Source organism: Capra hircus, chromosome 23, assembly GCF_001704415.2.
Source record: "Capra hircus breed San Clemente chromosome 23, ASM170441v1, whole genome shotgun sequence".
Taxonomy (NCBI): Eukaryota; Metazoa; Chordata; class Mammalia; order Artiodactyla; family Bovidae; genus Capra; species Capra hircus.
In genome coordinates this window covers 40,731,714-40,800,797 of record NC_030830.1, presented here as the reverse complement: position 1 = coordinate 40,800,797, position 69,084 = coordinate 40,731,714, and the positions used below count along the sequence as shown (strand labels likewise).

The 69,084-nt window shown below is 55.4% G+C and overlaps 2 protein-coding genes and 1 long non-coding RNA gene across 4 annotated transcripts in view; 1 reads left to right on the top strand and 2 right to left on the bottom strand.

Annotated features, from left to right (window-relative positions):
* On the bottom strand, positions 10,230-26,595 carry LEMD2 (LEM domain containing 2). The gene is made up of 9 exons (XM_018039066.1): positions 25,851-26,595; positions 24,166-24,206; positions 20,933-21,008; positions 17,900-17,976; positions 16,953-17,032; positions 15,154-15,299; positions 14,069-14,170; positions 13,889-13,991; positions 10,230-11,563 (listed from the first exon to the last, which is right to left on the bottom strand). The coding sequence occupies exons 1-9, from the start codon at positions 26,560-26,562 to the stop codon at positions 11,413-11,415; spliced, it is 1,488 nt and encodes a 495-aa protein (XP_017894555.1). The 5' UTR covers positions 26,563-26,595; the 3' UTR covers positions 10,230-11,412.
* On the bottom strand, positions 33,825-39,634 carry MLN (motilin). Its single transcript, XM_005696459.2, has 4 exons — positions 39,518-39,634; positions 37,234-37,347; positions 35,830-35,938; positions 33,825-34,087 (listed from the first exon to the last, which is right to left on the bottom strand). Exons 1-4 carry the CDS (start codon positions 39,632-39,634, stop codon positions 33,825-33,827), a joined length of 603 nt encoding a protein of 200 aa, XP_005696516.1.
* The window catches only part of LOC106503485, a 4,394-nt gene continuing 1,672 nt past the window's right edge, over positions 66,363-69,084 (top strand). Inside the window, exons 1-3 of one of the 2 annotated variants that reach the window (XR_001297184.2) lie at positions 66,363-66,468; positions 67,929-68,019; positions 68,452-68,571. This is a non-coding gene — a long non-coding RNA (uncharacterized LOC106503485). Of the gene's footprint in view, positions 66,469-67,670; positions 68,020-68,451; positions 68,572-69,084 lie in introns of those variants that run through there. The other variant, XR_001917140.1, reaches the window with a different exon arrangement.

Sequence of the window (69,084 nt, the reverse complement as noted above, 5' to 3'; positions counted from 1 at the left end):
ATGGAGCCCGGGAAGGAAATCCCGGGAAACCGGCTCCTGCTGGGCTCTCTGCCTCGGTCCCCTCACGTGTTTCTTCTCCAGGACTCCAAGCGTTCTCTCTCTCTTCCTTCCTTGGACACATCTACTCGGAGGTGAGGCTCTGATGGGCTTTTATGTTTAAAAAGGACAAAGTGTTAAGCTAAAGGAATGAATTTTTAATGGTGGGATTTCAGGCCTTTTTCTCTCAGGAGAGGTTCTGTTTGTTTTGGCTTCGGTTTGGTTTTGTCAGAGAAGTTTCCCCACGTCCCTGGAGCCACTCTGAAGCCCCAGGCTCCCTCCTGGATGCTGTCGGCCAGGGCCCTCTCCCAACTGGTGCCAGAGTGCTCCCTGGGGTGGACATGTGGGGGGTCATCAGCTTCCTCTGGCTCCAGAATGGGCCCCAGGCAGGGAGGGTTAGGGTTAGGGTGGGTGCACGGACCCTCTGCTCTGCCTTCAGCGCGCCCAGCCCTGGCGCACCCTCCCCAGAGGGAGGCGGGGGGCATCTCGGGGGGCCAGGAGTGACCTGCACCCCCTCCCAAGCAGCGGAGGCCAGGCAGAGGGCAGCATGACCACCCTGAGTCTGGACAACAACGGTGACATCCAGGCCGGATCCCCTTGCTCCGTTGCGGGTGGCAAGCGCCCTCTCTGCAGGGGAGGCCTCAGAGGGGGCCAGGGGAGGGATGGGCCCTTCTCCCACCCTCAGCCCCCAGGGGCACGCCCAGGGGCTCTGTGTGCTTGCCCAGGCTGCAGGGGCTGTATCGGGCCCCCACCCCGTACTGACTGTCAGCGCAGCACAACCGCCTGCCCCCTCGTCAGTCCTGGAGGACAGGAAGGGGGAAGGACCACCTCTGGGGACACAGCTGAGTCCCTGCCCCTCCATGGACCTGCTCTCCTCCTCCTCAGGCTCCTGGCCCCGGGAGGCCCCCAGCGGAGCTGGAGGAGGGCCCAGCACCAGGGGTGGGTGGGATGCCAGCCCCCCCTTGGAGATCAGAACTGCTGGTCGGGCCAGCTGACCCCCTCTCTGGCCACCTGAGTGACCCTCCTGGGGGACTGGACCTGGAGCTGGGGCTCCTGGGGTGCCAGCGTCACTGCTCTGGACTCCCCAGTCTGCCCAGAGCCCCCTAAAGCCCACTGTGTGCTCAGCCACGGGACTCCTCATCCGAAGCCTCCGAGCCCTCCTTTTCCCATCCCCCCACCACCCGGCCCGCTGGTACCAGAACTGCCCTGCAGGACAAGCCTCAGCCTGGGCCAGAGGCAAGGCCGCCTGACTCAGCGGTCCCTGCTGTCCCCACAGCCGGCGGGGAGGTTGCCGGTGCCTCCCCTTCCTCCTGCTGTGCTGCTGACCCCTACTGGCCATACTCACATGCCCCTGAAGGCCTCCCCTCCCTGCCCAGCCATCAGGTCACAGGGCTTGAATACTTCCCAGGACAGGGAGCTCATCACCCCAGGCAGCAGCCTGCTCCAGGCAGAAACACTTTGGCTTGAGACAAGTCCTTTGTGATGAGCTGACATCTGAACACCGGTTAATTCCATCTGTTTACACATTTTCATCATCCTCATCATTATTAATACTGTCTACGTCCCAGTACATTGCAGTATGTCAGCGAATCTTTCATCACTTGTGGAGCTGGTGCCTGTGCCGTCTCCATTATATACTGATAGATGGGAAACCTGAGGTCCAGAGGAAGTGTGTCACATGGCCAGGAAGTCACAGAACCTGGGCTCAGATCCAGAGCCCAGGCCCCTGCCAGCTAGGGGGTGTGTCCATCCCAGCTCCACCGTCTGCTTAGCTCCCTTCTCCAGTGTGTTCTTACTTCTCTGCCAGGGGCCACTACCCCACAAAGCTCACACCTTCTCCCCCAGACCCTGCAGATGAATCAACTCCTCCTCCAGGAAGTCCTCCTGAGACAGCCGAGGGGTATGGAAGGAACTCTCTTCCCCAGGTATCTTCTAATAGCGGAAGGGAGGGGTTAAGGGGTGGGAGACAGGTGCCTTATTCAGGGTTCTAATGGGTCAAAAATCTTGGTTAAGCTTTAACCAAGAGCTTGCCTAAAACAAACAAACAAAACATGAAAAAAAAAAAAAAAAAGCTCGCCCAGTGTCATCCCATCTCGGTAACGGGCAAGACCTTCAAACTCATCTAGTTCCATCCATCTCTTCCATGCTAGCATATCTGCCCATGTAGCCTCTGCTTCACCCCACTCCAGTACTCTTGCCTGGAAAATCCCATGGATGGAGGAGCCTGGTAGGCTGCAGTCCGTGGGGTCGCTGAGAGTTGGACACGACTCAGTGACTTCACTTTCACTTTTCACTTTCATGCATTGGAGAAGGAAATGGCAACCCACTCCAGTGTTCTTGCCTGGAGAATCCCAGGGACGGAGGAGCCTGGTGAGCTGCCGTCTATGGGATCGCACAGAGTCGGACACGACTGAAGTAACTTAGCAGCAGAAGCCTCTGCTTACATACCTCCAGTGATGGGGGGCTCATTATCTACCAAGGCAGTTCAAGGCTCAAAATATCTTCTCCTACAGAGCCAAGGTTTGTCTCCTTGAGGTTTCTGTTCATAGGCCCAGCCCTGCCCTTCATGGATCATCAGAACTAGCCTAACCCTTCCCTTATGACGTTTGGAGCAAGGGACCATATTCCTGCTGAAACTTCTCAGTGGAACCCAAGAGAGGGGGCCAGGAAGAGATCCCTCAGAGAAAATGAGAGGTGCCCCCTAGATGGGAGTACAACATCCCACTCCCAGTCCTCAGCTGAGCTGCCAGAACTCTGAGCCAGACTGTGTTAGCTTTGGGGTGGAGGGTGGAAAGAGTTCTTGGAGTAATCCTCCCACGTCCACACCCCGCCCCCCACCACTCTGGGAAGTCCCAACCTGACTCTTGCTGGGATGTGTTTAAAGGGAGAGGGTGCCTGGGGGGTGCCCTGGCCCCAGGAAAGGAGAGATGGGCAGGGGGACCTGATTACCAGGGGGACAGAGAAGAGGGCAATCAGGCTTGAGCTGCCTAAAAGGTACCTGCCCGACAGGACGGCCTGACCAAACCAGGCTTCAGACTCACGTACTCTGACCCCCAGTCCCGCTAACCTCAAACCTGGGTGGTATACCTTTACTGATGCAGCCACGATCGACTTCTCCATTGCTTCCCATAGACCTGGCCATCAGCCCGTGGTCCCAAAGCCCTGCTGGAACTTAGCTCCGGCACCCTCTGCGTCCCCAGTTCTGTGCAGTCAGGCCTGTGGCCCTGAGTGCTGACATCTCATTGCCTTCCTCCTGTGAGTTGCTATTCCTCGCCCATTCCTCCGCACATGAAGGCAGGGCACAAATAAATCAATAAAACAGAAATAGACACGTCTGTCCCTGTTAAGTTTCATCTTGTTAGATCCACCCCATCGCTCTGGCCTGTCAACTTTCCTTTAGATGCCAGCTTTGTCATCTGGCATATTTGCCATCGTCCCCCCAACAGTGTGGCATCTGCAAATTTGATTAAGTACATAGAGCGTGTGTGTCTCAGACGAAACTCCCTCCCCCTACTGGGTGGGTGGAGCACAGTCGTGCATAAGCGCGTGTCCATACATATATGTGCACACACACACTCTTCTCTCTGTCTGGGCCCCATCAGCCACCTTCAAGATCCTGTGGGGAGGGGAACCCCGGGCACCTGTGCCCCTACAGAGGACCTGGCACTCGGCAGACGTTGCTGTGCATGTCGGGGGCGGGGGTTGGGACACTCTGGGGACCTCTGCACCTTCTCACCTCCCCTGGCCATTGTTCTGTCAACCTCTGACCTGCCTGCACCCCGCCAGCCTCTTCCACCGAGGTCCTGGGTCTCCTGGACAGCCATGCGGCCCTCCCTGCCTCTCCTGCTAAACATGAAGTGCCCCCGCCACCAAGGTTGTGATGGTGGCTGCCAGTGTGGAGCCAGCCCAACTGCCTGGGGTGAGGATTCCTTCTCCCCTACACCTGCTGGGCACCAGCCCTCTGATCCTTCTCTTCAGGGGACCCCCCATTTCGTCTTTGCAGTAATTGCATATCAGGGGTAGCCAACTCAGAAAGATCCAGATCCTCACTGCAGAGGCCTGACAGGCACTGCTTTGGCAGAATGAAAAAAAAACCCCAAGGCCTAGACTGATCTTCCAGAATCTTCTAGTCCATTCCCAGCCTCCAGGCACTGGATGTTGGATTGGCGGGGTAGAGGGATCAGGCAGTTTCCTCCTCCTCCCCTCCTGTGACACCAGCTTCTTGTTCTTCCCTCCAGAAAGGCGGCAAAAGTTAGTCACGTGTATTCTTCAGCTGATGCTAGTAACAAACACCGCCCGATTCCTGGTGGCTGATGCCAACACAGTGATTTCATACGCTATCGCACTGTGGGGCTGCCCGAGATCCAGCCTAAGCTGTTGTTTCTCCAGGACTCAGGGTTCGGCAGCAGCGTTGAACCACAGCCGCGGAAGTACGGCAGACCCGCTCCAGCTCTCGGAGCCTCTGCCTCCCAGCGCCACCATCACTGGCTAATGCAAGTTACGTGAAAGTGACAGTCGCGCAGTCGTGTCCAACTCTTTGTGACCCCATGGACTATACAGTCCCTGGGATTCTCCAGGCCAGAATACTGGAGTGGGTATCCGTTCCCTTCTCCAGGGGCTCTTCCCAACCCAGGGATTGAACCCAGGTCTCCTGCGCTGCAGGTGGATTCTTTACCAGCTGAGCCACAAGGGAAGCCCATGGTCAGGCCCAATTTTCAAAGAGAGTAGGGAAGTGTGATCTTTTCTTGTGGCAGGAATTTTGGCAAATGGCCTCGGTGATTCTTCTGCCCGCTAGCCGATCCTGTCCCTCAGAGGGGCCCGAGTTCCCACCATCCACTTGGACGCTGGCGCTCTGAGTCCAGCGTGGGCTGTTCTTACCCTTTCCTCCCTACCGTGTGTGTGCCCAGGGTGTGGCCCTCATCTCTCGCATTTCAGCTCCATGGTGCACGTCTTGTCTTTTCTCTTCCCCTTCCTCTGAGAGGCCCTCCTCCCACTTCCTGCTTGGAGAATCCCGAGGACAGAGGAGCCTGGCAGGCTACAGTTCACAGGGTCGCAGAGTCGGACAGGACTGAGCGAGTGAGCACACGCCTCCAGCCTCCTGTCTCCAGCGCTGCGCGTGGGAGGCCCGGGGCTCCATCCCCAGTGGCTGGCCAGGAGGTGGGCCCCACTCACGTCCATCTGAGCCCTTCCCATCTCTTCCTCCCTCCAATGTCCCAGAGCAGCAGAAGCCAGGTGGGGGAGCCCCTCTGAGAACATGTGGCCGCAGCCAGGCCCTGGTGCACCTCCAAGCCTGGATGGAGCTCAGAGGCCCCCTCACCCTTGCCTCTCCAGGGACTGGCTTCTGTGAGCGCGTGCGCACACCTGGTGCCCAGATTTGTCTGAGCTTGTTTTTGTCACTTCCAGCTATAACACACACTCCTGGGGACCTTGTCCATACCTGCATCTGTTCTATCACAAGCAACAGACCACCCAAAATGTAGTGGTTTTGTGTGATAACATTTCATAGAAACACACACACAGCATGTCAGAGCGGTTAGACCTAAATAAGGTCTGTGCCTGGGTGAATAGTTACTCTCTCAAGGTCAGTTTCCTAGTCTGGACAGGGCACACGATTCTGCGGGGTCGCTGGAGGAGCTGGGTTGAAGGGTACAGGAGAAATTGCAGGACTGGTTTTGTATCTCTTTGTGAGTCAAACGATTTCAAATGAAAAAGTTATAACAACACAAGGACTTTCCTGGCGGTCCAGGGGTTGAGACGCCACCCTTCCGCTGTAAGCGGTGCAGATTTGATCTTTGGTTGGGAAATAAGCTCCCCGTTATGCTGCATGCCTCAGCCAAAAAATTCAAAAAGTGGAAAGAACAGACTTGGTAGCTGAAAACAACACCAGCCATTTACTCCTGATCCTGCGATTTGGGCACCGCTGGAGGGGGACGGCTGATCTCTGCTCACCTGGGACTGAGGCCCCAGCTGGGATGCTGCACCAGCTGGGGCTGGCAGGCATGTCTCCCCACAAGGTCTCTCCAGCAAGGCAGCTGCGCCTCGTTATGTGGTGGCTCCAGGCCCAAGAGGGTGAAAGCAGAACGACAGGCTCCCAACGCCTCCGGCCAAAATTAGCCAGTGTCCCTCTGGCCACATTCCATCGGTCAAAGCTGACCCAGGACCAACCCAGATTCAAGGAAGAAGAAATACTACTTCGATGCATGTTTTCTGGGCCCAGCGTGGAATGTTCTTCCACGAGATGGAGGAAGTGGCAGAGAACCTGCGGCATCTTTAACTCACGGCCATCACTGATGTGTCAGAAGCTTCTGAATTTGCCCCTGGGGGTCTGGTCCAGCCTCCTCGCTGGGGATGTGGGGATGGATGCTGGAGAGCAGAGGGGGGTCAGCCACGCAGAGGAGCGTGGGTTTAGGAGCAGAGCTGGACTGCTGACCCAGGGCTCAGCCCACATCACCCCAGGGACGCCCCAGTTCCACACAGTGCAGCTTCACCAGCCTGGCATCACTGCTTGGGATTCTGTTTTGCACGTGCTGGTGTTTGCAATCAAAAAGTTCAGCGGCCCTTCCAGTGTGCTTAAATTAGTCCCCACGAAAACCAAATCATTTCATTTGCAGAGAAGGGCTTAATTGCAAGGGGAACGAGGCAAAGGGAATTCTGTTGCCTGTTTTCATTGAAGAAAATTACTGTACTTTCCCCTGTCTTCCTTACTAAACAAGCAGCTTAGAAATTGGGCTGTAATCACCAGTGATACCTCTCCTACCCTTTCTTCTCAGAGCCTGCTCAGCAGTTCCCAGCTCTTGAGACCCTGCTCCGGGCTGTTCTTGCCCGCCCACCTGCCAGGGCAGCCTGATCCCAAGTCCTGGCGCTGGGCAACATCTCCCTGGTTTGGCTGGAGTCTCACCTCACCCCTGCGATGCTGAGAGGATTGCCTGCGATATTACTGGGGCCTCAGCCAGGGACTGGCCCACGCTCTTGGCAGGAAGAAACACCTCATCCCTTTCTTCAGAAAATACATGAAGTGGACTTCTCTGGTGGTCCAGTGGTTAAGATTCCATGTTTCCAATGCAGGGGGTGTGAGTTCAATCCCTGGTTGTGGAATTAAGATCCCATATGCCAGAGAGTGGGGGAAAAGAAAAAAAAGAAAACACATGAAATCTGCTCCAAGCCCCTACTCACCAGGGCTGCAGAGAAATTCCATTTTGAATGCAAAGCATCTCCATTAGCATCTTATGCAAATCCTAGGGCTGGACATGTATGGATGTGAGTCGGACTATAAAGAAAGCTGAGCACCGAAGAATGAATGCTTTTGAACTGTGGTGTTGGAGAAGACTCTTGAGAGTCCACTGGACTGCAAGGACATCCAACCAGTCCATCCTAAAGAAAATCAGTCCTGACTATTCATTGGAAGTACTGATGCTAAAGCTGAAACTCCAATACTTTGGCCACCTGATGCGAAGAGTTGACTCATTTGAAAAGACCCTGATGCTGGGAAAAGATTGAAGGCAGGAAGAGAAGGGGACGACAGAGGATGAGATGGATGGATGGCATCACCAACTCAATGGACATGAGTCTGAGTAAGCTCGGGGAGTTGGTGATGGACAGGGAGGCCTGGCGTGCTGCGGTCCATGGGGTCGCAAAGAGTCAGACACGACTGAGCAACTGAACTGAACTGAGAGCTGGTGTGCTTAGTGCCCGGCAGAAGGTAGGGAGCCTGGGCCGAAAGCACCTTCTGTCCTTTGATGCTGTGGGCTGGCTAGTCCTTGGGGCCCGGTCCCACAGGAAGAAATCCAGCAAACAGACACCCTCCTGCCTGGGGAAGCTGGTTCCCTCTCTGCTTCTCGCCCGAGAGCCCCACCCTGGCTCTGAGACTCCAGCCCGATTCCCTCCGAGGCCAGTGTTTCCCTGGGGAGGCGTTATGGGCCCTTTAGGGAGCCAGGGAACAGGCTGGTAACTTGCAGCAGGGTGGTGCCTGAGGAAGTGAAATGTGTAGCATGTCCGGTGTTGAGAGATGAAGGAGGGCTGGGCCTAGAGAGTGTGCAGGGTGGGGTGCAGCCAGCTCCCCATGGGGATGGCGGTCTGGAGATCAGGGCTGGGAGAGGCAAGCACAGAGGCTCAGAGGCAGCAGTGGGCCTGGGGAGGGCTGCAAGGTGTGTGGCCCGAGTGGAAGGAGGAGCAGGGGGTGGGGAGCGTCTAGGGTCTCTGTGAGGTCCTGGTTGTTTGTCTGGAACGAGGTGGTTCCATTCAAAACCTCAGCAACTCAACAGATTCCCCTTCTTTGGAGAGGAAGAGAGGCAGGCTGTCTAGGGTCACACCCTGGCTCCTTTACCTTCCTGACCTCTCTGAGCCTCAGTGCCCCCCAGAAGGGGGTAACAACAGCACCCGCCACCTGGGGGCGTCACGAGCGCATTGCGAAGCTATCATATGTTGACTAATTTTATCATGTCTTTTAAAGGAACTTCCTCTGCTACAAGGATATGCTGATTAGCCTGAGTTGGTCCTGAGAAGGCTGGGTCCCCACCTCCACTCCCTGGAAACACAGCACCCGGTGGCATGCTGCCCCTCACTCACCACCTGCCCCCGCTTCCCGGGGACCCTCTGCCCAGATCCTTTTCTCTCAAGCTTGCTCTGGGATGGGTGTGCAGAGCTGACCCAGCTGCCCAAGAGGTGCTGCTTCCTGAATAACTGCTCCCCTGATCCCCGCCTTTGGGGGAGGCCGACAGGATAATGGATTTGAGTCCACACACCTGTCTCAACAAAAGGGTTTTTTTTTTGAGGCTCAAAGTCAATGGTGTATTAATTAAGGGGGAACAGCTGCTAACTACCGCAGTTCTTATAAGTCAGTGACAAATGGCTGTGTTTAGCTTTTTCCCAAGCAGAGACTCTGAAAGGTGGCCTGGAGCTCCTGGAGCTCTCGTCCACGGGTGAGATTTGTGGGGTGGACCTCTCCCTCCCTCAGCCATCAAGCTTCTTTCTTTACTGGTGCCCCCCAAGCCCGAGAGGGCCGTTCGTCACCAAGGAGGACAGGGCTGTGGCCTGGGGAGCCAGGGAAGGGACCAGTGGAAACTTCTCAACAGTGGGCCCCCCCCGAGATGCCCTCAGACCCCTTCTTGAGGCAAATCCCACCGCCTCGTGCGGTTCCTAGGGAAATGAGAGCTGCTAAAAGGGGTAGCTTGGCCCTTCAAAGCTGAGGAAGGCTGCAGAGCTGAGTGGAGCTGCCTGCAGGACTGAGGATGTTGTCCGCCCGCCTGGGGCCTTTGTGCCAGGCGCTCTCCACCATAAAGGAAGGGGCCGGGCAGCGGGGGCCTTTTGTTATTTCCTTTATTTTGATCTTGCTCCTGCTCTCCAAACAGCTTCACAGAAATAGAACCTCACGTTAGCTCCCTTCTCAACTTAAGACAAAACACGGCAGCGGGGAAAATCTTGCACTGAAAACCAGAAAAGGGAAGATGGGTTTTTTCCTGGGTTGTATTTCTGGGTCCTTGACTATCAATTTACCCACCAAGTTTCCAGCTGATGGGAGGATGGCAGGATGGTGCTAACCTGCCAATCGCACCCATGTGGCCGGGCAGTGGAGCAGCCTTCATCCCAGGCTGACTCAGGAAGGCCCACCGCACGTGGTGCTGACCCCCACTGCTAGCAGCTCACCCGCTGTGCCCCCAGGGTACAGGCAATGCTGGTAGAGTCGCAGGACCCCCAAAGCCCTCTCGGCAACCCTCTGACTCCACTGGGGGGACTGCCATACATCCCCTGGGCTGTGTTCTCCCCAGTGGCCACCCCTAAAGAGACAAGTTTGCATCAACGTCCACTTCCTGCTTCCCTGGGAGTCACCATCAGTGGCCGGGACACCCTGTCCAAACTCACCCGGCTTTTTCGCCCGTTCTTACGGCAGGTGCTCAGCACCTCTGGGAGCCTCTGTGGCCTCGAGGGAGGCAGAAATGGGGCGGGAGAAAGTGGCCCCCGCTTCTTACTACCCAGAGTCCAGGCATATATCTCTCGAGTTCAGCCTGCAGGGCAGTGTCATCACACCACGTTATAAAGTGGAAACTGAGGGTCCAAGGTATGTGGTTTGCCTGAGGCCGCTCCCGCCTTCTCTTGCAGAACACGTCTCTCTGGCCAGCGCTTAATAACTGCACGTTGCCTCTCCTTACACATTGCTTTGAGGGGAGAGGGAAAGAACCACGGACGAGAATCACATCCATTTTTAATAAGTATTTATTTATCCAAGTTTCAGCCCTGATAGTGAAGCCTGTTGCAGTTTCTTCTGGCTGGAGCCTGCTTATGAGACCTGCTTTGCCACGGGGCAGGCGCTGGGATTCCAGGCCCGCCCATCACCCCAAACATCAAGAGGAAATGAGAGAGTATTGCTCAAATGAGGGAGACTGGCGCTTTATTAAGGAAACAAAAAATACCAGTAAGACCAGAGAGGTGCTTAATGCCTTTTGGAGGCAGCTGTTCCGTCTCCTCGGCTCGTCCCCTCCCCCGCCCGCCGCGGACCAGAGCCCGCGTGGATGCGGCTCAGCCGGAGGGGCCCCAGCCCTGAGCTCTTCAGGCCCCCGCGAGGGTTTGGGGGCGCTCCGCGGCGGGGAGGGTGGGGCGCGGAGGGCTAGAGCCCGGGGGCGGCAGGGGGCGCCCTCACCCTCGCCCAGCAGCCGAGGTTCCGGCAAATCGCCCCGGGGCGTGGAGGCGGGGTGGTCACCGTCAACACAGGATCCTCACCCACAGGGAGTTCCAGGCTCCGCGGGTCCGCCCAGCTGGCGGCAGCCCGACTCGCCTCTCCGCGGGGTTCCTTCCGGGAGGTCACCCCAGCTGCTCAGGCCCCGCAGCCAGAGCCCGCGCGCGCCCAGGCCGTGTCTAAACAGTTCTCCTAGGGTACTTAGTTCTAACTTCCAGCCCTTTCCCCTCGGGATCACAGGCCCCACCCAGCTCGAGGCGGCTTTCTCCCTCACTCCTGGGCTCCCCAGGAACACCCCACGAAGGCACATGACCAAGCTGCTCCCCACGCCCTGCCGCCCCAGCCCGCCACCCCAAACCACCTCCCGCGGGCGCGGTGGGCCCACCGGGCGCACACTTGCTTTGCAAGGGCTCATGGCCCCTGCGCTTTTATTTCTTCGTGAAAAACCAACCCCTCTCCTCTTTCTGCCAGCAACACTGGGTAGAGAGGATGGCCAGATGCAGAGGCAGCTGCCCCCTGGCTCCTCTCCTTGCCCTCTGAGGACGCTCACGTTTTCCCACGGAGCCGTCTCACACCTTTTGAACCAAGGTCAGGAGGCGGGTGAGTCAAGGCAAGTGTGAATTCAGCACCGGCAGGGCGTGGCCCTCTCGCGTCCCGGAGGGGACTGGCCTGGGACAGGCTAATTAGGTACCGCCCCCGCCCAGGGTTTATCGCTCTGAGTCAGAGAAGGAAGAGGGCTTAGTCCATCTCCACACCAACATATCTTCCCCGGCCACGCGGTGGGACTCCGTCTGGATCCGGGATTCGTTGGAGGCCAAGAACTCCACCGCCCGGTCCCACACCCGCTTCATGCGCCTCCTGCAGAGAGGGGGAGGGGAAGCTCAGGAGGCCAGTCCGCCCAGGGCTGGCAAGGGAGGTGGGCTGTGGATGCCCTCTGTACCAACGTGGGGAAAGCACCCAGAATTTATCTATCTGCGGGCAGAGTGGTCAGGTGCTAACAGGACTCTTGCAGAGAAGCGAAATTTCGTGAGCCCAGAGAAATACTTCCTCAACCTTCTCTGCTCCAAAAGCTTTCAATTAAAGAGAGCTGAAAGGCGCTGCAGCCCCACCCCACCCCAGGTGTCCAAGCGGGAAGACTCTTGCTAGGACTTGATACTGCAGCAGGCCCGCTGCCCTCCTCCAGTGCAGGCTGCATTTTAATGTCTCGTGTGGGCCAATTAGACAGTGACCACTGGGCTGTTGAGTCCAGACTCCACAGCACTTCAGGGGATGGGGCTGAACTAAGCCTCCAGCGGGGGAGGCCTGGACGCTGGAGCTGCCTGTGGAAACAGAGCCACCAGGTCGGGCCGTCTTTGCAGTGACCAGAGTCCCTGCTCTTTGGGGTCCCCGGGGCCCTGCACCCCCTCAGACAGCCTCCTGTTTTCTCTTTGCTCCTCTAGACCAGACAGGAAGATCCCAGGGCGGTGGGGGAGGGCTGCTCTGACGTCTACCCTTTGGTGAGACCCATGAGGCCATGTCTGACTGCAGACCACTCCCCAGCACCCTAAGCATGCAGTGAATGTGGGAGTGCAGATGGAGGGAAGCTCTGGAGGTGGCCCCTGACTCAGGAGGCAGAGTGGGGTCTTGGGGCTTTCTTCCCGGGGGGGTCAGGACCAAACCCCAGGACTGTTCAGCAGTCCTCACTTGGCTGGTCTGGGCCTAGCCCCACAGCCCTGGGGACCGAGACCTTCACGGCGGCTCCTGAGCAGGGAGGGACAGCGGCCTCACTTGGTCCCTTCCCGGGCAGCCCATTACCAGGTGATGAACAAGCTGGCCTCGCGTGCCTCCCCAAACCAGCTCTTCAGAGCTACCTCACCGCCCACAAGCAGGCCCTCCCCGCAGGGCAGCGTGCCCAAGCAGGGCTGACTGGCCGCCTGTGTCCCCATGAGCCAAGGTCTCGGCTGCCCTGGCCAAGTGGCCACCAGCGGCCTCCCCGAGAGCTGGAGGGCTGCGGGGGCCTTGTGTGGGGGCCCAATAGCTAGGATAACTGGTCATTCTAAGCCCTGTCTGCTTCAAGTTCCCTGCCTGTCGCCATCCTGGGCCTCGGGTGGACGTGAGTGCGCCTCAGCCTCTCCACAGCTTCCAGCTCCCCCTGGGCTGACAGCCACAGAGACCGGCACTGGGAACACAGAAGGCGCACCAGCCCATGGTCTCTGAGCAGGTTCCTTACCGTCTTTGTGCCTCAGTGTCCTCATCTGTCAAGTGGGGTCCTCGCTGTTCCCCCCACCCCCCAGGACCATGCTGAAGGCGGAGCGAGAGAGCACGGCATCTGGCCGGAGAACTCGACAAGAGTCTGAGCCCACACTGCGGTGGGCCCTCCCTGCTGGCCGCCTCCTGGGACTCTGGCCCCCGATTCTACCCCACCCCTGGTTTTGTCAGGGATCCATCCAGCATCTGCAGCCCACAGGGACAGAGGTTCCGGAGTCGTGCATGACAATGCTGGCCAACTCCTCCCACGAGCTGTAAGCCCATTCACTGCTGTGAAACGCTGTTTCCAAGTACAGGAGTGTGCATTCGTGTATGGGAACTAGACTGTGTTATCTTAGGTAAGACGTGTTTCTGACTGTGCATCATGGCTAATGACATGTGAAAAACAACCACCTCTTCCTCGCCAGTGATTGATTCAAGGAAGAGATGAGTCACTGGCCAGTGGAACCTCAGAGGTGTGTTGCCAGAGGCTTCTGGGGATGCTTTCCCCTGCTCAGGAGAGCAGCAGGGGGCCCACCTCCCCTCCACCGGCTACACGGCTGGTGCTGCTCTGCCTGTCGGCCACCACTCTGTGCCCACAGAGACTGCCCACCAGCTGACAGCATCCAGAGGGCAGGAGCAGGAGAGCCCCAGAGCGGTGGGGCCAGAGACCTAACCGTGCTGTCCCTGACCTCCATTCGTGGAGCCCGTCAGGCCCTTCCCTGCAGAGCCACTCAGGGAGGAGAGGAGACCAAGGACTCACTGTCCAGAGCACCCATCAGTATCAGCACTAACAGCGCTGGCGTCTCCAGAGCAGTGGGACCACGCCTCTGCCCTAAGCAGTGACGGCAGGGGGGCAGAGGCGGGGATGGAGCCTCACGCTGGGACCTGGGTTGAACTGCCCCATCCTACACCACTGGCCCGGGGGCCCTCAGCGAGGTCCCAGTGGGGACTCACCGGCTCTGCGGCGGGATCAGGGTGTCACGCACGTGCAGGATGCCCACGTACGGGTAGCGCTCCATGTCCTGCTCCCAGTCCACGTAGTGGTCCTGGACCACGTCTGTGGGACACAGGGTGCTGTTCAGGCTGAGGCCCCGCAGTGGGGGGCCAGCAGCCCTCTCCCTGGGGGCCACGCACCTATGATCTTCTTCACCATCTCATACATGGCCTGCTCCTCCTCTTCCAACTTCCGCCACCGGTACTTCAGGAGGATCAGGAGCCCCCACAGGAAGGCCAAGCCTGGGAGGGGACAAAGCACGGTTAATCGTGGCCGCCACTTTCCCTGGCCAGGAGCCCACTGGCTCTCATGGGGCAGGTGGCTGTGCTGGAGGCTGAGGCGGTGGAGTCCCTACTGTGTGAGACCCGGGCTAGCAAGCAGGAGACGGAGGATGGGACATGTGGGGTGGGGGGCAGACAAGCGATCAGGCGGTCATCTTCCTCCCACTGGCTGTCACCAGAGCGGTGTCCCTAGTCCTCCTCCCAGCCTCATTCCCGGGCTTTCATCTTCTCCCTTGTGAACCAAAACTTGTGATTCATACATATATACATGCCAGGCCCTTTGTATTCAAGATGCTGCTGCTAATGATGTCTGTGCCTGCCTGCGTTGGGAAGGGAGCTGTGTGCACGCCCAGATGGCCTGTGATTTGTAAGCCGGCTCTCTCTGCAGAGTCAGGCAGCTTCTGTGACGTGGCCTTTCGCTTTCAGAGACACCCCAAGGTCCCGCTCAAAGGCAGCCCCTGATGTCGGGAGACTCCCCTTTGCTGCTCAGCGCCCTGGGCCTGGCTCGCTTTCATCAGGCCTCTGCAGCTCCCCAGCAGGTGCTTACATTGTTCAGGGAGTAAAATCAGGCCAAGCTCCGGCTGCGTCTTCCCTGCCGTGTGGCCTGCACTCTGGAGCCCGGGGGAGGACGGTGCCCAACTGTAGCCCAGGCCGGGTGCCTCTTCGGGATGCTGATGGGCCCCACCCCAAACCAAGATTTTCTTTTCTTTTTTTTTTTTTTTATAAGAATTTCTAGTTAATCTTTGTGCGCCAGCTGCCGGGCCTCCAGAGGAAAGCTGACCAGGGCAGTGGTGGACTGGTCATCTCCATTTCACTAGACAGACCTCAGGCTCACTGGGCAGAAACGAACTCCGCGGGCCTGGGTTTCCAGACCTTGTCTCCCGTGCTCGGAAGTCTTGCTGAGCTGGGCCGCCGGGGCAGGGGGACAGGGCAGCCGGACTTACACCAGAAGAAGATGAGCACGTTGGTGACAGCTGTGAGCAGCGCGCGGCTCAGGCGGCAGCCGACACCCATGCGGGGCCGCGAGGACTCCAGGCAGACCACCTTGTCCACCGTGGTCACCAGCTCAGACGGGTCCTCCCCTTTCAACCTGAGACAGGACACAGGGCTGTTAACAGGTTCAAAAGCCCTGAGGAGCCGCTGTAGAAGCCTCACTTTCAGCAGAAAGAGGAGGAAGGAGGGGCTGGGAAGCCTCCACTTGCTGATAAAATAGACTTGGTACCCTGGCTGCACTCTTTCCAGAAATTTCCCACGTTGGCTACTTAGAAAGAATAAAGCTTTAAAGATGGCAGCAAGCTTGAACCCCTGCCGCTAAAGTGATGTCCCCCTCTGTTGGGTCGTTGACAACCCTTCTCAGCGTGTGGAAGATTAAACTGTAAATTGCATTCCCACCTCCCAGCACAGAGAAATGGAGATGTTTACGGAATCGCTGGCTTTGCGACGCATGGCGAGGGACTGAAACAGTCTGGGAGGGGGTGCTTCTCCTTGGCGACGAGGAGGCACGTTGGCTGTTTAAATGCAGAGGCCACGGGGCGCCACCGGGCCCCGCAGCACGAACAGCCCCAGCTCCCAGAGGCCAGACCCCAGCCCCAGCGAGGGGGTTATCGGGATGCTGGGAGACGCTGCCGACCCCCGTCCTTCTAGGAGGCGACAGGTCCCTGCTCTGGACTGCAGTGAATGGCTGGTGCTTGAACTGTTGGGATTTCTCATGACCGACTTCTTTAAAAAAAATTTTTTTTCACATTGAAGTATAGTTGATTTACAATGTCGCGTCAATTATTACTGTACAGCAAAGTCCTGCGACTTACTTCTAAATGCTGGTCGTGAGGGCTGGGCTCAAGCCAGGCTGCCCCCTCCAACAGGAAAAGGCGGTGTCATCATTCCTGCGTTGGCAGCTTCGGTGTGTGCTGCCGAGGATAAAAATCTGTGTTCTCTGCCTTTTCTAACACCCGGGAAAATCGCTCAGCCACTCAGGGAAACTTTATTATTATTTTTTTAAAGCCAACGAATTCTAATCGTGCCATGCATCCCGTTATTCAGCTTCAGGCTCAGCTGCCCGAGGGGCTTCTGCTGGCTGCACTGCTGATGGAATTAGTAATTTGAGTGGATTAGAGAGGAAGAGAACAAACCCCCAGAGTGTGCTTTAATATCAGCAGCTGTGCCCTGAACAGAGACCTGACAAACCCTGAGGGGCGGGGATGGGAGGTGGGGGGTGGTGGTGACGAGGCCGGGTCTCCCCAGCAGGGGACGCCCCCACTGCTGGGCTGAGGAGCCAGTTGGGGGCTTTTCAGGAGGGTGAGTGTGCTGCTTCTGTGAACCATGCTCACCAGGGACAGGAACAGGCCAAACCGCTCAGCTGGAATAAAACCCGGTCTCTCCATTTACAGTTTCCATACTGAGTGAAACCAACATACAGAATCGCCTCATCTACAAATGAAATGAAAACTAGCACCAAGGACAGGCAAAGCAGAAAAGTGCCTTCTCCAGCAAACCGTGGGGGCAGTGACGGGAAGGGGCACAGCCTGGGTTACTTGAAACAGGTGTAGCTGGACTGCCAGGCAATCACCTTGACACCTGGATTTTCGCATCTCATCCTAAACTGCTCCTCTCCTGGCATTGCTGACCCTACTCCCTCCACTGCCCAGCTGCAGGCCCGGCCCTTGACAACTCAGCTGGGAGACCCGGCCTCCACCTCCGGGCCCCAGACATCAGAGCCGCTGGGCGAGGACAGGGCCTCACTCACCAGATGCCCACGTCCTTGTTACTGCTCAGTATCCAGGTCAGCGCGGCTTCAAACTTGGTGGAGGAGCTGCTGGTCACGTTCTGTGGGAGGGGGCGGGGGAGATTAGTGCTCCATCTGGGCGGAGCAGCGGGGTCGTGGAAGCCCCCTTTTTCTGCGTGCCCTCAAGCCCAGCTCCACTAAACGCTTAGCAAACTGGAGGGATGGTGATCTGGCGCAGATGATCCCAGAGAAGAGGCTGTAACTTGAGGAGGTGATGCGGCAGCGCGTGGGAAAACAGGGCAGGTCTGCGGTGCCAGGCCAGAGAGCTGGCGGCTCATCTGGATGAACGGAAAAGACGACGTGGGGGGGGCCCTCACTGCGGCCAGAGCCGGCCGTGTGGCCTTGGGCAAAGGCCCTCCCCTCTCCGGGCCCAGGTGCCTCATCGGTGAAACGGAAACTGGATGAGGTGACCCCTTGGGTTTCTGCTGGCTCCAAAACTTATAATTCTGTCATCCTGAGGCTACATTGAAAATCAAAAGGACCCAGAGCAACCCGGATGGTAATCCTGAGGGGGAAGTGAAATGGCAGGTGAAATGTCTTAAATAAGCTGCTGAGAAGGGGAAAATGAGCCAGAAGAGGAGCAAGTCACAGGGCCGCTCCGGGAAGGGGCAGGGCAGCGGCCCGGTCAGCTGGCTGGGGGGCAGCGGGTCAGGAGCGAGCTGCCTACAGGCCCGGCCCCTGGCTCTCAGCTCACCCTGAGCCCAGTCACCCCACTGCTGCCTTAACTTCAGGGAGCTGAGCACTCAACTGTGTTAAAAAAACAAAAAAGATCTTTTTTTTTTTTAAGGGAAAGCAAACACGCCCAAAAGTAAATACAAAACGAGCAACAAAACAAAACGCGGGGCTTGAAAGACCAATACAGAACACCAGGACCTTCGGGGAATGGACACACACGGCAGCCTACTCACTGCTATATACTCCTGGGCTTCCGTGACAGGAATGCATTTGCTCTTTAGCTTCTCTGGATTTCCGCATTCAAAATTACCTAGGAGGGGAAAAAACACACATTCAAACACAAAGAAGAGGTGAAAAAAATTTACCTGGCAACCGACTGAACACAGCAGCAAGAATCAAGCCATCAGCTCTGACGGGGAGCGCATGGCCGGCCGCCCTGACAGCTGTGGGGCATCTTCACTGTGCAGCAAGATCAAAAGCCACTTAGCTTGGATCGAGGCCAGATCATTAAAACCTGACCTGCAAAGCAGGGCAGCGATTTGCATTAAATGACTAAAAAGCTGCCCAATACCAAGGTCTGTTTGCAATTGATCCCTAAAAGGATCAGACAGACAGTTCTGGAAGGTACTGGGATGGGACTATAAATAAACGCAGTCTGGGAAAAAGAAAGGCAGGGAGGCCACTGCACTGCAGGGTTTCTGACTGGTCACAGGCTGGTGACCTAGAATGCCAGGTTTTGAGGGGCCCTGGGGAGTGATGGCCAAGCAAGGGGTACCTGTGTGCTGGGACCCCGGCATGGTGCTCCAAAGCCCTCTGCTGAGCACCCTGTGCAGCCAGCTCCCATTTAGGGTGGAGCTGGGAGCCTCGCCCTTCGTCCGGCCCAGGCTTCCAGGCCTGGCCCATGGACCAGCCTCTCTGAAAAGGCCCCAGCCATGGGGGCCTCGTTTAGCCAGATCGGCTGGCCTTGGGGCCCCGCCACAGCCCTTAGCTCCCAATTGCCCACTGTGGCTCACCCGCCAGCAGCTGCTTTACCACGAGACCCCGTGGGAGCAGGGATTGTGCGAGGCTAGGCCTTAACCCCTCACCGGCCTAACTGCCCTCAGCCTGGCACAGCCTGGGCTCTGGATGGCCAGTCTGTATGTGTCTGTGTGCTGGGGAGGGAGTGGCTGAAGATAATATCACAAAAATCCTGAGAATGAACTGAAGCCTGCTCCTCGCTCCCCAGCAGCCAGATCTTCCTACTTCAAAGCTGGCTTGTCCGAGACTCAGGTGCCTTCGCCCATGCTCCTGCCCGACCCCAGACTGCCCTGCCCTGCTCAGGCCTCTGGGACTACTGCCTCGGTCTCTTGGTTTCCTCTGCTCCCCTTTCTCATCCATGTTTGGTCAACAAAGCTTTAAAATGATCCTGCTTAGACGACACTATTCGCTCAGAGTGCTGCCGTCCTGCGCCTGGCGCTCTGTCCGTCACTCCCCCGCTCCAAGCCTCCCTGCCTGCAGGATGGAGCCGCCATGGCCTGGCAACCACGGCTGACCGGGTGAGACTCATGCTCCCTGTTTCTCCTTCCTCATGCAGCTGCTTCCAGCCCCGACTCTGTAATTTCCTGCCTCTTTGGCCCTGCCTTTCCCCAGCAAATACGTATCTACTCCCACCTGGGCTTGAAGGCCTCGCACAGAGACCCCTTCCCCTGTGACACTTTCCTGATGGCTCCAGCTAAAAGGCACTGCCTCCCAGAACTTCTAGCCTCTTGGTTCCCATCTATCAGCCTTTTATATCACCCTGTGGTCGGGGGGTGGGTGGCCTGTCTCTTCTACTGAACCACAGGCAGTCTGTGGACAGGATCCTTGAGTCACCTTGTATCCTGCAAAGGCCAGCTCAGTGCCCTGTCCATAGCTGACCTCCAACAGGAGGAAGGGGACGGAGCATGGCCAGAGAGCCTGCACTCCTCTGCAGCCTGTCTCAGTGAGAGGCAAACCCTCAGAAGACAGTGGGTACCAGGCCCCCTGATGACAAGAGCCAGGACCGCATATGGAGGATGGGAGGGGAACAACTGCCTACTAGGATCCGTAGTTTAAGGGTGGAGCTCCTCAACGTTACCTCCTGGGGGCCTCAGTAAACCTCAGACTTTGATGCAATAGGTTTGAGATGAGCCCGAGATGCTGCATTTCCAATAAGCTCCTGGGTGACACTGATGCTGCTGTGCTTGGACCACGACCGAGTCACAAAGGTTTCAAATATGCCCTCCGGCCGGAATTTATATGCCAAACACCTGGGCCATAACTGACTGTGATGCTGTGAGCCCCGACCCTGCCTCTCCTCCAGGGAGCTGACAGAGGCCCCCATGGCCAGCCTGGTCCCCTCGCAGTCAGGAGAGAGGAGGTGCAGAGCTGAGGCTCACAGGCTTGGCCCTGAGGGCTGAGGGCCGAGTCCAAGTCCACTCAACCTTGACCTCCCGTGACAACCTTAGACAAGGGCTGGCCCTGCAGGTGAGCGGCGCCCCTTGAACCTCCTGCAGACTGACGTCTGGTTTTTGTGATGAAGATCCTTAACACAGGCACAAGCCCTGAGCGGTCACCACGTCATCAGTGGTTCTGAGAGCCTCCTGGATACCAGGAGAGGACAGAGTATGTTGGTGCCACCTCGGGCCTCAAGGAACACATTCACAATGCAAACAGTGGCAGAGACTCCGCACAGAGGCGTTTCCAGGCGGCGTCTTGGGAGGGGTTTGAGAAGGCCCTCTTCCAGAGAACGGCACTTGGCTTTCATTTAGTTAAGAAAAGACAGACCTAAGATCACTCGGTGAAATGGGGAGACTGAGGCCCTGAGATGTCAGGGACTGGTCCAGCATCCCATAGCCAGTGGGGGACTCTGGGATCCGTGACACCAGGACCCTGGAGGGCGGGACAGGCCTGAAGGTGCTTGGTCCACCACCCAGACCACTTGCTGCCTGCAGAAGCCTCTGCACCTGACCGGGCCGACCTGGTACAGGGAGGCCCTCCAGGCTGGGAGTCCTAGACTCTGAGACGGCCTGAGGCCTGGTCCTTTCCAACACCACACGGACACCCAGAACATTAGGTGGAGGGCGCCCCAGAGAACGGGGTGCACCTGCTGAAAGGGAATCTATGTTTTGCTCAAATGCAAGGCTTACACGGGATGTGCCTGTGGGGGACGTGGGGAAGGTGAGGCGTGGCTTCTGGGAGACAACCACGGCACCTCGGCCTCGGCCTCGGCCCACTGAGGAGGCTCGGGCCTTGGGAAGCCTACTCACCCGCCTGGATGGCCAGGAAGTTGTACAGCTCGTGCAGCAGCTCCAGCAAGGCCGCCTTCTGCTTGGCCTGACAGAACTGGAAGGGCACAGGACAAGCGGTCAGCAAGGCGGCATGGGTGAGGGGCCTGGCCGCCTGCTCTCATCTCAGCCACACTGTCAAGAGCTAGGCCGCAAGGACAGCCTCACACCTTAAAACAGCGACGACAGCAAATTCCGCCACGACGTGGGCCCAGGGGTAGGGTCGGTAAACACCAGGCCGACACACGTAAAAACAACACCGTGACAGCAGAGGTGGACTGACAGCAGACTCGGCGACAACCAGGGGCCGGCATTCGAGAGGCTCCCAGGCCCCGGCCCCCGCGCCCCCGCGGGGTAAAGGCCACCAGCCGTGGAGTGTGGGCGCAACCGTGGGCAGCGCGGCACCCGGGCTCCTCGGAGGGCAAAGCCAACGCCGCACGACGCGGTCTGGTCTCCCCCGGGCCACTCCCGTCCAGTTTCCGGAGAGTCAAGCATCCACAGCCTGCCTGTGGACTGTCTACTTTGCGCATTATCTGCTGCAGATGTTTAACCTTATATTCTTCTAGAAATGGAAAATGTAGAGGAATCTGAACTGTCGGGAGGAAAACGTCACCTGTGTGAGAGAGGCACGCCTGCATGCCCACTCCTGCAGCGCCCGTGACAGCAGGGGCACCGTTCAGCTGGACTCGCCGCGTTCGGAACATTCCAAACAGGCTGCTTTTCTTTGAGGCTGGGTGGGAGGTTGGGTGCTGTGCTGAGTGGTCGTATGTGAACCCTGACTCCTTACCACATTCCTCACTGCACCCCAATTTCTCAGGTGAGTGGCCCAAGGTTTAGAGACCAGAGGTGGCCACTAAGATCCCACAGCTCGTAGGTGGTGGAGCCGCGTGGGAGTGTGGCCAGTGGACTCTAAGCGCACTCCCCCGCTCCAGACCGCTTCCAGGTTGTCACCGGGCACAGCCCTGGACCGGAAGTCGGAGGTCTGGGTTCTACATCTGAATCTGTAGCTGGAGAAGAAACCAAGATCGTTTTCCTTCTCGGGGTTCACGTGCTGCCCTGATCTAATTTGGTCCTGAATACTCTCTGTGGCCGAGCTTTGTCCCCTCATGTGGCCTAAAGGCCCTGATCCCTTAACGAGGTACCAAATGATGTACCCAAGACTTATGCACAAGACTGTAAATGTCCAAAACAAGTCACATGCCTACGAGCAGAGTCAGAAACCCCAACTACTTTTTAAAGACGATTTAACGATATCAGCAAAGCTGATAATTGTAAAATATAACTAAATATACAGAGATCCCAATTCTATAAACACATACATACACAGAGTGAAGGAAAGAGAAGCTCCCCAAACATTAATGGTGATTATCTCTGGGTGGCAGAACCAAGGGTGATTATTGTCCCATTTTTCAAACTTGCTAAACATCTATCATTGTCACAATCAGGAAAAAAAAAGCAGGAGCAATTAATACTGTTCCGAACTCACAGACATTTAGGCAAAGCGAGGCTGAAAGGACAGAAGGTACCAGGCAACGCGACAGCCCGATTAAGATCACACACCCACTGCCAGCCCACCCCCAGGGTTTCCGCAGGACAGAAGCAGAAAGAATGACAAGACTTGTAGAGAGCTGAGATGGGGGGGAAACACCTGTCTCTCAAACCCAAATGCCCCTCTGGGTTTTGGGTGAGCTTGAGCCACAGAAAGTGTGAGGCTTTCAACAAGAAATTCACTCAAGCTGAGAAGCACCCCCCGAGCTGCCTGCCCCTGTGCGCATCCTCCCCAAAGGCCGAGCGTGCCCCACGGAAGGTCAGTGCAGCAGAACCCAGCACCGAGCCTGCAGGGAGCCTGAGAGGTCTGGTCTGGGACCCGCCTGGCCAGGCTGGGCACGTCTTTAGCGAGCAGCTGGATGGTGCTTGACGGCTCACGCAGCAGGGATGAGCACATCCCCCACTGAGGACGACCCCAAAGGGAATCTGCCCTCTGTCGTGGGTCTGACATACTCACAGGTGTGCAGGACCAAGAGACAGAAACCACGGGGCCCGTTTCTAAATAGAAGACAAATGACTAGTATCGCCAGAGAAGTCTCACAGAAACGGAACTTTTGCTCCCGTTTCTGTTTTCTGTCTTCAAAAGGCTAGCTTCCCCTTCTGGCCACGTTTCTGGGCCACTTCCTTTAATCATCAACTGCAGTTTTTACGATAGAAGGCAGATTATACTTATTATGAGTCTGTCTTTGTAAAACAGTAGGGAAGCAAAGATATCTGGTGGATGAAAGCAATAAATCCATGTAATAAAAACACCCCCAAATATGACACAGCAGAAGCCGAAGAGAAATAAAACCGCTTGTCTGCATCAGGATGCCAGTTCATTAATGTGGGCAACGTGGGCCTGGGGATGAGTGTGTGTGGTTTCTTTCCCAGCCGCCTCCCCCTGCCCCCAATTGCCAGAGATGTGCCCTGAGGGCTGGGGCAGGCCTGGAGTTGGACACTTAATAATTAGACTACTAAGTCATGCCCTCTGACAGCACAAGGCTCTGCCTGGCAGGATTTATGACCTGAAAATTTACAGCCGCTATCTTCCCGAGACTACTACCTGTACTGGTGGCATCCCAGCTCCTTGCTAATGCCATTTTCATGACTCGTAAATGGACAGGGCGGCTCACCTTCCCCAAGTGTTATTTGTAGGGAACATTAAAGTGTCACAAAACCAATCTATAGACTAAGAGAACTAACTGCACTTCAGATGTGTTTAAAACAACCCCTTGATGACATTTCAAATCAGAACAGCATTTTCAGAGCCAGAGGGGAACGACCCGAGAATGTGGAATTGAGAACCTGGCCTCCTGGCGCTTAAAAAGCAGCCCACCCTTCCCCCTGAAGCCAGGGAGCTTGAGAGGTCCCTCAACCACCACCCACTGCACCCCCCCACAGATAGACTCTGGCAGAAGATCAAAGCCCTCCATGCTGCGATTGATGGGAGAGCTCCTATAAAGTCAGGGGTTGGATCTTGGGAGCTCAAATTCTGTTTCAAGTACTCCTTCACAGCCACAATTGAGTCTGACATGTACATCACAGAACACGATATGATTCTGGTATGTTACAGGAAGCACTCCTGAAAATGATCCTTTTATGATCTTTTTCTGGGCAAGTTTACCTCCCGATGGAGGCTAACATCCTTGAGACGAATAGCGAAAGCTAGAAAAACTCAAACTCACCTCATCTGTTTTTGTCTCACAGTCCACTGGCAGTAATTTCACTGAGACCAAGAAAAGAAACAGAGGAAATTAAAAGTGTGGGTTTTGGAAAAGGGTACAAAAAGGGATCATTCCCAAAATTCAGAGGAAGTAAAACATTACCAACAAAAAGGTGGGGATTAGAAAGATGTCACCTAAATGAGGCATTTGTAAAACGTAGGCGGTAAAATGCAAAGGGGTTCTCAGTCCTGGGTTAAGAATCAGGACACCTATTTTCTAATCTCAGGGAAAAATGATTAGCCACAGGATATTGGGGAACCACTCACTTAACCTCTCTGAACCTCTGGTTTCTTCATCATAACATGGGATCACTAAAGCCTTCCTAGCTTAATTTAGACTCATTGTCAAAGAAGACAACATATAATGGTGGTTCTCTAAACAATGTTATGTTAAACATGATTAATACCATCATGGGAGGGGAATTGCAGGTAAATTCCCACTATTCATCCAAGAGCTGTTGTCTTAAAGCATCTCAGCAACGAGTATGACAGGATACTGCTTTTGGACATCACCAGTGTAGTCACAGTTAGAACCCGCACAACTATGTCACTCCTGGGTCGATCTAATTTCTCTAGCAAGTGGATAACCTGCTCTCATAGTCAAGAAATTATCTGAGTGTGTGCATAAGTCTGGGATCCCTGCACCCACAGACTTTCTCATACACCCAAATATCCATCTGCTGCAACAGCTAGGACATAATTTAGCTTTCCCCTGCATTCTGGCGGTCCGTGCTAGGCATGGAAAAATGTGGCTGGGAATAGTATTAATCACACTTGGTTTTTGTAAAGAATTTTAAAAGCTGGTGAACTAAAGGGTCACTTTATACTTAAATGTATAAAGAAATGGTCACTCTGCTGCTTCCTATTAGCCTAGAGAATTCTGGAAGAAGTAAATTTCCCTTTTAGAAAACACAGATCATTAACTATTCGTTAATATACTGTATCTGGCAGATGTCATTCGGCCACGTCTCATCACAGAACTGTGGACAGAGGCATGGCCGGGAATATCCTTGAGTCACAGGACCCTCTCTTAACACATCCCATGAAGGGGCTGGAAACAGTGGCAAATGCCACCATTCACATCAGTTTAAACTCTTTAAAGGCTCTTGCACGCCTGTCTTGAGGCAGGACTAGTATAATCCCCTCTTGACATACAGTGGGTCCCCCGGGCCAAAGAAGAGGAGGACGTGGCCTTTTTGGTGCTGCAAAGCTGGGACCCCAATCAGAACCTATCTCTGAGTGGGTGACCTGGGGCACATAGCATATGAATGAGCAAGAAATCAAAAGGGAGGGCAGAACTTAAAAGGAGTGGGGGTGGGCCTTTAGAGGGTTGTGTTAGAGGGCTTTCTCTAGAGAGGAAAAAGTAAAAGTGACTACGGAAAGACAGCTTCCAGCACGCGCTGGAAAGGGAGGTTAAGTAGGGAGGGCTAGGGCCGAAAATAAGAATAGGAGGGAGTGAAGACAGAAACGACTGCAGACGCAGGAATCCCACAGCTGGAGGAAGCAAAGTCTTCAGTCTGGGGGGAAGAAGGTGGCCTGAGGTATCTAACAGGCCCGGGACGTGCGGCCTGGCGCTGAGAGGCCCGGGGGTCGTTTCGGGGACACCCGCGCGCCCAGCGCCCTCCCCTGCGCCGGCCCGGGACGTACTGTTGTCCTCCGCCTCCTGCGGCGCCGAGGGCTTGCCCATCTTCACCCAGAGGATGCCCAGGAAGACGAGCAGCAGCCCCAGGCTGGCCCAGAGCAGGAGCCGGGACAGGCAGCGCTCCAGCCGCCGCCCCGCCTCGGGCCGGGCGCGCGCCGAGGCCGCCGGGCCGGCTCTCGTCGCCCGTAGGCCCGGGCGCGGGTCGGGGCCGAGGAGGGCGGAGGGCGGCCGCGCCGAGGCCGGAGACGCGGCCCACCAGCGCCGGAGCCCGGGGCTGGCGCCCGGCGCGGTCCTGCCGAACGGCCGGCCGTCCTCGTCCTCCTCGGAGCTGCCCCGGGCCGAGGCGCGGCGTCTGAGCGGCGCGGGGCGGGCGAGGCCGCGGCTCCCAGACCAGGAGGCCGCGGGGGCTCCGAAGTCGCCGTAGGCCCCGGGCGTCGCATAGGCCGGGCCCGAGGCCGCCGGGGAGAGCCAGGGCTCCGCCCGCGGGGAGGCCGCGGCGGGCCGGGCGCGCAGCGGCGCCTCCTCGCGCAGCCGGGCCTCCTCGCCCCGGGCCCGGGCCGCCTCCCGCGGCCGCTCCTCGCCGCGCAGCCGGGCCTCGCCGCGCAGGCGGCGCAGCTTGTTGCGGTAGACGTCCCGGGTGGTGTCGGTGATGGGGCCCGGCTGGAAGCCCAGGGCCTGCAGCTCCCGCCGCAGCTCCAAGTCCGACAGGCCAGCCATGGCCAGGACACCGCCCCCGGCGCGCGCCGCACCCGGAACTGCTCCCGCCCGCGGCCGCGGCGGAGCGGGCGGGGCTCCGCGCCATGACAGGAAGGTCAGTGGTGGCCGCCATATTGGGAGGTCTGTGACGATCGTCGTGTGGCCATGATGGTGAGGTCAGACTCGGCCTCCCAGGGCCACCATGTTGGGGAGGTCTGAGGGCGTTTTTGAAGGGTTTTATTTTTGGTTTCCTTTTCTCTTTCCCGTCTTGCTCACTCCTTCTGTGAGAGCAACAAACTCCATGACAGGCCCTCAGTTCAGTTCAGTTCAGTTCAGTCGCTCAGTCGTGTCCAACTCTGCGACCCCATGAATCGCAGCACGCCAGGCCTCCCTGTTCATCACCATCTCCCGGAGTTCACTCAGACTCACGTCCATCGAGTCCGTGATGCCATCCAGCCATCGCATCCTCGGTCGTCCCCTTCTCCTCCTGCCCCCAATCCCTCCCAGCATCAGAGTGTTTTCCAATGAGTCTACTGTTCGCATGAGGTGGCCAAAATACTGGAGTTTCAGCTTTAGCATCATTCCTTCCAAAGGAATCCCAGGGCTGATCTCCTTCAGAATGGACTGGTTGGATCTCCTTGCAGTCCAAGGGACCCTCAAGAGTCTTCTCCAACACCACAGTTCAAAAACATCAATTCTTCCGCGCTCAGCCTTCTTCACAGTCCAACTCTCACATCCATACACTACCACAGGAAAAACCGTAGCCTTGACTAGATGGACCTTAGTCGGCAAAGTAATGTCTCTGCTTTTGAAATATGCTATCTAGGTTGGTCATAACTTTTTTTCCAAGGAGTAAGCGTCTTTTAATTTCATGGCTGCAGTCACCATCTGCAGTGATTCTGGAGCCCCCCAAAATAAAGTCTGACACTGTTTCCACTGTTTCCCCATCTATTTCCCATGAAGTGATGGGACCGGATGCCATGATCTTCGTTTTCTGAATGTTGAGCTTTAAGCCAACTTTTTCCCTCTCCTCTTTCACTTTCATAAAGAGGCTTTTTAGCTACAGGACTAAAAAGGCCGCAGTTCCAATTTCCTCAAAAAGATAAGTTTCAGTTACCCCGAAATTACCTCAGCACACAAGAGCCAATCAACTGCCAGCCCAGGAAAATCAAATCAAGCCCGGGAAATGAAAGCCAATCAAACCCGTGGCAAGCCTGGGAAAAGAGAACCAATCAGGACCCGTGGCCAGCCCCCGGGAAATGAGAGCCAATCAGAACTCAACACCTAACCCCTCACTAGATAAAACCTCAATAAAACCCTTCACCTCATCAGACCCGGAGACTCCCGTTTTTCGAATTTTGCACGCGATAATACTCTTGATAAGCAATGTAACCCAGAGTTCAGGGCTCCTTCCTAGGGCCGCTGCGTCGGTGTCGGTGGGAGCCCCAGCTCGAGCTTGGTAATAAACCTCTCTTGCTTTTGCATCAGATACCGGCTCCCTGGTGGTCATTGGGAGATTTCCGACTTGGGCATAACACTTCTCCCTGTAAGACCAAGTGTTCTTTCTCTCTGAATCCTCCACCCTTTGGTTGGGTGGAGGCATGGTGGTGGTAGTTTAGTAGCTAAGTCGTGTCCAACTCTTGCAACCCCATGGACTGTAGCTTCCCAGCTAAGTCGCTTCAGTTGTGTCCGACTCTGTGCGACCCCATAGACGGCAGCCCACCAGGCTCCCCCGTCCCTGGGATTCTCCAGGCAAGAACACTGGAGTGGGTTGCCGTGTCCTTCTCCAATGCATGAAAGTGAAAAGTGAAAGTAAAGTTGCTCAGTCGTGTCCGACTCTTAGCGACCCCATGGACTGCAGCCCACCAGGCTCCTCCATCCATGGGATTTTCCAGGCAAGAGTACTGGAGTGGGGTGCCATTGGATTCTCCAGGCCAAAATACTGAAGTGGATTGCCATTTGCTTCTCCAGGGGATCTTACTGACCCGGGAATCGAACCCACGCCTCCTGCATTGCAGGCCGATTCTTTACCGACTGAACTAAGAGGGAAGCCCTAGGAGGGAGGCATGGTAGGCACTCAGTAAAGTCATACTGAATTGCCCAATGGTGACAAAACGTTACCTGCCATATCAGTAAATGAAGGATCTAGCCACCACATTACAGCCTCCCCTGTTGGTGATCCCTGAGGGAACGCAGGGTGGAAACAAGGAACGCCCACCAGCTAGCAGTCATCAAACTGCAGCCACCCTCAAGGTGCAGCTTGAGGAAACTTTGGATGAGAAAACACAGGATACTAGCTCCAGATAACTGAGGTGCATATCAAAGGAATAATTTCAGTAAACTTAGTTTCTTGTATCTTCCCAAACATAGGAAAGTGCTAAGTCTCTTAATTTGAGATATCTGGTTCTCTTTTATTGACAGTAATCTTTTGTCATGCCTACCTGGTATTGTTGTTGCAAAAACTCATATCATGGCTTCCCCCTCTTCCTCTTCTGAACAGTTTTCTCAGGGTTATCTGAGAGGCTGTCTCCTGGGCTTACAGTCCTAAGAACATCCACCAAATAAAACATAATTTTCAACTTTTACTGGTGAAAGAGGAGCCCTGCCAAGAGTGGGCAGACAGAATCCTCTGCCTCTCTCCGTGCTTGGGGAGGGCTTTGTTTGGGTCGTGGATTAGACCCCAGGCAGGCTCTGAGACCCAGTACAATCTAAGGACATGGTTGGCTGGCTTCTGTATTTTTCTGACTTTTCACTCACTGATATTGAGCCCCAAGGGGGTGCAGGCCCTGCTCTTGGCCAGATGTTAGCTCAAAAGAAGCTCCTTCCATCCCATCATGCCACCGCATCCCATCATGAGGGCAGAAGAGGCACATGCCCCTGGGCTCTGAGGGGCAGTTCAGGCCAGCGGGAGGAGGCTGTGTGGTCAGATGGTGGGAATTTTATAAGGAGTGATGGGGAGGGGAAGGGGCTTCCCTGGTGATTCTGATGGTAGAGAATCTGCCTGCAATGCAGGAGACCTGGGTTCAATCCCTGGGTCAGGAAGATCCCCTGGAGAAGGGAATGGCTACCCACTCCAGTGTTCTTGCCTGGAGAATTCCATGGAGACAGTCCATGGGGTCCCAAAGAGTTGGGCATGACTGAGTGACTAATACTGTAACTTGGGTAGGGGAAGGCTCCAGAGATGTAGTCTTGTGCCGCCTGTGGATTTGGTAGGGGGTTCTCAAGTCCCAACTCCATCACTAGACGTGTGATCGTATCCAATTGACATTTCTAGCCTGTTGTAAACTTTATAGGGTTGCTATGGGGACTGTGTGCGTGCTACGTCACTGTGAGGATTAGAAGAGGCAATCTGTGTAAGGTGCTCAGGACACTGGGCTTCCCAGGTGGCTCTAGTGGTAAAACACTAGGCTGCCAATGCAGGAGGCCTGAGAGACAAGGGTTCCATGCCGAGGCTGGGAAGATCCCCTGGAGGAGGGCATGACAGCCCACCCCAGTATTCTTGCCTAGAGAATCTCATGGACAGAGGAGCCTGGCGGGCTCAGTCCATGGGGTCACAAAGAGTCGGACACGACTGAAGCGACTTAGCATGCACACTCAGGCACGTGCGTCATAGTGTTTGTACATAACCCATGTGTCTGCAGCTTCAGTGCTGTGTGGAAACTCCCACCTGGCAAGCTGACTATACGAAGCTCTTAGCAGAGAAACCCGAAGAGAAGCGTGGGGAGTGGCGACAGATGGAAGTGACACTGTGCTGCGTGGTCTTCCTTGAGCCTCCCTCTCCCTCTCTGTCTTCCTTCCACATGGACCATCGGCCACCTTTTCCTAACGCTGATTGCCAGCCTCATAAGTTCCATTCCCTTTCTATGCTCCAGTTCCCTTTTCCCCTTCCGCCGTCTCCCCTCCTCCTCTACAGTCCCATTGCCCACCCCCACCTTGGCCCCACCCGGGGCCCCAGTGTTTGCATTCCCACCACTTGCTCTCTCATGGGGCATTTATCACTGGTCACACTGCGGGGGGAATGACAGCCTCCACTTGGTCAGGCTGCTGAGTTAGCCTCACCATCTCCCCGGCTTAGCTGCTCCCATGTGGTGTGATTTCTCTCACCAAGTGTTGTTTTCCTTTCCTCTGCCTGTGTTTGCACGGAATGCCATGAATTTGATATAGTGATTGCCTAACACACATACCACATAATAGTATTTTCTTTCTTTCTGAAGCACTGTTTGCATGACAAATGAGTTGGTAACATTTGCGCCTCTCCTTGCAGCTGTGCAGTTCAATATATAAAGAATGAGCCTTTCAGCATCAATACTGGCCCTGTGTATTCTAAGAGGGCTTGAAACTGATGCTTAAACAAACTTAATGTTACAGCGTTTTGCAGAGTTACGGTCTATTTCCACACAGTGGATCTTGGGGAGATTTAAAAAGCTACTGAAATGGAGCTATCCCCAGGGGTGGTCCCCATTGTGGGCTCTGTCCTCCTTCCTTGTGTGTGGGGTCCTGGCTGCTGCTACATACACCCAGGGCCAAGTGGCCCACAGCCCTCCTCCAGCCCTGCCCCAGCGCTGTCTTCCCTCCAGCCTAGAACCCAGCATGTTTGCAGCAGTTCCCCCGCTCCCACCCCACACTGGGCTGCCTCTGCCCTGCTGGGTCTAGCAGGGCTTTGGGGTCATGTGCTATACTTACAGCATGTTTGCTGATCATGTTTCCCTCCCTCCCACCCCCAAGAAGAAGCTTTTCATTCAGAAGATTTTTCATTCAGAATCTGAATGAAAAATTCAATCAGGAAAAAAAAACCTCGTGAAAAGAGAAGAAAAGAACCTTAAGAGTCAATGTTCCTCCAGGTCTTGGGCCTCTGCGTTCTCCTCCTGAACACCCCACTCCTGTCCACCGCCTCCCTCGACTGATAACCCTTCAGGGCCCTCCGTCAACACTCCCCACCCTCCACGCGCTGCACCGGCTCCAGTGAAGTCCGTTTGGCCTGCTTTCCTCCCAGCGGCCATCCCCCTGCTTCTGTCCCTTGGTCTCAGTGCTCCTTTGGCACCGCTGCCCCGGTTGTGTCTCGAGCCACCCTTGAGGCCCCTCCAGGCCCTCTCGGATCCGCCTCTCTGGGTCTCTTCCGGTTCTGCAGCTGGGCCTGTATGGGAACACACATTTCCAAGATCAGGGCAATACTGCAAAGTCAACGGCTGTCCTGCGTGCCCTCCTTTCCCATCACTTTGTTGTGGGTTTTTAAAAATAAGGCGAGCAGTTCGAGCAGCTCAGGCTGTGGTCCGTCTTCCTGATTTATTAAAGGCAAAAGTGGGAAAACAAGCTCCAATGTCTAAATCTACTTTGTAACCACATCCACACATTTAGTGGAGATGAGGGGCCGCTCTGAGGATGCTCTGAATTCCCGGGGGGCTGCCACACTGCTTGCCGTTCTGCTGACCTCTCTCTACATTGGCAGAGCCTTGTAATAATAACAGCCATGAATCTTTTAGTGGATTCCTTTCTCCTTCTCCTCCTGCAAAAAGCCCTACACACATTTATCAGGTCCTTAAAGATGCGCTGGGACCACGGACTTGCCCTTGACCCACCTTGTCCCCAGCCCCAGGATCCCTCTTGGCTATTCTGGGCTTCCTCGGGACCACAGCATGGGTGGCATCATACTGGGGTGGGGCTCCTGGGAGAGTACGGCTGGAAACAGAGGATGTGGGTGTGATTTTGGCTCAGATTTGGACTGGGATGGCCCCTGCTCCGTCCAACATCTTGCTGCCTTATCTCACTCTCTAGGTCAATGAAGGGGCAAATAGAGTCACAGAGACGTGTCAGAAAGGGGTTAGTGAGCAACTACGTCAACTGCTTTTCAACATCGGCTGAAAATTAAACAAAACTCTCACTCTTCTGACCACTTTTACACTTCGATGTCTGTGAGTAAGAGTTCCTTTAGCAGCACGAAACACATTCTCCGATGTCAATAATGAATTGCGTATGAAGAAAAATGTAATGCTTTCAGAACATTTTCTTTTGGGCTTTGTCCATGATTAGATTATACTAAATTATAGAGTACAGATATCAAGCAATTACTCTTTGCTTTTAACTATTCAATTTCATGGCAGATCCATGTAGTGCAGTAATTATAAAATCATACCGATGCGGCTACTGAGAAAATGCCTCATCCTGTCTGTGAATCTAGGATCAGGTCGCCCTATGAATTACCCATGGTCCTAAGTATAAAAGTACATTTCAGATGAAAACGGGTAATCTGTAACTCTCTGTAATTGCCAGGTAACTGGAGAGATTCTTGAAGGTTTTGCTGGATAAGCCTCACCAGGATGTGGGGAGAAGGGGCATCGTTGCCCTCCTGGTTTCTCTGGGCACGTCCCCTGTCTGATGCTGCTAGGTCCTGCTCTAGGCATCCTCTAGCTTTAGTCAGGAGTGTGTCTCTCTTTACTTCTGTTTTGTGAAAACATGATCCTTTTGTCCTTGGCTCAGCTCAGAACCTCCCGAAACTCTCTCTCTATCCTCCAGTTTTAATTCCTTCCAAGACTGTGTCTGTCCTGTAAGCAATTGAGTCTGATCTCCTGGAAATGGAGGCGCTTATTTAAAAAATAAAAGAATTATTTGAGCCGATGGTGAGAAATCGAACACTGGCAGGAGGAGGAAAACCGAAGAAGAGAGGCGCCGACACATCTAAAGAGGCGGCCAGGGCGCCGTGCATACAGAAGCAGGTGTTGGCTGAGTCCCGGTTCTGGCTCATTACCGGGAAGCACAGCAAAGGCCGCTGGGTGAGGCTGGGGGACAAGCCGGCTGCGGCGCGGAGCTTCCAGCGGGGCTGTCCAGCGGAACGGACAGCACCCTTGCGCTTCCCAGGTGCTGTGCTTGCTGAAGCAATTCCCACTGAAAAAGATGCCGACCAGGACTTCCCTGGCCTTCGCAGGGTGGGGGGTTAAGACTTCACGCCCCCAATGCAGGGGCGCGGGCTCCAGCCCTGGCGGTGAAATTAAATCCCGCATGCCCCGCTGCAAAAAAAAAAAAGGATGCAGACCATCTGGGGTGAACTCTCCCAAGGAGTCTCATTTCCCTCCATGGCATACGTTTCAATACTGCTGTGCAACCCTCAGGAGCTTCGAGAAAATCCCCCAGAGGGTGTGGGGACCCTGGCCCCAGAAATGGGCGCCCCCTGCTGGTGACGGGGCAAGATGGGCTCACTGTCGGGGCGGACCCCAGCAGAGGGCGAGGGGAAGGCACGAAACAGGGACGACGAGAAAGGGAGCCTTTTCTTTTCCTCTTCTCTGAGTGCGTTACTGACGAGCGGAGGAATTTAAGGAAGCTGGGAAGGGCGAGGAGGGGTCCTGGATCCGGTCCCTGCAGTCCCGCGCTTTAGAGCGAGATTCCTGTGTCTTTTCCTCCGCACCCTCCGACGTGCCTTGCTGCAGCCCTCTCTCCCCATTTTTTAGCGGCTGTCTTGGCAGTGCTTCCCGGGATCTCGCAGCTGTGCTTGGGTTGATCAGTACGTGCGTCGTCGGAAACTGTGGGAGCGTGCACAGTGCAGGCTCCGGGTCCTCTGTAAGGTTGAGGGGAGAGCGTGCAGAGCACCCCAAACGAGGGTCCTTTTTAGGGCTGGAGTCGTGTCTTCTTTCGACTACTAATCCAGGGCTAAGCCCTTAAAGCGGCGGGAGCGGGTGGAAATTCGGTGTGGGCACTGTTTAATTGCTGGTAACCTATGGATGGAAGGAGCTGTGCTTCCTATATGGCCCCAGTTTATAAATAAATGAACATCCATTAACGTAAAATTAAATTACAGTGAAATTTCCCATACGGTTTTGTTTAGAAGGCAGAAATAAGTGGGTTGGCTGTGTAATTCTGCCGCAGATGCTGGAGCGTGTAGTCACATGGTGATAATAATAATTTGCTTTTTGCTGGTGTCCCATCCCCCAGATCTCAAGGCAGATATTACCACCTTGCTTTCCAAAAAGGCTCACTGAGGTTAAAGGGCTGGCTAGAAGTTACCCAGCAAGGGGTTGAGTGCAGAGGCCTTAAAACGCTTTGGTCCATTAGACCTCAAGTCAGTAAACAGAAAATGGACCAGTATGCAGGAGACCTGAGTTCCAGTGCTTGTTCTGCCACTGGCTCAGCATGTGGGCAAAAAATGCTATTTCTCTGGCCTCACTTTCCTCAGGTAGAACAGAAGAGCCCGTGCAAATCTTATTCCATGGGTCTCATACTTGATCATAGGCGCACCATTTATGGCCAAACCCTCTCTGAGCTTTATTTCCCCCTTTATGGCACGACCAGAATCTGACCTTTGTAAATTAAAATAGTAAATAAAAGAGTCATTTCTGTATATTTCATGATTTATTTGCTGGCGGGGGATTTGTTTGGGAGAAGATGTTTTCCTTCCAAATCCAGTGGATGAGCTGTGCACATTTCTGGGTCCTCTCTGGGTTGGGGGGATCCAAGTTCTGTCCACCTTCTCCTCTGAGTGGCCTGTCACTGGGCTGCTGGAGAAAAGCAAAGGAGGTTTGCAGCTCAGAAGGGTCAGCAGATCCGTTTATGAAACCACCTTGTGAATCTGTCCGCAGGTCTGAGGAAGGAGGGGAGGTCTGGCCAGGTCTGCCTCCAGCTTTCTGTGTTGCCTGGGGCTAGGAATTTAACCTCCCTGCTCCCAAACAACACTTCCTCCCCCCTCTCCTCTCCTCCTGGGGACTAGGAGAAGAAATTAGTAGCTGGTTGTCAGATAAGACCTAGCTTTGCACCAGTGACTCAGGCTGACCTTGACTCAGGCAATGCCAAATGGGGCTGAGGACTTTGGTTGGCAGAATGAATGGGGTGGGGTGGAAATTGCAGGCTTTTGTGGCTACTCTGCCCCAGGGTTTCCTTCAGAGTCACCATCCAGCCTGGGGAGGGAAGGAATGGCTCTCTGCAGAAGGAGGCTTGCGGTCTTTGTCACTTGTAATCCCCTGCCAGGCAGAAGCTAGGGGAAGGGGTCTGGGGCCTGGAGATGCCCCTGGCTGGGGAATGAGGCTCCCCACCTGCGACGGCCGTCTGAGCCCCACCTCCACGTACACCACCGCCCCTTTCCCCTGCCGCCCCTCTCCCCGACTGCCCTCCCCCCCACCCCCACCCCCACCCCCACCCCCCGTGATTAGACTCCCCTCGGTGATGGGGTGGGGGAGCTTGCAGGAGAAGACAGCTTCTGGTTCTCAAGGGCAAAGCAGAAAAACAAATGACAGCCCCCCGAAATCCTACTGGGCTGTGCTGCAGGAGGTGAACCCGGAGGTGTCTGCCCACCCCGTACCCCCATACCGTTCTGGGAGGATGGCAGCACCTTGCGCAGCAGCCCTTCCAGGGTGGCCTGGTACTTTTCCAGCTGCCTGGAGTTCATCCTCATTCCAATTTCCACAGGAGCAGTCAGCTGTGAAATAAGGCAGAGTTAACAAGAAGGCAGTGCGAGCCGTTAATCCCTGGGTGCCTACAGGTGGCGGGCTGGACTGCAAGGACCACCGCCCCCCATTCCTCCCCATTCTGGTGGGGGGATGGAAGGGGTCTGCTGGGAATTCTGGCCCCTCCCCTCAATCTCACCTGGGGCCAGAGCCTGAGACCAGCTGAGAGGGAGGAGGGTCACCTCCCCTCCCCTGGTGGGGAGTCTGAGGAAGCAAATGCCCTTCCCCTTCCTCTGAATTATAGCTAAAACGTGGGAGTCTTATTAGGTGCCAGGTGTCCTTCTAAGTCCTGTTAAGCCTCTCAATAATCCTATGCTGTTAGGTAGAGACTACTAGAGCTCCCATTTTGCAGATGAGGAAACTGAGGACAAACAGCAGTTGAGTCACTTGCTCAAGGTCATACAAGGTTCCAAGTAGCAGAGGGAGAAGGGCACCCAGGGGGCCTGGCTCCAGGGTCCATGTGGGGAGCCATAGGCTACCCTTGGGTGGAGGAGCTGTCTGGAGGCTCTCCCCCCGGGTGAGGGGAGGGGGCAGAGCCCGGGGGAGCCAGCTGATCTCGCCAGCACCCTCAGAGCTTCCCGGTTCCGTGCTCTTGCTGCACAAGCCAGCGGGCAGACTTGGAGACGCCCTGACCCTGGAGAGCGCGGTGGAGGAGTCCCAGGCCCACTGCCCCTCCTCCTACCCAGCTCACCGGGCGTGGGAAATGGGCTCAGGAGGCCTGAGGACAGCCTTAGGGGCGGCTCTGCAGGCTCAGGCTTCCAGCCCTGCTGCCGGCTGGACTGGATGACCCAGAATGGCTCTCATGGTTCTGGGGGAAGGAGAGGGGGCAAGAGGTACCCATCCCAGCTTGGAACCCTCAGCAGCCTCCCAGGCCCTGCTGGCCTCTTTGCCCTTCTCAGACCCTCCTGGGTCTTTCTTCTGGGATGTTCTTGTTCTAGCTGTTTGCATGGGTGGCCCCTTCTTACCCTCCAAGTTTCAAATCAAATACCACCTCCTCTCCCTGGGGAGAGAATAGGGGAGAGGCCTTCCTTCCCCTCCCCCGCCAGCCCCACTGTCGATCCTGCCTGCTTATTTGGTGCCTGAAACGATTTCTTGTCTCATCCTTCGTGTCTGTCTCTCCCTCCTAGGATGGAGCTCATCACCTGAGTGTCTAGTTCACAGCACATTCTGTGATGCCTGGGGGACCATCCCCCAACCGGGTTTCTCTGCACTCCCTTCCCCCCTCCCTGATCCGTCACCCCACTCCCCTACCCCGTCTTCTGCTCACCTTGATAACCTCCTGTTTGTCTTCCCGGGGCTCCGCAGGGTCCGCAGGGCCCACCTCCTCTGACCTCTGCTGTACACTCAGGGATTTCTTTTGCCCCTTGTACCTCTCCTTTTCCTAGGGGCCAGGCACAAAATCGTGTAAAACTCACCTCCCTCAAACACTCGTGGCCCTTTGGGTTCCTATTCGGAGTGCTAAGGGGCCTGACCCCCCCAACCCCTAACAGGCCAAAAGAATCCCCTTTCCCAGGCGCTTCTCTCCCAGAGCGTCTCAGACACCTGGTGACCTCACATCATCCTTGGATTTGCCCGCCACCAAGTCAACCCAAAGAGGAATCCTTCCTTTGTAGTTCAAGCATCACACCCAGGTTGTTACTGTTAATTAAGTTAAGATGCTAAAAATAATGGCTGCCCTTCCTGCATATTAACGATGAAAATGTGTTTTTCATAGCAAAGCGCTTATAAAAAAAAGACGGCAAGACGGCCCAGCCTGTGAGGGCGCCATGGGGTGGCCCAGAAACTGGAGTCCCTGGGAGGTGATTTATAAGAGGCAAGACAAGGAGATGAATTATGGAGAAAGGAGTCTGCAGCTTCTTCATAAAAATCCCGGTGCCTGGCAATTACGAGGAGGAAACCACAGAGCAGATAAACGCCAAGCACCCTCTCACTGCCATTTTGCCAGTTCGTGTAGCACCGAGTTTGGCTCTTTCTGTCCAGCCTCTCATCTTGCTGGGCATCCTGCTTGCCAGGCCCCCGGGCACCTAGGTCAGACCCAGCCCGTTTCTTCAGTTTTTCTGAGGACGTTCTGGGGGTTCGGCTCCGGGCCTGCCCTGAGCAGCGGTGATGCTGGGATGGTCGGTCGTCGTTTCCGCAGTGGCAGGCGGGAGGGGGTGGGTCTAGGGGATCTCCTGCATCTATTCGCAGCCCTCTGTGTCTTCTCCTCCCCTGAAGGGGAGCTGGGTCCCGCCTGGCCCCTCTAAAGGACGCCGTTCTCTGTGTCCGTGGCAATCTGCCCTGGACAGAGCGTGTTGCTGCAGAGGCTGCACCTCAGGGCCGTGAGACCCCCAAGAGCACTGACTCATGTATGGGTCCCTGTTGGAACCTCAGTCTCAGACACATGGGACACAAAGCCCCATTCCTTCATCTCACTGGAAAAGAACGTGGAAGGGGGGCGGGCGGGGACTTCTCTGGGGGTCCTGTGGTAAACTTCGCCTTCCAATGCAGGGGTGCAGGTTCGATCCCTGGTCAGGAAGCTAAGATCCCACATGCTTTGTGGCCCACAACCAAAACATAAAACAGAGTGTTGTAACAAATTCAATAAAGACTTTAAAAATGGTCCACATAAAAAAAAAATGAACAGAAACAGGGAATTTCCTGGTGGTCCAGTGGTTAGGACTCTGCCCTGTCATTGCTGAGGGCCTGGGTTCAATCCCTGGGCAGGGAACTAAGATCCCACAAGCTGTGCAGCAAGGTCAAAAAAAAAAGAAAAAAAAAAAGAGAGAGAGAGATCAAGAGACAAAGGTGGAAAGGCACTCAGAACTCCGTGACATCCAAGGTAAAAGGCCCAGGGAGGGGGGTCTAACAGCCGTTTTCCACAGGCTGCACCACCTAGGTTCCACTAAGCCTGCCCTGTTTTCTTCTGGGTTCTAAAGAGAAGGAGGCTTTGGCCGCCACTCCCTGGAAAGGTACCTGTGAACGTTTGTGCCCACCTGTCCCTGCATCCTTCTTTCTCGGGGCCCCCAGAGCAGGTTCCCCTCTTCTCCACCAGCCCATCGTGTTTCTGCTCCCCTGAACTCAGTGCATACTGTCAGCATCACTTCTGGACAATTAATCACGTCCTGTCTTGTGACATCGCCCTGCTTTGTTTTCTATCCTGAGTGAACTTGTCATGTTGGCGCCTTGGCTCCTGAGTCAGCTCCTTGAGGATGGGAGGTTCTGAGATTTCCTTGTGTGTCTGACCTCTCACCCGGGGTGGCCCTCTGTGCTGCAGAGATGCTCTGCAAATATTTATTGGCTTGTTAATTGAAAACTTCCCCCAAAAGGATGGCCAGGGATAGGAAAAGATGTCACCTGTGGGAGCCACTGACACCTCTGTGGTACTGGTGAAGGGGCGAAGGTGGCTGGGCAGATGGCTGGAGCCTGGGGTTATCTGGAGTCCTTCAGGCTCACCTCAGGGTCTCTGGCATATCTGATTAAACATGGGTTTACTGAAGGGATGCTTGTCGTTGAGCAGGCTTGTGGGTCACCTTGGCTACACTGGGGAGGCGGGCAGCCTGGGAATATCTTACTTGCATCCTCTGGACTTCGCCGTAGGTGAAGATGGGAACAAAGCCTTCCGTCTGGGAGGCCAGCATGGCGGCTGCGTGCACTACCAGCAGGATGGCCGTGGCCTTGCGGGACAGCATTCTGGAGCTGGACAACGATAGGGAGCCCCTGTCACCCAGTGTAGGGCTCAGGGACAAACCACTGCATCGGAGGCAGGCACCCTCAGCTCTGGTCCACGTCCCACCTGGGACTGTGTGATCTTGGGCAAGCTGCTTACCCTCTCTGGATTTGGGCCTGGTGTGGGGCTGTACCAGAGGAGCTCAGAGCCTCTTCTCTGCTCCAAGCCCCCGAGAGAGGCCGCCCTGCCCCCTGGCCATACCGGAAATGTATCATTCCACTTGTTGGCCCTTCCCTTTGTTACTGGGGAGGTCTTCTGGCGTCAGCTGAGCTAATGAAGCAGGAGCACCCCCATATTGCAGATATGCAGTAAACTCTTAGATTATCAGCAGAAGCAAGCCCCAAGATCCAGAGAGCCCTGCCTGCTGCCTGAACCAATTAGCAGGGTAACAGGGATGGATCCAGGCCCACCCAGTCCTGCCTGGTGGTACCAGGCCAAGACCCCAGGTCTAGAGAGGAAGGGGTTGAGACCCTCTGCCCAGGTGCAGCAGACCCGGATGGAAAACTTCAGCTTGGAGCAGCACGGAAGAGCAGGGCAGGGTCCCCGCCTCTCCGGGCCGGCACTGGCTCTCAGAAGCGCCTCCTCAGCACCAGCAGGTCTAGCTGCCTGCTGGCCGCCGTCCAGAAAAAACCTCCTTCCTGTAACCCCCAGACCCCCCACCAGTGCTGGCAAGGTGCCAGCATAAGAGCGTGGGGCCTGTCCACATCCCAGAAGTGGGTGTGTCGGGAATGGCTGGCAGGACCTAAACTGCCAGGGAACAGGTGGGCATGGGGACCACCAGAGTGCAGAGCTGAGAAGGGGGCGGGGTCAGAATGGTGCTGGGGCCGGGGGAGTGGCCTGCAGGGCCTGGCTGATTCCTTACACTAGCACACTGGGTCCCACACACTCCTCACACCCGCCTGGGAGCAGGTGTGATCCGAGGAGGGGGGAGACCTGCGGAGGTGAAGGGACCCATCTGAAGGCAGTAGGGGCTAGAGGCCGGCCCTTCTGAGGCCTGGTGCACTCGGCCTCTGCCCACAGAAGAGGGAGACGGGCACCGCAGGGGGCAGACCCCCAAGCAGGGAGGGAAGGCTGGGCGGCCTCTGCTGCAGCAGGGGTGGGGGATTACAGGGTTCAGATAAGGAGCTTCTGGGGGTCAGCTCGACAGCCCTTGGGCAGGGGATTCCATTGGGAGGAGAGGGTCCTGCCCCAGACTGGCCCCCGAGCTTCCCTTTGGGTCCGACTACGACCATCCCTTTGGAGAGAATCTTCCAAGGCTGCAGACTTGCTCCTTGCCTCGCCAGCAGGGCCCGTCTCCTCGGCCATCTGAAGGCCCCCTTGCCTTCTCGCTCTCTTGCTGCCCCATCCTACGTGGTCTCCCCGTACTGCTGAACTCCAAGAGTAAGAACAGGAGGGCTCAGAGAGCCAACACCTGCCATTCTAGGAGGGTGGGGAGGACCAGCCACCTGCTGAACTCCAAGAGTAAGAACAGGAGGGCTCAGAGAGCCAACACCTGCCATTCTAGGAGGGTGGGGAGGACCAGCCACGTGCTGAAGACCGCCTCTCAGGAGCCGAGGCCCCACTTCTGCTGAGGGGACAGGGCGCGGGTGAGGAGGGGGACTTCGAGTCGCAGACCCCCTCCTCTTGCTGCAGACTCTGGGCCCCGCCCCTCGCGGAGGAGCCCACTGTATCACACGGCTCATGCTTCATTTCCTTCGTGGAGAGGCTACAGACCCCTTTCCATTCCAGTGTTCACATTTAATTCACCCCATAAGAATCAATAAAAACGTTAAATAAGAAGGCGAACATCCAACTGCTGCTCACTTTCGTGATCCAACTGGCAGCCGGCATGTCACCTACGTTCGTTTGCATTCTGGGCGCTCAGGATGGGAGCGAGAGCTTTTTCACTGTTGGATGAGCTGCTGACTTTGTCTTTTCCCATCCCTGCGGCTGGGGCTCAAGCGCTTTGGCCAAGGGGGCGGCGGCCTCTTCTTCCGGCGGGTCCTGTCTAGCCACGCCCTCTCCCCCGAGGGCCCCCGGCTCTTTTGTTAATTTCCCGGAGCCCAGGCTCCACGCCGGGCGGGACGGCCCTGCGTCCGCGCCGGGCCCTGGGCTGGGTTCCCGGCCCGCAGTTGATGGCCAGGTCTCCGGGCAGCTTCTATTTTGCCGGGATTCGTACCCCCCCGCCCGTCTCCAGCCCTGCGCGCTGTGTGCGCTTTATCCCGCGCTCTGGAAACCAGCTTGGGGCGCTCGGTCTGGAGCCCAGGAAGGTACTGAAAGGTGACACAGCACCGCAGGAACAGTGGGCTCACCCAGAGAGCTCTGGACTCAGCGGGCTCGCTCACAAGCCATCTTTGGGCTAGAGCTGACCACCCCCACCTGCTCCTCGGGCTACTCACAGTGCACGTGTGGTCTGAGTGGGCGGGGCGCAGCTCTCTCCGCTGTCTGCTGGGGTCCGGCTGGTCCGACGGGTCCTTATATACCTCCTGCCCTCCCCTTAGAGTCCATTAACCTTTGGCCAGACCTTTGGGTGCTCTAGGTGAGGAGTCTGGATTCCTGGGGATCGTAGAAACAGCGGGCAGGGCTTGGGCATATAGGTCTTTCCTGGAAGGCCTTTTCCTCGAGGGCAGTCAGGGTGTGGTGCAGGCCAGCCCCCACCTGGATGGCACCCTGCTGCCGCTCAGAGGATCATTTTAATGAAAGCGCTTTCTTTTTTTCATTACTTAAATATATAATGTTGCTGAGAGTCTCCAGGCGACTCCAGTGATCAGATTCTCTGCCTGTCAGAGAGCTGTACTAAGGAGATAACTTGTCTTCAGCTTTTCCCCTGAAGCCCCTCATGAAAGAAAAGATGCCAGAGTGTGTGGTAGCATTTCAGCAGATTTGTGAAAAGAAAATGACAGTCCAGACCCAGGGCTGTGGAGGCCCAGAGTGTCCGTGGAGGGCCAGGGAGGGCATAATGCATACAAAGGTTTGTGGCCTAAATGGGGCACCTATCCAGGAAACCTTTTGTGGTAATTGTGTCATCAAAGTATGTTAGAAGGTGTTGGTCGTTCAGTCCTGTCCACCTCTTTGCAACTGCATGGACTGTAGCCGGCCAGGCTCCTCTGTCCGTGGACTTCTCCAGGCAAGAACACTGGGGTGGGTAGCCATTCCATTCTCCAGGAAGTCTTCCTGGCCCAGAGATTGAACCGGGGTCCCCTGCATTGCAGGCAGATTCTTTCCAGTCTGAGCTACCAAGGAAGCCCATGTGTTATCAAGTGGCAACGTTAAAGACTCAAAGAAGGAAGAGGGGAACGCATTCTGGAGTCAGACAAGGCTGCCCCCGCCGGTTCCTGAATGCGGTGGCACCTCTGGCGGCCCTCAGGGGACGCTTGGTGCCTGTCTTCTAGTCAAACCCCAGCAACACCATGAGGTTGGCGCTCTTGTTTGCCCCATGTCGCTGTTGTTCAGTTGCTCGGTTGTTGCTCCAGTTCTTTCGTGACCCTACAGACTGAAGCCCACCAGGCTCCTCTGCCCTTGGGATTTCCCAAGCAAGAATACTGGACTGAGTTGCCATTTCCTTCTCGAGGGGATCTTTCTGACCCAGGGATCGAACCCGCGTCTCCTGCATTCACAGGAGGATTCGCTACCGCTGAGCCCCCAGGGAAGCCCTTACACCGTGTTACAGGTAAGAAAACTGAGGACAATTAAGTATCTCTTCTGCAACGCTAAGGCAGGGTTTCTTCATGCAAAGGTCAAGGCTGTGCGTGGCCAGGTGTGGCAGAAGGGGGGAGTGGGGGTTTCTGGGAGGCAGGGTGCACAGGTGCAGAGGATGGCAGGATGGGGGTGTCTCAGAAGGTCCACTGTGTGGTTGGAAGAGGGCCAGGCTAGGACCTGAGGATGGGGCCTTAGAAACCAACAGAAGGGTTTCGATTTGACGGGGGAGGAAGCTGGGGGCCCCTGTTGTCTTGGAGGACAGATGACAAGCGGGTGGTGAGGGAGGAGCACTCGGTGTTGGGGTGAAGGCGCTGGAGCCGGGAGAGGCAGGACTGGGAGGCCAGTGGGGAGGTGGCTGGGCAGATGGGGGTGAAGTCCCGAGAGTCTGGGGGGCAGGGGCCATTCCCTAGGTGAACCTCGTTGGTCACTAGTGACTTCCAGAGAGGCTGCCCCAAACATCTGGAAGGGGACTGCTTCCCAGCCAGGAGCCCCTACCCTGCCATTCTTCAGTCGGCTCTGGCTTTTGCCCTCCGGAAAAAAACAGATGTTTGCAGTGCTTCGAACCCAACCCAGATACCCTCTAAACTCCCCATTCAGCAGGGCTTCCCACCAACTGGCTCTCTGTGTTCTATTCCTGATGTGAGGTTAGACCTCCTCTAGCATGCTGTGTTGGTGACTCACTGGTGCACTGGGTCTCTGGAGTCCAAGATTTATCTCAGAGGAATTAGAGCACAGAATGCCAGGGCTTGGAACTGAACTGCCATTTCTTAACCTTGGCCTGATCAGAGTCTCACTGCCCTGTTTCAAGAGGGACTTAAAAAAAACTGTTTATTTTTAATTGAAGGATAATTGCTTTACAATATTGTGTTGGTTTCTGCCATACATCAATATGAATCCGCTATAGGTATACATGTGTCCCCTCCCTCTTGAACCTCTGTCCCACCTCCCACCCCATTCCATTCTTCTAGGTTGTCACAGAGCCCTGGTTTGAGTTCCTGGAGTCATACAGCCAATTCCCACTGGGTATCTATTTTACATATGGTAATGAACTATAAAGAAAGCTGAGCACCAAAGAATTGATGCTTTTGAACTGTGGTGTTGGAGAATACTCTTGAGAATCCCTTGGACTGCAAGGAAATCCAACCAGTCCATCCTAAATGAGATCAGTCCTGAATATTCACTGGAAGGACTGATGTTGAAGCTGAAACTCCAATACTGTGGCCATCTGATGCGAAGAACCAACTCACTGGAAAAGACCCTGCTGCAAGGAAAGACTGAAGGTGGGAGGAGAGGGGATGACAGAGGATGAGATGGCTGGATGGCATCACCAACACGATGGACATGGGTCTGAGTAAGCTCCAGGAGTTGGTGATGGACAGGGAGGCCTGGCGTGCTGCGGTTCACGGGGTCGCAGAGTCAGACACGACTGAGCGGCTGAATTGCACTGAACTGAAGGTACGTGTTTCCAGGCTCCTCTCTCCATGTGTCCTGCCCTCTCCTGCCCGTCCCCCGCCGCCGTGTCCACGGGGCTGGTCTGTCTGCGTCTCCACTACTGTCCTTCAAACAGGTTCATCAGCACCATCTTTCTAGAATCCATATATGTGTGTTAATATACAATATTTGTTTTTCTCTTTCTGACTAACTTCGTGCTGTATAATAGGCTCTAGGTTCATCCACCCAAGAGGTACTTTTAAGACAATGTCACAGACCATGGTGGGCGCAAAGTGACCTGAGGGCCATGAAGGAACCCTTCCCCGGGTTCCCTTCCCGGGCTCCTGTGTGAGGCATGTCAGCATCTGTATCTCCAGCGCCTTGACCAGGGACTAGCCAATATGGGTCAAATCGAACGTGCCCTCTAATCTTATATAACCTGTGAGCTAAGAGTAGTTTTTACATTTTTAATAATTTTTTTACAAAAGAATAATATTTAGTGGCAGGTGAATTGATAGTAAATTTACTTTTCTGTGTCTATAAATAAAGTTTTATTGGAACACAGCCATACTCCTTCTCTGTTTATAGTCAATGGCTGCTTTGGAGCTGCTTTGCCGCAGGGTTGAATAGGTGTGACAGAGACGTTGTCACCCACAAGGCCAAAAATAATTATTATCTGGACCTTACAGGAAACGTTTGCTGACCCCTGACCTTAACAGTGTCTGGAGTGTGAAAGATGTTTGATACGTAATAAATATCAGCCAGACATCACATGTGTTAGTTTTTAGATGGTCTCACAACTCTATGAAACTGGTGTGATTATTATCCCATTTTATAGGTGGGAAAACTGAGGTTAAACAGCTGGCCCAACATTATGCAACTGTTGAAACAGCAGGACCAGGATTCAAACTCAGGAGTCTGGCTTCAGAATCCACTGTGCTTTTTCACCTCTCAGTGTTTGGTGAGCACATGAATGTTTACAGTTGGGGCAGGCTGTAACAGAGGCCAGGTACAAATCCTCCACACCTGCTGCTCTCCCTAACCCATCTCTCTGGCAAGTCATCTGACCACGATGCAGCCGCAGCAGACTGAGGGCGACATGCGCATGTGGCTCTCTTGGGTTCTGAGGTTCGGGGAGGCCAGATCTGGACCCCGGAAGGACTGCAGCTGGGATGGCAGGGGGAGCCAAGCCTGTCTGCCAAGCACGGGGGGAAATGTGAAGCTGTTTCCCTCCACCCCTTCACACTCAGCTGGGCCAGTCTGGGCTCCAGTCCAGAGACACCTTCAAGACACTCTGTCTGAGAAATGATTAGGAGTCTGGGAACCGGAGACAGGCCTGCAGTGAGAGATGGGGAGAAGGGAAGTGCTGGTAACAGTAAATAACCCGGGATCAATTTTCTGGGCGTAAATAGCATTATCCTGAATCGCTCCTGTGATTCAATGCTTCTGATCCAAGCAATTTGCAGGGTTACGCTGTGATATCTGCAGTTTGGTGTGGAAGGAAGACAAGTGGGGCTTCATAAAGGGCTGCTCCTTGTAATGCAGAGGTGGGGGAGACTAGTGGGAAGGGGGTGTTGGAGGGGGCTCATGGTCTGCAAGGGGGTCACAAACAAGGTTAGCGCCCGCGTCCGCAAGGACGAAGGGGCCTCTTGTCCAGGCTGTAGATCCTGAGGGTCAGCCCTTTAGGAACCAACTCAGCGGGAACGCCTGGGCTCCCCTTGCTGTCAGCTGCCTTGACCTCAGTGTGTGTTGCCCCGTCATTGTTATGCTTCAAGGATGGAGAGGTGGCTGGCTAACAAGCCTGATAACGACTCCTTTGTCTTTATCGTGTGTACCATCTCTCCCTCCAAAGGTGCAATTAGTGGCTGTTTCTCCTGCTAGAAACTGGCCAAAAATAAAACGAAGGCATAATCTGATGTTCTTCATCCTCCGAATGGGAATTGCCCTGGATGTGCAGTGGGCCAGGCTGAGGGGAGGCGTGAAAACCTAACCCGAGTCCGAGTAAAGTTCCCAAAACCCAGAGGAAATGACTCAAACCGTATGCGGGCACTCAACTGCCTCATTCCCCCATGTTGGGCAGAGGTATTAGCAGCGTAGTGTTCCCTCCTCATGACCTTGAAAATATTGTTTGCCGGCTACTTGCCATAACATCTTCATTAATGGCCTGGAACAGGGAGGCAACAGCATGTTAATTAAATCTGCAGCTGAGACTAAATTGGGAGATGGAGCAAACATCAGTCGCACAGAGACCTAATGCAAGGAGACGTCGGGAGGTTAGAACTACGAGCTGGAAACAGGCAGGTGAGCTGCCGGACGTGTGGCACCGAGGCCCCGAGAACACAGCACAGAAGATGTGGGTGGCAGGGAGGGGCTGGCAGAGAAGGAAATCAGCGCCGGGGGGCCCATGAGGGCGGCGTGGCGGCTCAGACAATGCCCTCGGAGAGGCAGAGGATGCCTTCTAGAGGGTGACGGAGTTCAGGTGAGCAGAAATAGCCCGGGACTGATGACAGTGCCAAAGCTTACGGCATCAAAATGTAAAATGAAAGGTTTCCTAAGGTCAGATGCCCAGGACAGTGGTAAGAATTAAACATGCCCTGCTTACCTTAAGCCAGGGCCAAGGAAAGGCAAAGAACCCGGCTTCTCAAGTGTGGGAGCTGTGATTGAGGGGAAGGATAGCTGTTGCTACCCCTTTGGTTCCAAGCCCTTGATGTCCCCCCTCGGAGCTGTGTGGCTGGGCTCATGGGCAAAAATCCTAGCTGATGGGTATGGCATTTAAAACTAGGGCAGGCAAAGCACCGAGAGATGTATTTTAGGCAATGATTGTGCCCTGGCCCAGGAGACACAGGCTTTGGTGACCTTATGCTTTTCCTTCTATGGCTCGGGGTCCTTTTTCAGAACACTCAAATGACTCATTGAGAAATGATATAGAGCAGACATCACCGTAGAGAAATAGTGCCGGTGCAGAGGAAAACACGAACCTGCAGAGGGTAGACCCTGAATCAACTTCTGATTTGTTGAGTTTCTTGTTTGTGTGTTACATCTGCTACTTGAATGAACGTTCCCATATCTCTGGTCTCCCGCGGAGTCCGCAGGACACCCACAACTTGGACCCAAAACAACCCGATAAGATGCCATTCTGTTCAGTTCAGCCTCATGGACTATTGACAGTGTGCACAGAACCTGGGGACTCGGCTGAGTTTTACAACAGCGTTCCTGCCGACTTCTGGTCAATACATCCCCAGGTGGTTAATATACTCCTAGAAACGTTGCAGTCACCAACTTGCTTCTGGGTTCCCTTTCTATTTATGGGGGATTTATCACGAAAGCTGCTGCTGTAAAACTCTAAGAAGAAGAGGTCACATAGCTTTCCTTCCAGGCACAGTGTACGTTTAGCTGAGAGCTGGGTCTGTGACCTGGGCAGCCATGGAGTCTGTGCCTTCTGTGAAGTGAGCCTGGTGACACTGGGCCACGTTTTTACTGAGTTTTAACTATATGTATTTATATTTTTGTGGGGATGATGGATGTGTGTGAAGAGAAAGCAGATGACTTTGCAAGTGACAAATTCATTTTAAGGAAAGATTGGCCTCTCGTGAGGTGCATGTCCTTTCTCTTCAACGCCTTCCAGGCAGGCAGCTTCCAGCTCCCTGATCCCAGGGCATGAAGTGCTAGAACAAGGAGGCCAGGACAGCTGACACATTTTCATAAAAGATTAGGGAAGCCGGTGGTTGAGGAAAGTTTGTGCTCTCATGTTTAAGAAGTCTTGGTATAGGTTTTATGCTGTGTGGAAGGGAGCCAAAGTCATTTCAAATGTCAGCCTAATCCAGGGTAGATTAAGGTAAAAGGCGCTAGCTGTCCAAACTTCTTCTCTTCCATTGCATCAGTGACCCTCAGCCGTTGACTCCCCCACATCTGCTGGGCTGATGCTCTTTGGATTTGGGGGGCTGCCAACGGCTGCTAACAGGAGGGGCGGGCCACAGGCAGCCTCTGCCATTGACAGTTGGGGTGGTCAGGCAGGCTCATTCTTACCAGCCCGCTCTGCAATGGCAGGGTAAGGAAGGGGGTGGAATTCTGTTTCCTCTGCGGTCCAGTGCTCGGGCTGGGTGGCCAGGGGGGGTCTGGGCAAGTGTATAAGAGGGTGAATTCACTCAGAAATTCAGGGGGCATTGTTCATTGCTAGAGGCCTCTTTATTAACAGCTCTGGCCTCTTCGTGGATGTCCGGCTGAGCAGAGACCGGGTCTCCCCTGACGGTGAGCGTGGTCTCAGGTCCTGAACGCTTGTAGTCTATGGTGCACCACATCAAAGTGAAGGATGTGCCAATGGGCAGGTCCTGAAATCCCAGTTGGGATAACAGGGCAAGACCGAGGCACACTTGGGCTCAAACCACAGGGTTTAGGACATTGGCACGAAAATGAATTTGGAGAGAGCAGTTTAGATGCTGGCAAGCCTTAACTTCTGTTGTCATTGTTTAGATGCTCAGTCATGCTGACTCTTGCAACTCCATGGACTGTAGCCCCCCAGGCTCCTCTGTCCATGGGATTTCCCAGACAAGAACAGCAGCGTGGGTTGCCATTTCCTTCTCCAGGGGATATTCCTGACCCAGGTCTCCTGCATTGGCACGTGGATTCTTTACCGCTGAGCCACCAGGGAAGCCCTTAGCGGCTCTTTGTTTTGCTGTTAAGTTGTGTCCGACTCCTCTGTTCATGGGATTTCTTGGGAAGCCCTAGCTACTCTTACCGAGACCTAAAACAAGGACGAACTGCCCAGAACAGCCTGAAGACAGGGCTGTTAGAGCTCACCCTCATCCCCCCTGGCAGCATTCATCTCTCTTTTCCTTTTCCACTCCCTGGAATATTGTTTTTCTTGAAAGAGCGACAAACTTATTGGGAAACTGCAGCCTAAAACACTGCAGGACTTTGAAGGAATACCCCCAGGTCTCAGACAAGACCCAATCACAGAGATAACCATTAATATTATTACTCATTTTTGAATGTCTGACTGCCAGAACTGAATTCAAAAAAACATCTTAAGAAGATTGCAGTTTCTTGTAAAAAAAGAAAAAAAAATTTATTTAAAATAGACACGAGATTCCAAAAGAGATAAATCGCAAGAACAGCTCCTATCAGACCGAATCCTGTTTAGATTTAAAGAGGAAAAATGAAAGGAACCAAATATCCCCACTCACTTCCAAGTCACATCAAGGCAGTAAGCTTGTGACAGGAAGATTACCTGCAGGAGGGCTTTATTTGATGTGAAAAGGGTTAACGTCATCTTAGTAGATTGGAAATTCCCTGGGTCTCTTTGGAGTGAAGAGCAAACTCAGAGCTTTTACATGAAGGGATGTGCATGGACCCTTTCAAGTTATTGAAAACAAAAAGGGGAAATGGCCAGGCTCACTTTGTGTTTTAACACACAGGCTCACGAGGATTCTGGTCTTTCTTATTCTCAGTGTAGGGATGGACTTGCTGGGAGGGGATGGGGGATAAGACTGTGGATTGATGATGTAATTACAGTCCATCCCCACAGAAGCACATGCCCTGGCTGAGAAGGACCGCACATAGCCAGGAATCAAAGCTGAACTCCATGAGAGGGGAGTAGGCCAGAGGACGCCAGGGGAGGGGACTTCCTTCAGGCCAGTCGTCAGGGAGGGCTTCCCAGGCAGGGCGGGATGGGAGTGGGGTGAGCAGACTCTGGCTACTTGGGGGAGAGGCTCAGCAACCTTCTCCGTTCCCACGCCACCGTTTCTCCCTTTCCGACTCTTTTCTCTCGTCGCCACAGCTCTCTGTCCTCCACACCTCCCCACACGCCACCTCTACCCTCCCCGGAGACTGAGGACACATTTCAGGCCAGCCGTGTTATTGGATTTTAAATGATGCTATGGCTTTTTAATTCTTGTTTTAATTGCCTTTCCATGCAGGGCACTGAAAATGGTTGATTACCAGGCATCTGGGCCCCGGTGGTGACATTCCTTATCCGATGTCCCCTCAAGCGGCGGTAAAAAGGACAAACTCCCAGGGCCTCAGGAATGGCGTTTTCTTAGGTCCAGCATCACCGGCTGCCTGTCCTCCAACCTGAATGGTGGTGGCGCCGGGCTGGGCGCTGTCCGTGGTACTGAAGGCCCAGGCGGCTTCAGTTAACCAGGCTCCCTGGCCACCCCGGCTTTGGAAGGGCACTCCTACAAGCAGCTTTGGAACTTAGAGGGCTGAATAGTTTACGCGAATGGACCTGGACAGATTTTCCTTTTCCCCTAAGGGCAGAAAAACATTGCCTGCTGTGTCTCTGGAATGATTACCCCTCATTCAAGGGCACTCAGCAGCAAAGTGAGGTTGAATGGCCCTGAAGGTAGCTGGGAGAACAAGAGATTTGGAACAACAACCTTCTTGTTGTGGGTGGGGTCCAAGGAGAGGGGCCCTGAAAAGAAGAGCCTGCCTGGCAACCACGCCTGGCTCCTTCCCGCAGGCTCTGGCCTGGTCAGGCCCACGCTGGAGGTCCAGTTTGTCCCTTCATCATTTTCCCTCTATGCTCATCACAGCAGGCTCTGCACTGTGCCAAAGAGAATGCTCCCACTTGGTCCTAAATGACTCTCAGCTGCTTAGTGAGGCAGGGCTCCCACAGAACCACATGGGCAGATGCTGTGTGGGGATGAGATGGCTCATTAGAGGTTTAAACATTCTGGGTGTGGTGGTAACTGCATGGGGGTGGGCAGCAGGCCCTTCCTTCCATCTCGTAAGCTGCCGCCCAGAGGTCCTGCATGATGGCTGCAGGCCTGGGCCCAGCTCAGGTTCTATGGAGGGGCGTCCTGAAGGTACCCAGGGGGCAGTACCGCTCCATCTCTCTGGCAGCTGCTCTGCATTTCTGCCCCCATCCCCAGGGGTTCTCTGCTCCCTCCCCCACATCCCATCTCACAGCCTAGCAGTGAGTAACTCCATCAGATGGGTCCCTCTCCATAGCTGTTACACATCTCTTTCCCCACTTTTCTTTCCCCTGAGAACTTAACCCACTTGAAATCCTCCTGTGTCCAGTAGACCCATGGTCATAGGCAATGACTAGAGGACTGTGGGTTCAGTGCCTTGGAAACAGGAGTGCAACCCACCTCCTAGAGGGCCAGACTCTCCCTAGGACAGAGAAGGGCAGGAGGGCCACTTCCCAGCCACGGGTCTTGAAAGGAGTGATTTATAAAAAGCCAAGGAGACCACAATCTCTTGCTGAGTCCACCTTGGCACCACCTGTATTTTTTCCAACACCAGGAAACGATTCTGTGTCTAAGGATACAGATGAACAGCCGGATAAAGATAGACAACACAGGGTGAGGTCTGGGAGCTGCTGTCCCCATGGAATGGGGTGTGCCACTCTTGGTGTGTATTGTATTCACCAACCCAGCTCTCCAAGTCCTGTCCTTTTGATTTTTTTCATGAAGGCTTCATTACAGAGGTATGATTGATTAAGTCATTGGCCCTGGCGACTGAACTCCATCTCCAGCCCCTCTTGCCTCCCTGGAGTGGGGGCGGGGAGGGGCAGAAAGTGCCAACCCTCAAATTACGCAGTTGGTTCCCCTGGCAACCAGCCCCCATGCTTAAGGGTTTCCAAAAGTCACTTCATTAACATAAACTCAGGATGGTTGAAAGCGACTTGTTATGAATAACAAGACTCTTCACCTTTCTGGCTCAGGCAGGGGGCTGTTCAGGAACAGAGGACAAAAGACCAAATATTATAAAAAACAATGCTCGCCTTGCTCTCATCATTTATGGAATCTCAGGAGTTTTAGGAGTTGGGGGCAGGGGAGGCAAAGATTTATTTCTTATTATAAATCCATATCACACCACCACTAGGGAGCACTCTCCTAAATGATGAGGGGTGTAGGGAACTTAAATAGGATGCGGTGGTGGGGAGGGGCTGACAATAGGGAGAGCCATGGGGGAGGGAGCTCAGGAGACTGCAGAATGGGGGCACTGACGTCAAGCCCCCCAGCCAGGCCCTGCCTGCATCCCCCACCGTCTCCACACTGTCACTGTAGGCGCGGGTGTGACAGGCTCCACCCCACAGTCCCACTTTCATCTCCGGCATTTCAATTCGCTGATTTAACATTTCCCCGGAATGCAAGGCTGAGTTTCTTCCCCCACTTGATTTCCTAGGGTTTGTCTCTTTCATTGTTTTTCTTCTTAAAAGAATAAAACCAAAGACAAGCACCTGTCTCTTATGCTCCCTGGCTCTGAGATCCTGCAGCTGTTGGTGGTGAAGAGGTGGGGGGAAGCGGGGGGAGGAGGGAGGCGTGTCTGGGGAGAAGGGACTGGAGGGACTGGGTGCCCGTGCCCACCGGGGATGGGCCTCGCCCCTGGGAGAAGATGCTGGGCCTGGAGGAGGCTTCGGCAGGCACCCAAGGGTACTCCCTTCCAGAGGGGAGGCCCTAAGCAGCCCTGGCAACACTCCTGACTCAGAAAAAATGTGCTGCCCCTGAGGCTGGATGAGGGTCACACCACAACGGACTGGATCATGGCCTGGGCACTTGCTGGACATAGGATGAGCTCCTTCACCCCTCCAGCAGGGGAACTGGGAGATGCAGGGCAGCTGGGGTCACAAGTCACCATTCCTCTGTGAGGGGCAGCCCTGAGAGGAAACACAGAGAGAAGGAGGAGCTTGACTGTGTTCTAGAAACCGACAGGTCAGCATGGTGTGGAGTGAACCCCAGAGGGGCGGTGGTGAGGGGGGATAAGCTGGGGATGAGGAAGAAGCAGAAGCTGGATCGTGCAGTGCCTGAAGGCCACCTGTGGGTCTCCACCATGCTTTGTCTGCCCAGCATTCATCTGCTCTTTTTTTTTGGGGGGGGGGGGGCGGGGCTGAGCAACAAAAGGCAGGGAGCTAGATTCTTTCTCTCTAGACTAGGTTATGGCACTTGAGCGGGTTTTGCTGACACCTCCCTCCTGCTTTAGACTTTGAGTCTCAAGTAGCCAAAGCTGGGAGGAAAGTCAGGCTCCCTCTGGGCAGTGATGGGGGATGTGGTGCCCAGCAGACTTGCACATGTTCTGACCTGGCTGTGCTACCAAAAGTGGCTTCATGCTCGTTTTCCAAACCTAGAATCTCCTGTCGTCAATTCTGAAGGCCCAGGTATCTTCCAGCAGAGCCTTTTTTTTCCCTGATGCATTTTGCCAGGAACAGGTGATGTTATATATGAATGGACACACCCTGATTGAGCCTGGACAGGAGTCTGGATTCAAATGGGGTCCACTGAGAGGTTTTAGGCAGGGGGCTGGGGGACGGGATCTGAGTTTGGTTTCTAAAAGCCCATTCAGAGAGTAGATAGTGAAGAGGAAAGAAAAGAAGCCTGGACACCAGTACGGAGGCTCCAGGCCAGGTGAGAGGCGATGACGTTGATGGAAACCAAGGGTTCAGGATACATACTTTGCAAAAGGACTTGATAATAAATTGGACATATGGACAAAAGAAACAAGGAGAGTGTTCGGCTTTCTGACTTGAGTGCTGTGCCGTGTGGACAGTGGAGGTATTTACAGAGCTGGATGAGACTGATGAAGAAAGAGATGAATGTCTAGGGAGGCGGAATTAACGGTTCCACGTTGAACATTTGGTGGCTCAGTTGGTAAAGAATCTGCCTGCAATGCACAAGACTGCCTGCAGGACACCCGGCTTACATCCCTGGGTCTGGAAGATCCCCTGGAGAAGGAAATGGCAGCCCATTCCAGTATTCTTGCCTAGAGAATTCCATGGGCAGAGGAGCCTGGCAGGCTATAGTCCATAGGGTCACAAAGGGTCAGACACAACTGAGCAACTAACTCCCATACACCTTGAACATTTTAAGCGTAAGCTGCTGTGCAAGTTGTGGTCCAGGTAAAAAGAAAAAGAACTTTTGCCAGGTAGTTTCAATAGAGGAAACAATATGCAGAACCAGTTACAGAGGTGCTGGTGGAGCTAAAACAGGAGATCGGGAAACAGCCCAGAGATTGCCGATTGCAGGAACCTGCCCCAGCCTCGGAGGAGGTACAAGGGAACGGTACCAGCCTAGGATCCGGGGGGATCGGGTACAAGCTGGGAATGTAGGGAAGGGGCTGCCCAAGGCTGGAACTGGAACTGTGAAGGGGACACCTGGGGAAGCTGAGGCCACAGCAGAGATGCGGCCACATAAGCAGCCACAGGCTGAGATCACAATCAGAGAGAGGGGTGCTCCTCACCTCCCCACTACCAGTCTCCAGCCAGAGGCTTTCCTTGGCCGAACCTGACAGGAAGCCGGCAGATGAGGAGCCTGGGAAATGTAGTTTTCTGGGAGTAGCTGCTGGGATAGAGCTGAGCAGGAGAGGGCGGGCAGAGATCAGTGCAGGCGTCTACTGGAAATCACAGGCAGTTTAACTAGTCTGCCTCCAGAAACATTTTATGTTAATAACATGCCCTTTTCAAAGGGCTAAATCTCTAAGGAGGGGATTCAGGCATCAGGGACAGGTGAGTTGGGGGCCACGGCATCATGGGGGTCTCTACTAGTTTCCCTGCTGAGACTGGATGTGATTTTCTGTTCCATCTTGGGCAGGCCCACCTTGGAAGTCACAGCCAGCCTTGTCATATTCTAAGAAAGTCGCCCCACACCCCCGCATCCCCCAGCCTCCCTCTCCAACGTCCTTCTGCCAGACTTGTCAGGAGCCTGCCCCCAGGATAGAGAGAAGGAGGAGAAATGTGATTAGGAGGACCGTGAAGCGGTGATGACAGCAGCTGCTTAATATGGAAAAGGGGACCCTAATTATTGCTTGGACAAGCAGGGAAGTAAAAAGTCAATCAGAGCTGATGCAGAAGGCAGACACATGTCAGGGCAGGCTGCCCCCCTGCTAAGAACCTGGGATCTCTGCTGAGAGCCTCTGATTGAGAGGCAAAGAGATAGGGACCCAAGGGAACTTGGCCAGCCACTCACTTGGCCCAGAGTGGGAGCCGATTTCAATGAGGAATGGGGAGCGCTAAGCCAGGAGAGCTGCCTTCTTATTTCATCTCTATTTCAGGGGGAGCAGGGGCTTTGGGGAGCCTAGAAGGAACCAGACTCTCACTCTTATGGGGAACCTGCAGGGACTGGGCTCCCTTCTATGCCCACGTGATGCTCTGAGCTCCTTCCCCTGTGCTCAGGAAGCCCAGCCCTCCCCAGAGCCCTCTCCAAAGTGTCCTGCAACCAATGGTGGCAGGTCCTCCACCAATTAACCGAATGGTGCCCACTCCTGGGCTCTACCCGCCGCCTCCCCACTGTGGGCATTTTCAGGCCAATTCCCTCCTCCCCAAACCCCACCCCTCCAAGCTCTGACAGGATCCTAGTTTCCATAATTTGCAAAGCCTGGCTAAGACTAAGCTGCAGAGTTTAAGCAAGATTCCCTTGGGGGCTTAGCTGGCAGTAAAGTAAAACGGGTGAGCAGGTGCCCTGATTCCGGGGTCTGAAGGCCCTGTGCCCCTGTGGACATCTCCCCAAGCCCTCCTGCTCTCGGCGGCTCTCACCTTAGCTGGACTTGATGCCCTGAGGCCCTCTCATACCCTTAACCAGAGTGTCTTTGGCCACAGCCCTATGATCCAGGGCCCAGGCCCTGACCTCAGCTGGCCTGGTGGGGAGAGAGGGGGCGGGGGAAGGGACACAGAGGTGGGGGGGACAGAGTGAGGGATGACGGGGAGGGAGATGGGGGGAGAGAGGAGGGATAGGGGAAGGAGAGAAAGGCGGAGAGAAACGCCATACTGCTTCCAGAATCGTGTGCTTCTCAGCTCCATCTTCTTATCAAGAAGAGCAGTTTGGCTGCACTTTTATACCAAAACCTGCTAAATTATTTTCCCACAGAACAAAAGAGCTCTCTTTCCACAACATGGATCAGAGCATTGCTGACAGCTTTGACACAGAAGTCTGTTCCCAATTCCGGCCATTGAGACTGCAGAAATACTGGGGCTCAGCTTGGATAAAATGCCTTTTCATGTGAACCATGGGGATTCTAAGGTCAGCCTTGCTGGGGCTGTGTGAGTGTTAATTAGACGGTGGGGGTAGGGAATCTGGTGTATGTGGAAGGTGTTCAATGAAGGCTGAGGCGTGTCCCTATTTTGACTCAGTTACTTCAACTGTAACATAAGGAGTTGGAGGAAAAGAAGGCCAAAGAGCAGGGTTTTGGACGCCCCTCCCACCTCTGTGACCCCAAAGACAGGAGGGAGGAAGGCTTTCCCGGGTGACTGCAGGTGGGACTGGGCCAGGCGGGGCTGTGGGGCCAGGGCTCTGGTCAGTGGGGCGGTCCCTGCAGGCCAGCTGTGCGGGGCACGGACGGCTGGGTTTCCACCAGGAGCTCTCCCTCTCTGTGTCGCTGTGTGCCCCTTGGACAGGGCACACCCTCTCTGTGTCTTCCCTTCACTCATCGACAGCTAGACCTGTTAACCCCATCGAAGCCTGCTCTGCTCCTGCACTGGTCTGAGGTTTAACGAGATGTGGATGTGAAAATGATTTTGCAATTTAAGAGTCATCTCTGCCAAGGGCAGGCCTGAGTGTCTGACTCTTGAGTTGCAAATGCCTGGGTGTGTGGCACATCCAGGCCTCGTGGGGAATCTTGAGCCTCCAAACATGTGGAGGGCTTGGAGAAGCTGCAGGCCGTCATGCCAGCCGAGGTGTGACGCTGTCCTCTGCCCTGCACCCCGCTGACCTCGCTGCCTCCTCTCTCTAAGCCCTGAGGGTCTGGCCCTGCCCTGGGCACCGAGGTGTGACGCTGTCCTCTGCCCTGCACCCCGCTGACCTCGCTGCCTCCTCTCTCTAAGCCCTGAGGGTCTGGCCCTGCCCTGGGCACCGAGGTGTGACGCTGTCCTCTGCCCTGCACCCCACTGACCTCGCTGCCTCTTCTCTCTAAGCCCTGAGGATCTGGCCCTGCCCTGGGCACACAGTGGTGCTTAATTGCAGCTTGTGAAATGAACAGATTTGTGGGTGAGAAGCCTGGTTTAAAAAGCAAGAAAATGGCCAAAGGGGTGGAGAGAATCAGTAAGGGTGGGATGGAGAAGAAACATCTCAGGGTGGAAAGAGGCTCCTCCTCATTCAGCTGCGAGTAGTTACCGAGAGCTTGCGGTGGGGGAGGTGGGAGAGACAAGGCACAGCCCCCGTCCTTCAGGAGCTTGCAGTGAGTAATCCACAGTAAAGAGTGGGCCAGTCTGGAGGATGAGAGGGCAAAGGCTGCTGGGCTTTTAATGGTAGGTGGGCTCCTGGAGGGCTCCCTGGAGGAGGCGGCCTCTAGATGCAGAGTAGAGAGTAGGGTACTTTGGCATAGCTTCTCACAGGGCCTGAGGGAGTTGGGAAGAGGTTAAGTGGGTGAGCCCCACCCCCCACCCCGCAGGAGAGTGGCTGGGGATGCAACCCTATTCTGGACAGCAAGGGGGAAACGGACTCTGTCCCTGACCCCATGTCTGGACTTGGGTCCTTTCCTGGTGGGCCTGCTCCTGCTCAGAGGCGGGCTGCCCTCTGCTTGTCTCTGTCTCCCTGAGCTGTGTTCCAGCGCCGAAGTCCGGTTCAGGGCAACTGAACACGTGTTTAAGGAGCGTCCACCGTGGGGCCCTCAGCGCTGGTCCTGACCCGCGTCCCCCCTGTGGGTTTGAGGAGAGAGGAGGATTTTGACCTGGTTTCTGGCCTCAGGTTGTTGGAGGAGTGGAGCAATGGAGACTAAGGCCCAGTTTCAGTGCAGTGACAGGAAGACACGAAGGCCGTGGCTGCCTGACCTTTCAGGGATAAGGATCCATGTCAGAGATAGAACATTCCCGACAGTTTTGAACACAGACTGGGATATGAAAGAATTGCTGTTAAGTGCAGCCTTATGATTTTGTTTACAAGTGAAGGGTCCTCATCTTCTAGAGATATACACGGAAATGCTGACAGATGAAATGATGCCGTGGCTGGGATTCTCTTCACAATAAGAGGGGAAGGGCCATGGCGGGGGCATGGATGCAAAGACTGAGTTGATCTGGAGGACGGACACCTGGGCTTTCATAAGATCCTTTGCACTTTTGTGTATTTAAAAAATTCTCCAGGATACAAAAGTTTAAAAAGAGAAAAACCAGCAACACCACTTTGTTTGAAAACAAAAAACTCTCAACTGTATTTTTGGTTACCCAGTCACCATGTAGGAAATTCATGAGGATGAAACCCACCACGGATTAAGGTACGCTTTGGAGGCATTTGGAATTTATTCACCACAATAGCATCAGCATGGTAGCACAAACATGCGAAACGTTAGGTTCCCTGTAGGCTGTGCTTGGCTGGCCTGCGATGCAGGGAACCTCTGACGGAATTTGACAGCTTCCTGGGGGCTGGGGTGCTTGGGTTGAGGATGGGCCTTGGGGGACAGACAGGGGTGAGGGTGATGTGATCCAAGCTTCCCCAGGAGACTGGAAACTCAGAGGGCTCAGGGCTGCTTGGGGGTGTGGTGGTAGGGGCACTGGCCAGACCCTGCTAAGGATCTGCTGTATGTGGCTGCGTGTGTCGTGTGGGTGGGGGGCCAGCTTTGCACCTGTGACCTGATTCCACCTGCTGCATCACATTAGGCAGGCAAGACAAGACTCTTCCAGGTTCAGGGAGGAAGGTGGATCACCCAGGTCCCGCCCCCACAGGACGGGGCTCTGGGCGCTGGCTCGCTTGCTCTTGGGACTGAGAGTTGAGGTCAGTCCAGCTCTCTCTCTGCCCACCCGAATCCTCCCCGCGGGCCGTGCCAACAGCTCTCAGCTCTCCAGTTTCTCCTTTCTCCATCCTGTCTCCTCTTGTTGCTGCAGTTCACAAAGCGGGGCCCAAAGGGGTCAGTGGGAGCCCCCTGGCCCCCACCGCTGAGGGTGGGCGTGCTCTGCACCTGTCCGCCTGAGCTGTGTTTTCACTTTCCTCCTGCCAGGGCCTGCCCTGCCAAGGTCTCTCTCTGTCATCAAAGGCAATGGCTGATATTCCCTGAGCACTTCCCCAGGGGTGTTCAAAAAGAGGACAGAGGAGGAGGGTGAGGGGTAACCCATAGGAATAACCTCCAGGGAGGAGGAGGGAGAGGGAGGCAAGCGGGGAGAGACAGGCAGGAGGGAGAGGGAAAAAGAAGTCCAAACCCAGGTGGGGTGGGGGGGGAGGGTAGGCAGGGTTGGTGGGAGAAAGAGGGATGGGGGGTGTGGTTGGGGAGAGAAGGGTTTGGTGAGCATGACGGGTCACCAGGGTGGGGTTCATCCCCATTTGGGGGGACTGATCCACATCCTACTGCACACCTGCCTCCACCGGACACCGACAGATCGATCCGCAGGTCTGGGCACGGGTGCCTGTCATGCTGTCGCTTCCACTCAGGCCCCCGCTGCCGGGGAGATGGGGAGAGGTCTCGGCTCCAGGCCAGCGGGGTCACGCTCTCCCTCACCCACCACCTGGCAGCTTGTGGCTGATGCTCTGGACAGAGGGCTCGGAGGACCCCCAGGCCAGGTGACTGGTCTCTAGAATGAGGGCTAGGAAGGCCTGGGGCTGAGGTTCCTGAGGTCTCCTGACCCCCTCGCCCCAGCCCCAGCATCCTCTCCCAGCCTCAAGGGGCCTGCAGCTGAAGCTGGAAGGGTGTCTAGGAGGCCTTGCATCAGGCCAGCTGAGCCTCCTAGCTCCGGGCCCTGAGTCAGCGTTCCCGGGCCTGACCTGGTGTCCCACGTGGGCTGCGAGGTTTGGCCTGATCACCTCCGCAGGGGAAAGAGGCCTGGATTTGAGGCCGTGCAGGGCCTCTAACTGGAAGTTTGACCTGAGGCCAACAGCTGCTCCCCAGGCTCCTTTCTGTCGCTGCAGGGAGGCCAGACTCTGCCAGAACCGCCCTCTGAGAGCACCAGCCCTGGGGGCAAAGGAGTGGGGCAGCCGGAGCCCCTCCACAGGGGAGGACGCACCTAGGCCCCAGGCCTGAGAGGGCTGGAGGGGGCCGGGAGTAAGGACCTGCCTGGCTCTGCCCTTCCCTCCGCCACCTGAAGCCAACTCCCTCCTCCAGGAAGCCCTCCCTAATAGCACCAGCTCTTTCTGCCCTCCTTTTCAATGAATACCATGCTGAGGCCCCAGTCCTGTGCTGGGACCAGGATGGGGAGAGTATCAGGGCTGAGCCCTTAACTATACATATTTTGCAAAGGAATATTCTGGAGCAGGTCTCCATCCCCCCTCCCAAATGCCCCTCCCCCCATCAGCTGGATCACGGGCCTGGATGTGGACCGCTTGGCTCTGAGGAGGGAGGGCAGGGTTCCAGGACAGATGTGGGGCCACTGCAGCCCCGCGTCCAAGCTGGAACCTCAGAGCGGGTCTGCTCCTCCCTGCTGTCTCTTCCCCAGCCCAGGTATCCACGAGGCCCTTCTCCATGTCCACACGCTCACTGTCCCCCAGCCCAGAACCCCATCACCCCTCTCTGGTCTCCAGCGTCTGTTTCCTGCCTCCTTCCCACTCAACCCGCCTACCTTTGAGATGTCCTTCTGACATAGCTGAGGGACTCACCTTTCTACTTCAGCTGGAGGGCTCTCTGCAAAGTCACAGCCACTTGGCTCCATAAATGGGGACTCCTAAACCCACCTACCCCACCAGTTTTTTTCTGCCTTGCCTCCAGTGGCTTCCACCCACCATCCTGGAGGCCGCCTGGCACCCCAGGCGTTTGGTCCAGTTCCCTAAACACTCAAGTACCTTTTTTTCAGGCTCTGTTCAAGAAGGTCCCCTTGGCTGGGTCCTTCAAGGCTGAGCAAAAATGCCACCTTCCCTCTGCTAGTGTCCCTGCTGCCTCGGGTGGGATTCACCGCCACCTGTGCTCCCACTGTGCTTGCCAAGACCTCCAGTGAGGACCCTCCTTCTTAGGAGTGTTCTGTCTGTCTCATTCTTCGTCTGACTCTTCCCTGTCCAGACAATGGGATTCTGGGTCTTATTCTTTAAGATTTTGCCCTGCACACAGTAGGGGCATAATTAATGTTTGTTAGGTTGAATAGATAATTGCCATTTGCACCATGCATGGATCACTTGTCTTTCCTTAAAAACTTTAAAAATCGTCCCTATGGGCTTTTAAATATCCCTCACCATACCGAAACAGATAAATAAAAAGAAATCCCTTGTTCCCTTCTCCCTCCGTATCAACATCCCCAGCGGGAGCCTGCGAAGGGCAGGGAGCATTCTTGCCAAGGTGGAAGTTCTAAGAGAGGGTGCCCCTTCCAGCCACATGGGCTTGTGGGAGGTGCCCTCTTGTCTGCAGGAGAGAACAGCTGGAGTCTCAGCTTGAGAGACAGCTGCAGGGGTGCTGGGGCCCCTGGTCCCAGCAGGAGTTGCGGGGGGGGGGAGGGCAAGTGCAGCCTCCCTCGCAGGAGTCTGGAGCAAGAACCCAGGTGAGCTAAGGGCTTGTCTTTTGCCTCCTCAGCCTGAGTTGCGGAGGAGAGTTGATGGCCTGATGACAAGCATCCTCCCCCTAGCCCCGGGGGGACCAGGCTGAGGTTGGGGGCAGGGCTCTTCCTGGGCCACTAACTTGCTGTGTGACACTTGGCAAATTGCCACACTCCCCTCATCTCAAAAAGGCAGTTGCTCTCTACATGCCATCCAAACGTGTCCTAGCAAATATTAATACATGAACGGCAACAATAGAAATCTGTGCTCTGAGCCCTCTTGAGGGCTTGCGGTCCAGACACAGAGAATTTTATGGGGGAAATGCCACCAGTTTTTTGATTTTCAAGAGAAAGGGCAAGACCCGAAAGTGCCATAAGAGGGCTCACCCCTTCCCTGCGCGATCCCAGTGTGGACACACTCTGCCCGCCATCGCTCACATCACCGCATCCGTGGATCGAGGCAAAGAAAGACTGTGGCCCGTAAATTCAACTCTTTGGAGAGAATGGGACGTAACAAACATTTCTTTAGCACCTATTATGTGCCAGGTACTATTCCAGATAGGCTACGGATACAGCCATAAAGAAACTGGGCAAAAACAGCTGTCCTGATGGAGTTTACATTCTAGTCTGGAGAAGCAGATAATAAGCAAAGAACTATGCAGACAGAGTGTGGGGGAGAAGGGCTGTGGAGAGGAAGAGAACAGGCAAGGGGGCGGGATGGGAGCGTCTCTCGGAGCACAGAGCCAGGGGGCCAGGGGACCCTCCTGCCACGCCTGAGCCGGGGTGAGTGCCAGGCTCTGCCCTGAAGGGGCTTCTGATGTACTTGGAGAAACACAGCGGACCGTGCTGCTCAGGGCCCCATGGGATTTCTTCCCTGGACGGGATTCCCCTCACAAGCTGGCTTCAGATGGGTGGGGAAGGTGGGAGTCAGCAGGCTGGAGGCTTCAAGGTGGGCTTCCTGAAGGAGGTGGCATTCTGGACTGGACCTTGAAGGGTGAGGAGACTCACGATTGCACGGGAAGGAGAGGGCACCCCAGGCCAAGGTATGGTGCGAGCTGAGGCTGCTCCTCCCACCCTGCCCCTGTGCAGGGGACATGGGTGGGCCAGCCCCCAACCTGAGCTCGGCAGGGGCTGCGGGCACACAGCCCTCCCTGTGCCTGTGCAAACGCTGCACCCTCCCTGCCTTGGCCCCTTGTAGAGCACTGTGGTGCCAACCTCTGCCCTCGGGAGGACACTGACATCATTCCGTTGTCTCCTTTCTCTCCTCACTGCTAGCCTTACCCAACACAGATCCAAAGAGAGCATTTCCATCTGGGGGTTGGACCCCAGGAAGGCACAGATATCACTTCTGCTCTCTTCAAGGAGACCCCCAAACGGTCATCCCCTGATCTCCAGGACAACGCTGGTCCCCTCAGCGCCCTGAGTGGACTGGGGCAGCTAGAGCAAGGCGCAGGCCTGGGGCCCAGAAAGGGGTCGGGACTAGTCCTCTGCTGCTGCTCTTCTCGGAGTTGTGTTAGGGAACTGGGGTGGGACGGCCCAGGCCTCCCGAGCTCTGGGTCGAGCATCAGAAGTGCCTGGCTTGTGGGTGAGACGGAGGAGGGGGTTTTACATCCGTCCTGCTGCTCATTACGGGCTTACAGGCAAGTCTGGCCTGCAGGGCACTGGGGTGAAATCTGGCCCGGGGAACGGGAGGCTGGTGGACAGCTGAGCCAGATGAAGGCAGCCAGGCTATTACCTAACCATCTTGATGGGCTTTACGTTCCCAGCGGTGACATTTTTGCTGCGTTGCTTAAAAAAACAGTAGCGGCGCCTCCCCCGGTCATTTTCCTACTTTTTCCTCATAAATGAAAAGGCAGATGTTTCCCAGAAGAGTCGCAGCTAGAATCTCATTTCTCCCCAGCGCCTGAGAGCTTGGGACAGGATGAGAGAGATGGCGGGCCCCTTGGCGCTGCCGCTTCCCGCCCCCGCCCTCCTGTCTTACACTCACGTCCATCACCCCCTTCCCTCAGGCCGTCACTTCCCTCCTCATTCTTGTTTTCTCAGTGAGACCCCTTTATCTTCAAAGTCCCTTAACTGCTGCCCTCTTTTGCTCTGCCCTCCCCTCCTTCCTTGTCCATGCTTCCCCTCCCCTCCTCCCTGTCCCCTCCTCTCCCCTCTTCCCTCAACTCTTTCTTCTCTCTCCCACTTTCTAGGTCTCCCCTGGTTTTGCCAATGAGCAAACAGAGACAGAAGGAACTTGTTCAAGGTCACACAGCTCATCCCCTTGGGCGGTTTGTGATGCTGCAGGTGATCAGGCCTGGGCCTCCTGTCTGAGTCTGCAGCACGGGGCGGGGGTGGGCGAGGGGCCCTTGGGACGGGTTGTCGGGGTGGTGGTGTCCACCTAGGAAGCCATTGGTCTGGCTTGACCAGACCCTGGCTCTGTGGACCAGCAGCAGTGGGGGCACCTGGGAGCTGGTGAGAAAGGCTGAGTCTCACAATGCACCCCCCACCCCCACCCTGCTCTCCTCCAACCTGGGACCTTCCGTATTAGTTTCAGCATTTTAACAATATTGCCCAGGAGAGTCATGTGTGCGTGAGAGTTTGTGCCGGAGTGTTTTCAGGGGAGGGTCTACATTCCACCAGGCTTGGATATATAGACCCCTCAGCCACCCCAGGTGCGCTCACAGCCTCTGTATCACCCCCTACCCCTTCCCCCCCCAGTCCCCCACTCCCTGCCCCTCTTCATCACCAGGGAAAGCATATCAGAGTTCCCACCAGAGTCCAGAGCGGGCAGCACTGGGCAGCAGATTGGCGGGCTGCCTCAGGGTCTCTGGAGGCTCAATTATCTGGAGGGTAACATAACTGGGATGTCATGATGTCCTCCATCCAGAGGTAAGGGGCCCAGCCCTCAAATCCTGGAGTCTCCCTGACTTTCTCTCCTGATCAATGATGGCTCAGTGTTCCTCCTGCCACTGAAAGATGAAGGAGGCATCTAATCTCCCTCCCCCGAGTCAGGGCTGGCTCTGGTGACTCACTTCTCCAAAGGAGCCCGCGGAATTACTTTCTGGGACTTAATCCTTGATCACAAGGCGCCTCCTCCTTGGTCTCCTGGAGCACCTGCTCTTGCTACCCCGCTATTGTGTTATACGAAGCCCTGAAAGAGGGCAGTGGGAAGAGGAACCGAGGCCTGGGGCCAGCAGCCCGGGCCAAGCTCGCGGCCACGCCCACACACACTTGCCAAGACTGGCCCACCTTGGCAGTGGCGCCAGTGCCTCCTGTCAGGCCGGAGTGGCCGATGTCACAGGCAGCGGACAAGTCTTCCTTGTCGAGCCCTGCCAAACTGCAGACTCATGAGCAAAACAAATGACTGCAGTGGTTTGAAGTTACCAAGTATTGGGGGTGGTTTGTTATGAAGCAATAGCAAACTGGAACATCCCTGAATCCAGTCTGTCAGCAAATCTTGTCAGCTCTGCCTTCTAAATATATCCAAATCCAACCTCCATCATTCTTGCTTGGAAGTTTGCAACAGACTCTTGGTGGGTCTCCTTTGCCCCCGGAGCCCCTTGGCCCCTGCAGTCTCTTCTCCTGCTAAAGGGAGAGTCAGATCCCAGCCTTCTGCTTAACCCTCTGCAGGTTTGCCATGTCTCACAGTGAGAGCCAGAGTCCTTCCCGTGACCAGAAAGCCTTGCCCAGGAAGCCTCTGATGCTGCCTCCCCCTACCCTGGCCCCTTCCTCCTCTCTCCTCGACTCCCTCCCCTCTGGCCACCAGTCTTCCTGTAGTTCTTGACCATCCCAACTTCACTCCTGCCCCAGGGCCTTTGCACCTACTGCTTGTGGAGCCTGAAGCACGCTGCTTGCAGATACCCTCCTGGCTACTCCCTCATTTCATCTGGGCTCCAGTCAAATCTTTTCAGAGGGGCTTCCCTGCTCATACTACAGAAAGCTGCGCTCCTTTCCCACCCTCAACCCCGTTTTCTTTCTTCATGGCACTTAGCACTGGCATTCTATACGCTTATTTTATTATGTTTCTCCCGGCTAGAGATAACATTTCTAACATAGACTTCTTGAGAGGGTGGGTTTTCGCCTATTTGCTTGAATCCCCAGCACTCAGTGTCTGGCCTGCGGTGGGTGTTTGGTACATGTTGGTGGAGTGAACCTAGGGAGCCAGGCAGGGTTGGGTATGGCCAGACTGCTCTTTCTCCTGGGAACTACACTTCCCAGGGCTCCTTGCGAGGGGCTTCCGGCCCGGGTCAGAGGGCAAGGAGGAAGCACACGCTGCCCAGTGGCCCTCCAGCCTCCTCAGCGCCTGGCGTCTCCCTTTGAGTCTGGTTCACCTCTGTCCCACCCCCACCCCTTCCTGCAGTCTCTGCTGCTGGTGGAAATCTCACCTGGCTGTCAAGGTTTGGACACCCCTGTCACCCATCTGCCACCTCCTTCCCCAGGGGTCTACTCAGATGGCCATCTGGGAGTTTACCAAGGCTCCCCCGGGGAGTCTGCCTCTGGGGCCTCCTGGCTGCAGGGGGCCCCCGCCCCGGCCGCCCACCCCCCTCACCCCGTCCTCCCGGCTCCTGGTGGCATTCTCTCTCTTGGTTCCCAGGCTTTTAACGTCTGGCTCCCCGCAGGGTTGATCTTACCTGGAGACACTGCCAGGCCCGTCACCACTTTAAAAGGCCTGGATTTAAAAAGAGAGCCCCAAGCCCTCTTCCCCGAATGTCTGCACCCACATTTACATCTCTGACATCCTCCCAGCTGCGAGGCAGCAGAACCTGCTTCCAGCTACTTTTATTTAGGCTTCAGAAGGAGGCTTGTGGCCTTCGGCAGATGAGGTCTGCAGCGCCCTGGAAGCAAATCTCAGCCCCGAATCTCTAAAAATAATTTTCTATTTGGCTCCGGAACCTGGTTTTGCTCTTCATCTGCCTGCAGGAGGCCTTGAGAGGGCCTAGATCCTGAAGTTGTGCCCTGAAAAGCTGATGCAGGAGGTGCTGAGAGGCGGCCTGGCTCCAGTCCCCTCCCCTCCCTCATCTCTAGTAGAGATGGGGCGTCGCCTCTCAGCTGCATCAAACCTAAGATATTGTTCAGTGAAAATGTAACCATTATGTTAGGTACCATGAAGGGGGAAAAAAATTGCTGCTGATTAAACCCGGGTAAGGCATCAACTGTTAGACATCCCAGTTTTGGCGTTACTAAAATATGAAAACAAATGTGCATCTTAGATGAAATACAGTCCTAGCCTGGGTGGAGTCTGGGTGTCTCCCCTTCCTCTCCTCACTTGCCCCTGTCTGGCTCACGTCCTCCCTGGAAAGGAGGGGTGGGAGGTTTGTCTTGGATCCAGAGGCTCTCGGCTCCCACTCTTGCTGGGGCTGCGTGTGTGAGAGGAGACCAGGAAGTGCAGAAGAGGGTCCTGTCAGCCAAAAGCGGGAAACAATTTTCCTCCCACAGAGCCTGCTGAATAATAAAGGCACAAGCCCACGCTGCTGCCTCGTGAGCCCAGCGCCAAAAAATGGGTGGCCTCAGCCTGGGTCCCACTGATCTGAGTCACAGGGACTAGCATGTCGGGGGTCGGGGGGTGATGGTGGGGGTGGGGGGGGCGCCTGTCCTCAGCCCTCCGGGATTCCTCAGCCCCCTGTACTCCAAGGGGTTCTCGGCCCCGCCAGAGGGGGGCGCTGGAGGGAGCCTTGTCCCTTGCTCCCTGAGAAGCCTGCAACCTGGAGCTGTCAACACCAGTCCAGGGAGATGGGATGACGTAGGAGGGACAGACAAGGGAGCCGGGCCCAGAAAAACTCCCGAGAGGAGCATCCAACTGCAGCAGGAGAGACTGGAGGGAGACTGCAGTAGTGATGGAGCGTCTCATAATCTGCAGACAATGGAGGACGTCGCTGTGCTCCCCACACCCCCAAGGCCTCCAGTGCCTGTTCTCCAGCTGGGGAGCGTGGGCAGCTGCCTGCTCCAAGGTGAGCCTCTTTTCCTTGTGTTCTTGGCTGAAGGGAACCTCCTCCCTCAAGGTTACCTTAGTTTCTGGAGGCAGCCCACATCCAGTGAAAGGCATAGGAGGCTCTGCCTAACACCGAGTGGGACCACCTGCAAGGCCCGCCCCGCTCCACAGCTCCCAGGGGGTGGCTGAGACCTTGGCCATGACTGTGTCACAACCCAGCTTCTCACTCTGCCTAGTCCTGCCTCCCTCGCTTCCCAGGGGTGAGGTGACCACCAGTAAGTCTACATACGAATCTCCATCTCTGACCCTGTTTCACAGGCCCCTGACGTTTCACAGAAGCCTTGGGTAAATGAGAGGGAACTGGAGAGTTCCACTCTGAGCCCTTTCTAGCCTGTGGGTCCTCCAGGCCATGGGTGGTGTTAGGGACTCCCTAAGAGTTTCTCTCCTCCAGGTCAGACTCAACTCCCTGCCTGTCCACCAACCCAGAGGAGAGGCTGCAGATCCACGGACCGTGGCAGGGGCCCAGGATGCAGATGGAGCCCAGGCAGGGGGGCTCAGGGACGTCTGGCAGGTGATCTAGCTGCTGGGGGACCCCAAGTGTGGCTTGGGGTAGTGCAGGCCCGCCACCTGTGTGCCCAACAGAGCACATCTGAGCTTGTACAAAGCTAGGGGTTGGCCCATGTGTCGCTCTATATATGATCACGTGTATGGGTACATGTACATAGATGCATGTGGGCATATCCGTGTGTACACATGGAGACAGGAGAAAGCTCCTGTGTGTTTACACCTGGCACACAAGCATGTGTTTATGAATGTACATGGGGGAGTCTGTGTAAGTAGGCGTCAGTGTGTGCAAACAGGCCTGTGTGTTTATCAGTGTGCCTATGAGTGGGTACAGACAACTCACAGAGGCAGCTCACTGTGTGTGTCATCTCCCTCAGCAGCTCCAGCCTCTCTCTTGCCTCAGATTTTCTGTCTAAGCTGTCTTGAGATCAGCTTCTTTTTTTCCCCCAGTTTTTATCGTAGTACAGTTATGAGAGACCAGCCTTTTCTCTATGGCTCAGCCTCCTCCTAGAAGCCTTCC

Bases quoted from the DNA above. Each gene is read 5' to 3' on its own strand.
- LEMD2 (XM_018039066.1), bottom strand. From the start codon at position 26,562: ATGGCTGGCCTGTCGGACTTGGAGCTGCGGCGGGAGCTGCAGGCCCTG. The intron at 15,300-16,952 runs GTGAGTGAGGCC...GTCCTGTCTCAG, and splicing joins AACAAGGACGTGGGCATCTG to GTTGAAAGGGGAGGACCCGT. The intron at 11,564-13,888 runs GTGAGTCCCCAC...CCCTCTCTGCAG, and splicing joins CTGATCCCGCCGCAGAGCCG to GAGGCGCATGAAGCGGGTGT.
- MLN (XM_005696459.2), bottom strand. From the start codon at position 39,634: ATGCTGTCCCGCAAGGCCACGGCCATCCTGCTGGTAGTGCACGCAGCC. The intron at 35,939-37,233 runs GTGAGCAGAAGA...CTTATTTCACAG, and splicing joins ACAAACAGGAGGTTATCAAG to CTGACTGCTCCTGTGGAAAT. The intron at 34,088-35,829 runs GTATGGGGGTAC...TCAACCTTACAG, and splicing joins GCTGCCATCCTCCCAGAACG to AGGACCCGGAGCCTGCACTG.